We start from the raw sequence: 62,051 nt of genomic DNA, 5'->3' as shown, positions 1-62,051 counted from the left end.
TGTACGAATGTAGACCTATGTACGTGCATTTTGAAGTAGGAAAGAGAGAGAGAGAGAGAGAGAGAGAGAGAGAGAGAGAGAGAGAGAGAGAGAGAGAGAGAGAGAGAGAGAGAGATCGTTAAGGGCACTACGAGAACATTCTCCAATTTTTATCACGAAAAAAATATATCGTCAGTGTATAGGCCTAGTACCAGGAGAGTACACAAAAACAACGGCAGGAAACTCGCACGTCCACACCCCTACGCACATGCATAAACATACACACACACTCATAATCACACGCAAAACACACACAAATGCACACACACACGCACGCACACAGATCACAAGACAAAGGTGAATTCCGACTTGCGGTTTTGGAGGACGGTCGGAGCGCCGAGGATTAAATAGGGCGGGGCAAAGTTAGGATGGGCATTGTCGGATGGGCGGCTCTTCAAGTAGGCTTGGAAAGGATTGGTTTCCCGAAAGATTCATCTCGAAAAGTTTGGTTTGGTTTCAGGGACGATTTGCAAAGTTATTTACCATTACGAAGAGGAGAGTATATAAAGTAAAATATTATATATATATATATATATATATCTATATATATAACAACTCTCATCTTTCACTTTAGCTCTGTATAGGCATGTAGTGTGTAGTGCTTGTCACTGCACCTCACGGCTGGTGCACTGTAGGCATTACTAAAGGGTGTTTGTAGTGTTTCTTTGGCCCCTAGCTGGCCTGCATCCTTTTTTAACCTTTCACTTTACTTCCCTTCCTGCACCCTTTCTTCAGTCTTGCTGTCCAACCTCTCTGATGTTACTTGTCAATGTAATCTTTGGATCCTTCATCTTTACTTTCTGGTTCTCTTTATCCTGCACCGCGGTCCAGCCACTCTAACGCCTGCTTTTAGTCTGAACGATAAAAGAAATAACAGGAAATTGCTGCAATGTTGTTTTAAAATAATAAATGTCACAAGTGCATCAGCATTCGATAAGAACACACACACACACACACACACACACACACCAAATTCTCCCACAGCAAAGGAAAAATGTTAATTTAAAACGAGAACATTACAAAAAAGCGTCAGAAACTAGTACGAATGAAAGGGATGACGTCAAACACGAAACTTCTAATTTTTCCGGATGCAGAATTTGCCCTTTGAAGAGTGACATCTCAAAGACAAATTCAAAGCAAGTTAAAATTGTCAAAATGCTGATGGAAACGATTGAATAATTACATTTACCTAAAAAAAAAGGATCGAAAAGTAGAATTAGAGTTAGTATGGAAAATTTAGAAATTTTGGGTTTGGAGAAGCGCTCTCTTTATCTACTGACAAAGTAGCGTGCGCCTTATTCATAAACAAAGTAGCGTGCTCCTTATTCAGTGACAAAGTAGCGTGCTCCTTATTCATTAACAAAGCGGCTGGTTCCTCCTTCACTGACAAAGTTGCTGCCAAAACAGAAGCTGAGTGACAAAGAAGAAGAAGAAGAAAAGCAGTTCTAGGTTAAATACAGTCAACCTAGAATGACTGGGAGTCGACAAAAGAAATACTAGGGAGAAAACAGGTAAAACTCATAAACATAGAAAATAGGTAACAGAGCTCCACTCAAACGCATCTGGCGTACCAAAAGTGACAAAGAAAGGTTCTTCTACTCCTGCAAAAGTGACACAATATTGAAAGATTATCCTTTCTTATAATACGACTCACTACCTAACATTCCATGATCCGGGAAAAACTAAGATACAATACGTTTTTTGCTTATTTATTCTGGCGACCCAACGACTAAGGTCATCGATTTAATTCTAAATGACAGTAGGCCTACCCATGAAGAATTTCACGCATTATAAAATACATATTTTTGTTGTATTTAAAATAAATTTCTTTATCCAACCTCCTTGCAGTTACCTAAACCAGAGTCTAAAATTTTCAACAAAAATATTTTTTTTTCTTTTTTTAAACCTGGACTTTTTTTCTTTGGTGACGTTTACTGTAAACTAACAATCTTCTTAATGTAGTTCTTTATCATCTTTTCTCTTATAAAGGGTGGTATGAGGCAAAATTTTCTTTCGTTTTTATAACAATAAAATTCCTAAATGATATGAAATACCACATAGGCCTACAAGAAAAACATTTTTTTTTTCTCTCTCTCTGTTGTGGGAACTACCAAACCAAAATAACGTATCAAATCCTATCAGGCGCGTTAAACAATTATTTTTTTACGACCAAATGTGTTATCATGATGTCTATGCTAATCATCGATAACACACCACTACACGCAAACCTTATTGCACTGCAAAGCAATGAGCTGGACAGGTCTTTGCAAGCGTCGAAAGCACTTCTGAACCATAAGTCAGGTAAAATTTACATTGAGGAATACCACCAACTCTCATAAACTATCTCTTGAGTCGATGGTACTACTACGCTGGTTGAGTGACAAACTTTGTGTGATTTTTAAAAATATTTTTGTATTCGCGTGTGCGTAGTGTGCACTTATTTGGTTCAGACTAGTTTGCTTTGTTTTGTGATCATGCAGGGATACGAATTTGTGTAGTACAATGCAGTCGAAACACAATAGTACGTTCACTGTGCTTCCGCCTTCAGTGCTGTCACCGTGAGTCATTTCATTGCATGTCGTTGTCGTACTTGGCTGCATATGGCTTTCTTTTAGCTGCACACACACACGCACTGAGAGAGAGAGAGAGAGAGAGAGAGAGAGAGAGAGAGAGAGAGAGAGAGAGAGAGAGAGAGAGAGAGAGAGAGAGAGAGAGAGAGAGAGAGTCTTGAGGAGGATTAAAACTGTTTTGACAGCCGTGGGAAAGTATCATAACAGGTATCATAAACGCGTATCCACTTAATTTTGTTGGTTTTTCCCTGATATCTGACATTTTCCGAATTTGAAAACTATAAACTTTTTCCTCTTCGTGATTCTTAAACAATAGAATTCATAGGTCAACACCCACGAATGCAACTGAAAAAAAAAAAAAAAACAAAATAGTAGGAAAACGAACTCCTAAATATCTGGTACTCAAGAAACGAGAATGACGTTGACATGCATTTCAGCTCTTTCGTTCCTGCCCTTTCACACAAAATGGGTGCGTCTGGAAAATTGCCCGTGTTATGCATTTTACGAGTATATTCTTCAGACACATACCTTTCATTATTAAGTTACATTTATCCAGCAACATTCCACAACCATCGCCGACTGACGCTAAATCTTTTCTTCCGTAGCATAGTTTTCTTATATTCTAGTCCGTCGTCAAATTCGTATATTTATAATGGGCGTTATGGTTGATGACTTATTTGCATTTTCAAGAGCCTATACACTGTCACTTGGCTTTCCAATCTTTCAAAATTCACGAGAGGCAGGCATGCAAATGAATTTTGGCGATGCATATGTAGTTCAGTCGTTTCCCCAAAATGAATTTCTATTTTGGATTGTTCGTTCAGTTTCAAACCTTCCATGGAGAGGAGAATTATATATCTACGAGGTGGAAAACGAACTACTTTCCAAAAAACAATTCGTTCCGGGTCGAATTCGCCATTGATAAAATGCGAAGAAATATTTCAAGACGAAACATGAACGTATAAATAATTTTTGTTGTGGTTCTAGAAGAAAGAAGAAAAAAAGAGAGAAAAACAGCTGTCATCGCTCGTCATTTGTTTCGTCCCATCCGGGACTTGGATTGTTGGCGCAGGCGCAGCAGCGACTGTGTTTCTTCAACCTTAATTTTGCCAACAACTAAACAGCTTTATTTTATTTGTAAGTATTTTCGTTTGACGTTTTGGCCGCCCTGCGGCTGGTGGGGATGCATTTTGAGCGTAGTACGAACACTGAGCTGCCCCAATAAATTAGGAAGGGGCGGAAATAGGGCGCCGAACGGCCGTAAAATGGGAAATATGTTGGCGATCTCCCTCTCAGTAAATAGTCCTGTCCCATGTTTGGGTCCGGTTGACGTCAATGAATATGCCAGGGACGCCTTTTCCCCCAGAAATGCTGGCCCTGGCTGGACCCAGGACCCGATTTCCTCACGGCGGAGGGTAGGCCAAGCCCTCAGCTTCGCCTCGGAGACGTTAGGGCTCCCTGGGGCTACTTTACCCTGGGGAATTTTTCTTCCAATGGGAGTGAAGGTCATTCGAGATCTGTGTCGCTACGAAAAACAATTTCAAGAAAATGAATCGAATATTCTTTTTTTCGCCCCCTTCCCCCCTCCGCCCCCCTTTTTTTTTCTCATAGGCGTTGGCCCCCCCCCTTAGGAATTTCGGAGTCGTTTCGATTTGGTCTGGGAATGCTTTGGAATTCGGGTTCATCGCGTATCTGGGTGAAAGCTCATCATCATCATCATCATCATCTGTTAGTTGGATCAGCTGGAGGAGAGTCGGGCCTGCATAGTTGTTGTTGTTGTTTGCCTTCCTTGTTGTTGTTGCTCGCAGGTCAGGTATATTTCTCCATTCATTTCCCTGCTCCTTCCCATTCCACCTGGCTAGAAGGCAGGTGGAATTTTTCCTTTAAAAAATACCTAACCAAAGGGACTAGAGCCTGGCTCAAGCCTAGGCGACCATTTGGCTGCATCACCAAACTTTTAACAGGTATTTTCTGGCAGGCCTATGCTTTTCTAGGGGACTATGGGTCCTCTCTGGCATATTGTGATGTTGGGCTAGCCTACGTCAAAGGCTAGGCTATTTTGGCTTAACTAGGGTGGGTCCAGGTTCGGGCTTTTTGTCTCGCTCGGTTAGCCCAGGCCTACGCTGTCTGCTCTCAGAGTATCTTTTGGGTGAAAGAAAGATATAATTAACAATGTAATTTATCCAATTTGCTGTGTTAGGCTATGTTAGTTAATAATCGGCCTATTTAAGACTAGAACATTTAGATTGGGGAAGGTTGGGTGGGCTATAGCCTAGCATAGGCTGTACATGAGCTGTACAGTTTAGCTAATGTTGGTCATTTTGGGGTCATTCTAAGGAAGAGTGCTGTACGAATGAATTTTTCGTGAATTAAATTTTTTTACTGGGGAATATAGAAGTGGGTGTAGGGTAAATGACCGAGTGGCGACATAGCTGCCACTGATCCTAGAATGCGGCCACCTCCCCGAAAATGTATTGGAATCCGCTGGCATGAGCATCAGTCAAGAGTTGTGGCCTGGATCAGGCAGCACACAGACACCTCCACACAGCTCTCGAAGAAGTAAGTGTTTTTTCCCTAAATTACGAAAAATGGCACATCCAAGCACTTTTTTGGGGAAGGTGCCGCGTTCCGAGAGAGGTGGCTGCTATGTCGTCGCTCTGTCATTCCCCCCATATGATGCATTACAGGTTAGATAAAAAAAAAAATTTACGGGAAATTGATAAATTAATCTAATTTTTATGATACTTTAATTTCTGAGGGCTTGCCACAAAACATGGCGCCCCACACAGCTTTTCTGTGTAATAATGTAAGCTAAAGAGAGCAAATTTCTAAGGTTATTTTGGTCAGTTTGTAAAGTTATGCCACCTGTACGTACTCCATTACAAGCACACTTTTCTAAGTTCGTTAAAAAAAATGTCATGAGCAGTATCTCCATGCAAAAGCTCTTCCTTAGAATTGCCAGTTTTTTGTTTGTTTGTCAATTTTAGGTTAGCTAACTGTGGGGTTTTGTGCATTTTTAAAAAGTATTTGCCATAGGCATAGGTAAATTTGGAGTTCTTTGAGTGGTTTGAATATTGCCACTGAAGGAACTATGAATTTCTGGGAATAAAGTAAATGGATATGGAATTGGTAATCCTACCTTAAAGCTCTGCAGTGTTTAGCACCAGCCCTTTAGTAATGAATGTAAAAACATAAACAAAAGATTGTAAATTTCTCATTTTTGGTAGATTTCTTAACTTATCCTTACTGTATTATCAACATTCTTTTCTCGGCCATTCCATGGAGAAGTGAGAGATGTGTATTTCTGGTGATAGAAGTTCACTCTTGATATGGTTCAGAAGTCACGCAAAGCCGTTGGTCCCGTTGCTGAATTACCACTGGTTCCATGCAACGTAAAAACACCGTACAAACAAACATTCTTTTGTAGACTATTTAGTAAAAAATTATATTAATTTTTATGTCCGTGTGAAGTTTTTTTGTAGAAGCTCTGAAAACACAAACCACCAGTATCATGACTTGTCACTTAAATTGAAGCAAATTAGAAAGAAAAGCCTGTGAATTTTATGTAAATTAAATTTACCAATAGCAATTTAACTGGAATACATCCAAATTTAATGTAAGACATCAGATTTTACCAGGGCCAGGGCAGGACCTTTCTGCAATATGTTTTATGGATTAGCATATGCTTAAAGGGACAAATTCCAAAAACTGAAGATATTACAAAAGCAATGCTAATACGAAGAGTGTTAGTCACTGTTAGTCAATATCATGATGATAAATGAGATCGATGGGCACATTTCTGTGTGAATTATGATAAATATAAAAAATGGAAAGTTAGAAGTTTTAGTATTTACCAAAAAATCTGCAAGCTTATATCTGCATGCAAGGTGAATGTTTTCTAAGAGCCATTTTAATTTATGTGCCATTCTGTCATGATAAATGAAACTTGTCTTAAAATATTAGGTTTTCTTTAGGTAAGGTACTGCATCACTTTTACTGGTCCCTTTTACAAATGGCCAAGTAACCATATATGTATGTATGCATTGTGGGTGGGAAGATGAATCTCACATTTGCAAAACGTGTTTAATCTTATATTATTGAACCTATCCTGTGATTTATTTGTAGTGCTGGAATCTGGCTACTTCAGCTTGAAACAAAATGAATGATTTGGAATTGGTACTGTAATGAATTGTTTGAATGTTACAAAGTGAAAATGTTTTTGCCTCAAGTTCATGTATTTTTAAAGCAGTCATACCATCATGACAAGAATTTTAGAAGGTGGCATAGCAATGTTTCAGGCTTCCTCTGAAAGTTTATATAAAACGTAATTTGTGAATTGTTCTCAGCCCGAGTATTAACTAAATCACTCAGTATTTTTAGTTAGAATAATTGTACAATGGGATCACTCGTGTATATTGGGGTCATTCAAGTACCGACGTAAGCTGTCCTAACAACCTAACCTCTGACAAACCTTACCTTCCCAAGACCTCCAGTACTTGGTTATCAGGGTAAGGGTAAAAGTGCAGACTACTATCACAGCCATCTAGCTTAGCAACTGCTGGGTTCTGTAAAATGAGCTCTCTGTTTAGTACTACTCCAGGGGATGAATTTAAAACAAACGAGAAATAAACTCGAAGAAAAGATGGTAAACATCTCTTTAGGTGACTGGTGTAAACATAAAGAAAAGATGGTCAATATCTTAGTGAGTGATGTACAGTGGTCCCCCCGTATTCGCGGGGGATGTGTACCAGACCCCCCCGTGAATAGTTAGAATCCGCGAATGTTTGGAACCCCTATGAAAATGCTAAAAACAGCCTATTTTGTTAGTTAAAACTCAAGAAAAACCCACAAAAATTTTCATACTTGGTTTTTTAATAGTTTTATCACAAAAAGTGCATTTTATGATGAAATTCATCAAAAAAGCCAGGAATTTGTGGATATTTATCATAGAAAAATACCGCGAATGCGTGAATTTTCCGCGATAATGCAGGGAAACGTTCCCCAGAGAAATCTGCGAATGTGTGAGTCCGCGAATCTGGAGAACGCGAATACAGGGGGTCCACTGTAATCATAAAGGAAAGAGGGCAAGTATCTTTGTAGGTGATTGGTATATACATTATGGAAGATGGTTAATATCTCATTAGGTGACTGGTGGGAATAAGGCTGTGTTAGTAGTACGTATGGGGTTTTACCATTACCAGTTGCAGTACTGTTGGAACTCCCTATTATTTGCTCGAGCTTGTTGATTGTGACAGTTTTGCTGGTATAGTTTTACCATTGCCTTCGCTGTGGTGAAGTATAAGACATGTTGGTGAGGCACAAGCTAGGTGAAACGGTGCTAACCATTTTAAGGGTATATAACATAATTTCTTGAATGGGGATTTCCCATAGTGAACTGTATTGCAAAATTCTCAGTTTTCTTCTACCAGTTTTTTCAATGATTAATAATATACTATATATTTCGCTGGTCATAAGTGAATGCAGTAAATCCCCTTTACCAGTTTCTTTCCAGAACAGTGTAACATCTTTCCTTTTTTGAAGTTCTCCACACAATATACTACAGTTCTTCTAGTGCTACAAGGATGAAACCTAACCTAATCTATGACATTTTAATATTACATAAAGAGATGAGATACATTCCAGCTTGATCTAATATGCCACATCCCACCTGGCCCAAGGTGGTGACACCCTCCCTCTAATAATTAATCTTGCATAACAGAATGCATGTTAGGCTTTTGTTTGATGAGTTATGGTCCTCAAAACTTTTTACAAGCAAGTGTCTTCCAGGGTTTTTGTAAAGTTTTCATACCACATTAATGGCTATTGGAAAATAGAATCATTAGTGCAAGTATCATTGATAAATTCTTTCAAAGCTATCATTTGAAAAGGTTCCCTGATTTCCACTTTTTATCCATTCCAAATAAACTTCCTGCAGGCTTTCATCCTTGACAGGCATGTTTCTCGCTTCCTTCGTGGGCAAACCCCACCCTTTTACCTTCAAGAGTAATGCAATTTTTGGTTTAGATTAAACTATATATGGGCACCAATCTTGCTTGCATATACGTACATAACTTGAAAACACTGTATTTTGTTGAATAAAGCAACAATTGTTATATATGGGAAAGTTTTTCTTTCAATATTTATGAAAGAGTAATTGGGGGAAATGTTAACTTCAATAATCTTGCAAAATAAAAGGTAAAAATCACCTATAGATTTTCTTTGACACAGTCTTATAGGAAATGGGCCATATGTATTGTCGTATTCACATTTTCCATCAAGTAGACAGACCTCTATACGTATAAGTAGGTAAAATGAAGCATCTGTATATACCTTTGCCCTAGATACAGTTCGGTACAAAACATCCTAAGGACTTGCAGTCCTTAGTCTTGATTACTTCATATATTTTTGTCATGTATATTTCTGTCATTTACAACTTTACTTGTACACTGGTGCAATGTATAATCATAAAGGCTCAAGAATTTTTCTTGTGGTCAAAATAGCATGAAAAATCCAGACCTCCAAAACTGCGTGCAGTATTTTGGTAGAAAAACTGTGAATTGAAAAAAAAAAAATTTATTCTAAAGCCAATTTGCAGTATGTACATAGTGGCTTAGCATATGAGTAGCCTAGCCACAAAAATTGAAAATCTTTTGTTATAATTATATCTTTTGATGAAAACCAGTATACTGTAATAGCAAAAACAGAAATATGTATCAAGGACTTTGGATGACTTATGTAGTATGGAGATGTAGGTGGGACAGATCTAGAATACGTAGACCATGAAAGCTACACAATTCACGTGAAAGTACTGATGTTAGTTGGATAATAAGCATCGAATGCAAGGGTTTGCAGCATTACAACTCGACAGGCATTGAAACCACTGCTGGACAAAATCTGAGCATATTTTGTCATAGGAATGCAGTATATGTAGTACAGTGGAATTTGCCCTACAATGTGCCTACATTAGCGAATTCTTAGGGATCAAAATGAAAACATCATTTTTTGTAATGTATTGTGCTGTGTCACATGACCTACATTGCAGTTATAGAAGAACAACTGAAAGGCACTACATTGATTTAAGACTTCTTTTTTGTTCGTTTTAATTGTAACATTCTCCTGTGTTGCAATTTGATCTTTGTGAGTGAGTAAGCAACTTTGTTTTATTTTTCTTAAGCTGTATTGATTCTGTTGTTTGAAATTTGATTGTCATCGATGTTAGGGTTTTGTGAATTGACAAAGTGGATTTTTGGGTTGTGAGCTACAGACTATGGTATCAGGGAATTTATTTATTTAAATTTCATCAGTTATAATACTAAAACACATTTTAATGTGTGTATTATGATGATTGCTTCTTATAACCAGTTTTTTTATGCATTTGACACATATGAATAAAGCAGTGTAAACATGACCATCAAATGTGTAAGGGGTCTAGAATTAGCCTTTACACTTTGATGCAGTGATTCCAGTGTTTTGAAGCATGTACTGGTAGCTGTGTATGCTGAAGTAATTTATTTCATGGTGGCCTTGTCCGAGTAAGGGAACTGGCCAGGTTTGGATGTCTGGCATCTTGCCAGGTAATGTTGCTTGGGTTTGAAATGAAACTGAAGTACAGTAGTATATTTTAAGTCACAGTACATTGTGGCAAAGTACTCCAGATTATAATAATTATCCCTGTGCAGGTTAGATAGCTGATTTTCTTTAGTTTACATATTCAGTAATGGACTTAATGTTGTGTAAATTATTGGTGCATTATTCAAGCTCCTCACAAGATCTACTCAGGGTTGTATTCAAGAGATGTATATGCCATATAAAGTACTTCAGGCGCGTGCATTATTGTTTTTATCTTTATTAATGAGGCATTGGTGCAGTATGAAAGGATTACCTAAGATAATTCATGAAATGAATTTCACTGTCCCCAGTGGTATTTTTATAACAAATTAAGATTGCCAAACTTGAAAAGTTATTGAATAGTTATTCTGTTAAATTTTGATTATTTGGTTATCAGTATGCTTGCATTTAGTATGATAAATCTACAGTATTTACAAAGAATATAGTCATTCAGCACTATTTGGCTGTGTCATTTTTGTTTTTAAGTGTTATTGGGATGTTTAAAATTTATCTTGTAATCTTTAGTGTGGGGTATTTGGAGACATTCCATTCAGTTTGCAGGTAATCAATCCTTAGTGCTGTTTGCCAAATGCACTAACTAGATGCTATTGGTTACTTGAAAGCTATTGAACAACATCCTGCATTTAATGAAATATACTTAGTCTTATTTCAGTTGTCTTTGTTCAGTAATAAACTTTCTTCTTTCAGTTGTCTTTGTTCAGTAATAAACGTTACTTCATCTTCATGAAGAATTATTTAAATTTTTGTACGCTCTTGAACTGGTTGACATCTTCATAGTTATCAGCTTGCATTAAAAGACGAGCAATACGTATTATACTGGTATACTCGTATTTATCAGATTATAGGTAAATGTGCAGCATATGTTACTTTACAGCCAAAACACTGTTGAAATGGAAATTTGTAAACATTGGTGCATACAGATAGGTCATTCAAATCACAGTGAACAGGATTTCCCAAAATAGAAATTATATGGCTGAATGTTACTTGACACACTTATGCCATAGCCTATTTCATGTACTGATTGTCTTGTATCTGTACTGTTGAGCCCTAGTATTTGGAGGGGATGCATACCACAATCCCCTGTCAATAGCTAAAGTCTGCAAATACCTTAAACCCTTCTAAAAACACTTATAATTGAATATCTTAATATTTCATTACAAAGAAATGCATTTGATCGTGAAAATATGAAAAATACAGTAATAAGTGAATAGTTCTTTTATAAATATCGTGAATAGGCAAATATAATGCATATGTATGTTCCACAGAAAAATCTGCGAATAGGTGAAGCTGCGAATCCAGAACTGCGAATAGGGAGAGTTGACTGTATTTCAGAAGTAATTTCTGGCATTACTGTACAAAAAAGAAGGCGAGATTTTGGATTGGGAGCATTTGACTTATTGTGGTACAGTATGATGATAATCAGTTAGGCTAGAGTTTACAATTATGGTTATAACTGAAAGAATTTATGTAACAAAAATAAGCAAATAAGAGAAATCTGACATAACTTTTAAATGAGTTTTCCCTCCACACTCATGAATTAACTTGAGTGTATTTCTACATAAGTTTGGAATGTGTGCGTGTGAAACTTTGATATTGTTTTAAGTACAAAAACAGGAAACAATAATTTATATTAGTATTGGATAAATGCTTATTGCATTTGTCACTTTTGTCCTAGTTATAGTGTATTGTATATATGAAAATTTTAAAACATTGTAACAGGACTCTGCCAAATTGCTTGCGTCCATGAAAAGCCAAATCTATTAAAGTGTCTTGCTATTTACAGCGCATTCTTTCCATAGGTGATCCACTATCTGATTAAGGATCATGTCGGTGCTAAACGGAGAGGATATGGTGGAGTGTCCGCTATGTATGGAGCCTTTGGAGATGGATGACCTCAACTTTTTCCCATGTACTTGTGGGTATCAAATCTGTCGCTTTTGTTGGCATCGGATAAGAACGGATGAAAATGGGTTATGTCCAGCTTGTCGGAAGGCTTATCCTGAAAATCCGGCGGACTTCAAGCCTTTGTCACTTGAAGAGTAAGTTTAGCTTTGAACAATTTGCTTTTCTTAGCAGAGGCTGTTTGTTTCAGTTATATTTTTGGGGAAAGATGGTTTGTTTCAGTTATATTATTGGGAATAGTTTTAGGTACTAATATTGTTGTGATTACATAGGTTGTTTCAGTAATGTTATTGGGAATAGTGCTTCAGTAATATTATTGGGAACAGTTTCAATAATATTATTGGGAATAGTGTATTTCAATAATATCGGGAATAGATACATATACGTTGTTTGTTTCTGTAGAGTTGTTTGATCAATGGTCACAGTTGTATCTTTGAAAATAATTTCTCAAAAGTGGTACACAGCTCTTAGTTTTAATTTAAAAAGAAATTTGTAAACTATTTGTTCTCTCTTTGTGAACAGGCTGCAGCGAATAAAACAAGAAAAGCGTCAGAAAGATGCACAGAAGAAACAAAAGGTGTTTGAAAACCGCAAACATCTTGCTAATGTTCGAGTAGTTCAGAAAAATCTAGTGTTTGTCGTCGGTCTATCTTCTCGGTTAGCAGACGTAGAGGTTAGTATTCATGCATTGCTTGGTGCTGAAGTGTTCAATTTTACAGTTTTTTTTTTTTTTTTTTTTTCATTTTCTTGCTATGATCATTATTCTGACTTGTACTGTGTGGTTTGAATGGGGAATTTTATTCTATATTTTCTTGGTGGTCATCTTGGTAATCAGTTTATATGAAAAGAAAGAACAACTATAATGGCAAAGCACAGTAGTAAATAGAAGAACAACATTAGAGTTGAATACGTTCCTCATACATTGGTATTTGGAGTATTTTGTTCTTTTTCCATCAGTTTCTTACAACTGAGATAGTCTTACTGATGTCAGTATATAGATTATTTACGAAGAATATACTTGGAATTATTATTTCTATAATAGACTCGATAAAACTGATTGGTCATTTTGTAAGTTTTGTTCTGCATGCAGTAATATATTAGTTTATATTCTGGGAGCGTATACCATACTGGTTTCCTGATAAATCGAAAAGTCATACCGATGGTTAATGTGGTTGCTTTACTATCATTAATTGTTTATGTTACTGCTAATCATGATAGGAAGTATCAGTGTAGATTGATTTTTTAAAATTAATTTGTGGTTTGGAGCAGAGATTTATATATTTATGGTCTTTTTATGCAAGTTATGCAAAAATCTTAGGAAAAGTGTTTAATAAGCTGTTATTGTAATTGTGAACGAACATTTAATGAGTGGTGTGTTATTGTACACTGTTTGGTCATTGTAAGCACCTTTCATATTAAAGATATAATGACTTCATCCTAGTTTAGGTTCTTAAAAACTAAAAATCTTGTAAATTAGCATTGTTCCCAAGTTATTAACTATTTATAAATTTATTTTCAGACATTAAAGAAGCCAGATTATTTTGGGAAGTTTGGAAAAATTCATAAAGTGGTTATAAACCACAGTACTAGTTATGCGGGGTCTCAGGTAAGTTTTCTATCCTTCTGTGTCTAAACTTCTGTGATTTTAACCCATACTTCCAATCAAGAGATGAATATCAGATATTGTTTTTGTTTATTGGTATTAATCTTGGTTATGTTTATATGTCAGGAGTAGAATATTGTTCTCTTACTTAATCCAGGATGATTTTATTGTGTAGAGGGGACTTGCCTATTATAATACTCGATTGGCTGGAAGAGTTATTGGTGAAAAGGTATAAATAAAGAATATAATGTAGGATTGTGGAACTGTAAATAAGGTTTCTGTTGTAGTTAAATGAGAAGGATTAATGCTTTGATACAAAGCGATGGGAAGTGCTTTATGGCATAGAAGAAAATCATTATTAAAGGAACAATGAATGTCTTCTTAGGTTGGAGAGGAACTCAAGATACGCTAAATGGTATCCCCTCTGCAGGGCATAATGTAGAGGAAAACGTAAACAAGACTTAATGATAGTGATTCGACTTGTAGGTTTTAGGCATAATGCCAAGCACTGGGGCAACTAAGGCCATTCAGCACTGAAACAGAAATTGACAGTGAAAAGGTTTGAAAGGTGTAAGAGGAGGAAAGCCTCGCAGTTGCACTATGAATCAATTGTTAAGAAAGGGTGGAAAGTAAGATGGAAGAATTATATGAAAGGAGTTACAATGAAAGGGAATGAAAGTAGTTGCAGCTAGGGGCCGAAGGGACGCTGCAAAGAATCTTACGTAATGCCTACAATGCACCGCATGAGGTGCATCGATGGCGCTCTCCTTACGGGGACTTAATGATAGTGAAAATCATGAACTCCAAATTGATATTAACAATTTGGAAACCTCGCTCAGATACTACGTTGTTAACAGTAGGTGGAACCTTTGGTGCCTTAAATTTTCCGTATTGAGCATGGGAGTGTTACTATTTTTATGTGAAAGTGATTAGGGGGTGGCAGTGTTTTATATGTGACTGGTCACTATTAAGCAAATAATTTAAAGACGTGTATTATAATTACTGCCAGTTACTTGATATTGGAATAATACTAGGTAATATAATGTTTAATATTAAAGATAATTCATGGTAAACAATAAGGTTTTTCAGTCTATTAGTTAAGATTCTTTTAGTTTTTATTGTGTATGCTCCAACAGGCAGAGAACTTTGGAGAGATCTTAGGAGTAAATAATTGCAACAAAAATTTTTGGTAAAATTTTAGTTTGTATGCTTTTTTTACGAGTTGAGTTTTGTGGTATTCGGGATACTGGTAACTTTGCCTCATTAATTCCTAGTAGTAAAAGAATTTTTTTTTTTTTAAACTGATGATAATTTCAATAGCTGGCATTTTCTGAAATATATATAATACTAAACATTTGATATTGGGCCCTATGAATAAAGTTGCTCTTTCTGTTACATCTGGGAACCTTTATGATTGTTTTGTTGAAAATGTACATAAAAGGGTTCGTTTTTGTGATTGGAACTTTGTTCCACATTGTACAGAAGTAGGTTTCCTTTTATCGTTGCCTTGTATGGTTTCAAATATTTTCAATAATTATCGTACTGAGTATCAGTAAGCTTTTATATTATTACCAACTTTTAAAGATTAATGCATATCATATTATGTAACCTTACAGCTCTTGGCAATTTTGTTTTTTATTCCAATGAATGTTTTAGGTATGCTTTAACATTGCACTCAGATAAACTCACTGGACTCGAGTGGTCTTGAAAAAGGGCAGGAGTGGTGTGATTTGGAAATGCCTCCAATAGAAGTGGTCATAAATCTGTATCAAGAAATCCAACATGAGAAAGATGATCAAGAAACTTAATAGAAAAATTTATCATTTTATCCTGAAATATAGTACTAAACATTTGATATTGGGCCCTATAAAAAAAGTTGCTCTTTCTGTTACATCTGGGAACCATTATGATCGTTTTGTTGAAAATGGACAAAAAAGGGTTTGTTTTTGTGATTGGAAATTTATTCCACATTGTACAGAAGTAAGTTTCCTTTAACAGTTATATTGTGGCCTTGGATGGTTTCAAATATTTTAATAATGATCATACTTAGTATGAGTAGCCGAGAACCAGAAGGTGCTAAGCATAGTTTTTAAAAAAATGAGTAATTGCAAGTTGAAGTTAAAATATTGTAGCTCGGTAACTATAATGGGTATTAACATGGGGTTTGTTGCACTTTAAAGCTAAAGACCATAGTTTTTTGTGTGTGTCAGATTCATAAGTTTTTAGGAAAATACCAAAAATATAGACGAACATCAAAAATGATAAAAAAACAATATCAATGGAAATACACCATAAAACGGTTCCAAATCATATAAATACACATAAAACATTTCAAAATCAGTATTAATGTCCATGTTTATTGGAAAATACAGGGAAAATACCGAAAAAAAATACCAAAAATACATACGAACATAAAAAATAATAAACAACAACAATATCAATGGAAATACATCCTTAAACAGTTCCAACTCATGTAAAAACGCACATAGAAAAAAGCTGAAAATCAGTATTAATATCGAAATTTATAGGAAAATACTGAAAAATACCCAAAAAATACCAATACTACATACAAACATAAATAATAAAAACCAACCACAATATTAATGTAAATGCACCCAAAAATAGTTCAAAATAATGAAAAAAAAAAACAGTAATTATTGTCACGAAAGCATTGCAGAAACACGTAAAATAATGTAAAAAAGGATAATTCCACGAGCGTATGTTTACAAAACACGTGAACCAGTTGAACTGCCAAAGTTTTGTTTACATTCTGCCGTATCCATGACGCTATGCTTTGTGCATGCTGATTGGTTCGAGAGAGTGCATCGCACTGTGACTGGCTGAGATGCCTACTCACTTGTTGACAATGCAGTGTGATTGGCTACGGCTTTCCCGGAGAATCTGGACTCTTGAGTGGTGAAGGGACGCTATGCAACATATGACACCTTCTGGTTCTAAGAATTTATTCGCCGCTCGCTACAAACTTTTCAGGCAAAACTTGCATTGACTTCTGAGGGGTTTTCAACCATATTGTAGGGCTAGAAAGTGCCAAATCCAAATTGAGAAAAAATTTTATGCCTGTGATGGACTGTTTTCTGTGGAAATCTCGGTTTTGGTGGTGGTGGCACTTAGCACCTTCTGGTTCTCGGCTACTCGTATAAGCTTTTATAGTGATACCAACTTGTATAGGTTAACATGCATATTATGTCATGTAACCTTACAGCTCTTGGCAATTTTGTTTTTTTATTCCAATGAATGTTATATATATGCTTAATAATGCTCTCGGATACACTCACTGGACTCCAGTGGTCTTGAATAAAAGCGGGGGTGGTGTGATTTGGAAATGCCTCCAATAGAAGTGGTCATAAATCTGTATCAAGAAATCCAACTTGAGAAAGATGGTAAAGAATAGAAAAATGAATCACTTTATCCTATCATTTATCCGTTTACATTGGTCATTAATTCAAACAGCAAGTGTGAAGTGTTTTGTATCCCTTCTCTAAACAGGTTGTATGTATAATAAGCATAAATACATGCTTTATATTATAGTGATATAATCTGCATTACTCATCTTAGGTGCGTATTTTTATTTTTTCGGTAATGTTAAAAAATTTCTATACATTGATATATATATTTTTTTGGCTGATAATGTAACACCAATGCTACAAGACAATTTTAACAGCTTATATTTTCATAAAAATAAAGTGGTGATGGTTCATAAATTCCATATTCTTGCTAGTTTATATGCTAGTATGAATATTAAATGATTGTCAGAATTGTTTTTCACACCTCAAGAATAGCATATATACCATATGTCATATATTTAGTTCATATTTTTTAAATTAAGCAAGCAAAATAGCTTGTGCAATATTCTAAGAGATAAAATAGATCATAAAATACTCTACTACTGTAGCCCCAAGCTTTGTAAAATACAGAAGAGATTTGTTCTGTCTGTCTAACTTGAAAACAATTATCAATGACTTCATAGATGACTACTCTTGCTTATAAAGCAAGATAGGCTGTGCGACTGATGTACTCAATATAGTTCCTCAAAAACAAATATGCTTAAATGCTGTGTGATTTTGTCATGTATTGCTGGAACTAGAATCACGTTTTCAAGTTGTGTATAAAAAAGATTATATTGATACTAGGTTCTGTTTTCATCAGTTTTCTTCCAAACCTCGCCCTAAAATGGAGGCAGTACCCTTTGGAAGATGGATCCCAAAGTCTGGCAATGCCTCTCCTTCCTACAGTGACTGCACCTGGTAGACATTGCTAATTTAACCAGTCCAGACACTGGTGGTATAGTGAATATTACTACCTGCCATTAGTCGTGGCCCATCAGTATAACAAAATCAGCATTAACAAACTACTTTGATAAGATCAGTCATGTAGCTGTAGCAAACATGTCACTTTTGTCAGGTTTTAGCGCCTCTTTGACTGTGTGTTTCCAACTCCTAAGTTTTGTTCTAGTGATGATTCTTATGATGCTGAAGCATTAACCACATGGATAAAGGGCTTTGGACTGACATGAGTGCGTGCACAAATGAAGTTGAAGTAGATTACCCAAGTGTAGGTAATTGCTGTAGAATTGCCAACTGCTGTAAGGTGGTAGGGTATTATGTGCATCCGTAGTATGTAATCTCTTAGCAGTTCTGATCTTAGCCAAATGAATAACTTTGATAAGCTAACCTGAAAATTAGAGCAGTGTGTTAAAAAAAGTGTTAGTTATTCATTAGAGAATTTAAGCTGAAGTACTATTTTGATTCTCAAGAGTTGTCTATGGTGGTGTTAATAATATTGGTATCGTATACATGAAGAAATGTAAACATTTGAGTTTACTCTTTACTCGAGAAAAAGTTACTGTTGCATAAATATGGCATATGGTACTTAAATGCCTTCTTGGTTTCTGAAAGTGTATGCTTGATTGAAGGGAAAGTGGATTTGCACTATTTTAACAGAAAGCAAAAGTATTCTTTACGTTGTCCACTGAGACTTTCCCTATAAACAGGGTCCAAGTGCGTCTGCGTACGTGACTTATCAACGTGCAGAGGATGCGCTCAGAGCTATCCAAGCAGTCAACAACATCCATGTAGATGGTCGAACTTTGAAGGCGTCACTAGGGACAACAAAATACTGTTCTCACTTCATGAAGAACCAGCAGTGCCCTAAAGGAGACTGCATGTATCTTCATGAATTAGGCAAGTGTTATGTAATGGCTTGGTGTTGCTGTGACTTAAATTGCTGCATAGGCTAGGCTAGTATTGCTTGTTATTGCATCAAATACTAAGGGCTGCTTATTTTATGTCGGTCTTTCAGTGGTTAGTAAGATTTTAATATAACCTATTTGTAGCTATTTAGTTGGCTATGTCCCTGGACCCTGATGTTGATTTAAATAGCCTTTATATGATTAATAATATTAGTAATTTATTTTACTTTAGATCTTTAACATCAGAATATGTAGTGTAGGGAGAGAATGTTTTGCAGCCTAATTGAAGCAGTTATAAATTGAATTATTAATGTGAGGTACAGGTTAACTTTATCAAGAAATTGTATATGAAATTTCTCTTGGCTTTAGGATATCTTCACTGTTCATGTGTAGGCCTTGCACTAGACATCAGATTTTGTTGCTTATTATTATTATAATTATAATATAAAGGATTACTTTATCCAGACTGCTGCTGTTGTTGTTGTTGCTTATTATTATTATTATAATATAAAGGATTAGTTTATCCAGACCTCTGTTGTTGCTTATCATTGGCATGTGGTAAACATAGGTGGTAATGTATTTTGAGTGCATTTGCATTCTGTGAATGTCAATGCTACAAGGAAAGTAAATTGTTCATGAATGATGGTGAGGCACGAGAGTTATGTGCTTTTGTTGAGATCTATGTAGGAGTAATAAAGGTGTGCAAAGTTTTTAGTGTAACATAACTTGCGTGAAGAGTATATGCTGTATTTGAATTAGATATGTTTTCATGGAATTAGTTTTCCTGAAATATATTACTTTGGTAAATTTTATTGATTCATTACCCTGTAGATGGTAATTTTTAGTGACCCGAATTCTTTGTGTCATCTTCTGCATATATTTGTCATTTTCTCATAGGATGGAATTTACACAATATCTTTGGCCACTTTTTAAGCATCTGAAGGATGTGCAATACAGTACATAGCTTATAGGGTCAAATATTTTCTTTGCATCAATTAAGACTCAAGGAGTTGCTTTGACCTAGGAATAAATAGCTGAAAATTTTACATGTGTAGTTAGTTTTTATTGTATGAAACTACTAAATTTTATTGTATATTTCAGGAAATGAATCAGATGTTGAATTATTTTCTTTATATATATTTCAGGAGATGAATCGGCAAGCTTTACTAAAGAAGAAATGCAACAAGGGAAGCATCAAGAGTTTGAGAAAAAACTACAAGAACAGTATTTAGGGAACTCGACCTCCGAAAAAAATAGGTTGGTGTTGGGTAATTTTTTTTTAACTCTTAATGAGCACAGTTACTACCTTCCTGCTCATAGGTTTCAGCAGGACAAGACTTGAGTTACTTCTTTAAATGTAATGTACATTACATGTCAATGGTAATAATGTAAATACATGCAAACTTGGGCTAGGAAGAAGTAACCCATGTAAATGGATATTTTAATGAAGAGGTGGTAGCAGGTGCTTTTTTTTTTTATAGAATTTACATTTCTATAGAGTTGTAAATTCTTTAAACTACAGCTGTACTGATAAATTAAATTGTATATAGAATAGATGAAAAGTTGAATGCCGTGAAAGTGACTTTTTATGAATTTTAACTTAGTTTATGAAGTTTACCACATTAGTAGTTGTGGCAGTTTGTAAATTTCTTCACATTATCGCGTTTTCTTTCAGCTTAAGTGTACCACCTTCTCAACCGGCCAGCTCAGGAAATTCAGGTTCTAATAAAAGAAATGCTACAGGAGGTGGTAAAGAGAACCATGCTCCCAAAAGTCAACCGGGCTCATTAAATTCTGATTCCACTGGGGAGGCTTGGCCAACCTTAAATGCTGCTTCAACCAAAGAAAAGAAGAATAAGAAGTCTGATAGAAGTAATAGCTCGTGTAGTGAAGAACACAATAACAACAATAATAATAACAATAATAATAACAATAATAAAAGGTATGTACAAGTACAATGTGTAGTTTAAAATTGTTGGATAGGCTATGAATCTGTTTTCTTTGTTTTGAGTAATGGTCTGTGGCATCTCATTTCCTTCTCTTGGTGTTGTACTATTGTCTGAACCATCCTGTAATTTTGCTCGTGCAAGATTCTACTTTTTCTGAAGTCTTACTTTTTTTATTTATAGAAATTATTTAATGCTGGATGGGGTAGGTTGCTTAGATGCTGCATTCAATTGCTGTAATCTGGTTGGTGACCACATAGAAACTTGTGTTTCTACCACATCATGTACATGACCACTTTCATGATTGGGACCTTTGCTTCCTTTCTTACACTGTAATGTTTAACACTAGTTGATTTTTAATCTTCCATCTGTGCTTCAGTTTTTAAACATTTTCAAGGTAGTTCCTCTGTGTTTTTAACAAAGATTATCTTAAGATAATAGTTCCAAGGTCGTCCTTTTGTCCGCTTCTGGTAGTTTCGCACATTACTGTTATAAGCAATAAAGACTCACCACTGATCCTTATTGGACATCAACATTTATCATAAATTCTTCAAAACATACCTTACACTAGTATAGTTCCACCATTTTTTAAACCTGTTCAAGGTAACTGGGCAGATCAGTCTTGTCTTTCTAGTTAAAAAAAAAAGATAACTGGCCCTATAGGGAGGTAGTGCCATCAGTGCACCCTCATATGGTGCACACTAGGCATCACTTAGGGTCCTTTGTAGCGTGCCTTGTGCCCCTAGCTGCCACCCCTTTTGTTACTTTTACTGTACCTCTTTTCATATTCTCTCTTCCATCTTACTGTCCACCTTCTCCTAACAATTTATTTATAGTGCAACTGTGAGGTTTTCATCCTGTTACACCTTTCTAACCTTTTACTCTCAATTTCCATTTCAGTGCCGAATGACCCCATAGGTCCCAGTGCATGCTTGGCCTTTGGCCTAAATACTATATTCAATTCTAGATGACTGGGAGCCCTAGCATTCTCAGTAGTTTCTGAATGAATTGTGCCCATGGAATGTGTGTATGTCAGTACTCTTGATGTCTAATTTTGCTTTGTCACTCAAAAGCTCCATTAGGGTCTGAGACTCGTGTACTGTACGTGAGTAGATGATTGTGTTTCATAAGGCAACTCCTCAAATGGGTGCATTATAATCATCTTATGAAGGGCCATCACAACTTGAGTCATGATCAAATGCAAGGCTCATTTTGTTTCTCTAGTGTGGATGATGGCAAAATATGGTGAATGTTCTTAATGTGTTTCACAGAATTTCTTTTGTGATACATGTTAAGTTGGCTAAAAAAAATTTCTTGAATACTTGAATTGAAGCTTAGTATGTGCTGATGAGCTATTAGGTACAGTATGTTACATATTCTGTTGCTTGTCTTGGTACTGTCCGAAATCTGGTATCTTTTGAGACCTTTTCCCATATTTGGTATTTTCCCTGTAATTACATCATTATAAAGATGCCTTTTGTCGATATTATTAGCTTGAACCCAATCGTCTTATTCTGTTCTTTTGCATTTTTATATTTTATTGTAGTGTCTTACCGTAACAATTATAGAGCCGTGATTTCCACGAGCGCAGGATACTAAATTCAAATTTAGCGCGTCGGCGTCGCCAACACTGGTGGTGATGACGTCATCTCCCTCCACTCGCGGGAGGAAACCAGGTACAAACTGCCCAGGTGAATCCAATTCTTTTCCTGCCGGCGTCCGGTGAACATCGGTGGTCGGTGCGGTTGGATAACTTGCTTCGCTTTTTTCTTGTGGATTTGATCTTCGGAATTGGTGAAGTACTCTTTTTGGCGTTGTTGTTATTTTGCTTTTATTTAGGCGTTGCCATGTCGGATTCTAGTCCGTCGGAGTTTAGGTTTTGCATCTCAGGATGTAAAACTAGATTATCCAAGCTAGAGTATGTTCTCACACTAAATGTGTTAAGTTGTAGGGGACAGGTTTTTTGTTCAGTAGATCGAACATGTACGAGTGTAGTGATTGGACTGATTCTCAATGGAAGTTTTTTAGTTCATACTCGGAGAAATTAGCTAAAGACAGAATTAGAAAAGCAGCGCTTAGGGAAAGTAGACTTAGCTCTGCTTGTCTTGCGATGCATCTGTTCTTCTGTTTCTCCTCAAATTGTTATGTCTCCTTTAAACTACACCTCCTATTCCTCCTACTAATCCACTTCTCCGGCTTCCCGTGTAGTTTCTTCGACACCATTGCCAGTCTGGAATCGAGGTTAGATCAGAAATTTTCGGTAATAGCGAATACGGTTTTGCAACTTGGTAATTCAGTTAAGACGTTTTTGGAGAAAGCGCCTCAGGTAAGAGTGTAGTTGAGGGTGCGTCTGTCTGTCCTGACACGTCTCCTAGACAAAGGTCACTGTCCAGCTCCCCCGCACCGGGGAGAAGACATACCGGAAGTCCAAGGGAGTCGATCGGGATTTGCCCACAGACAGGCGCCCCTTCTCTTGTTGAGCCTGTTGCGCCTCAACAGGGCTCGGTTAAGCGTTGGAAAGGTGTTGCGGTCAGACGCCTTTCAAATGATTCAAGGCGATTCGTCTCCGGTCGCACGGCGCTTCTTGGCGAGATTCGCACCCGTTTTCGCGTCCTTAAAAGAGGCGTTCAGGCGCCGATTCTTCGCCTCCTCCAGTCAAGCGGTATAAGGAGCCTGAGAGTAGGGTTGGCGCCTCGGCCGTTAGCGGCTCGTTCGTCGCCTCAATCTGTGCCTTTTTCGGCTCCATCTACTAGTAGAGATTGTGGTTTTAGCGCTGTAGCTAGCAGTTCTAAGGGTGTTTCTTTAGGCGCCTTTTCGTCTGTCACGCCTGATGCGCCTGTTTCGCCTCGAATTTCGGCGGCGCCTCGAGGCGAGGCGCAAGTAGTTTTTCCGCCTCCTGCTGAACATTTAGGCTCTTCCAAGCCTACGTTAAAACTGTTTTTGATTCGTCTCTGGCGCCTTTGCGCAAGCAGTTAGAGATGTTAACCAAACTGGATGAATGAGTCCCCAAGGGTGGTTTCGAAACCTTCAGATTCCGGTTGTAGTTCCGTCTACTTCTTCGGCGGTATCGGAGAATGAAGAAGAAGTAGAGGAGGAGGATTCACATCACCTCTCGTGTTATTCACGTCTCCTTAGATTTCTTCTGGTATCTTATCCAGATTATTTTGAGAAAGCGGCTCCGCGCTCCCCAACTTCGACTTTTTTTGATGAGGAGGAAAACTTCAGACCCTCTCCTCCCAAACTTGTTTCTATCTAAAGCGGTTAGACATTCGTTGAAAGAGACGGAGAATGGATGTCTATGAAAAGAGACTTAGGGAAGGCTCTTTTTGCTTACCCTCCCTCTAAGTTGCTTCGTAAGAGGTATAGGTTTTATGTAACTGGGGAAGCTCCTTCTCTGGGAGTTTCTGCCTCCTCCCAGGGAGACTTCTCCAGTTTAATCGACTCCTCTAGAAGATCTGCTTTCGCCGCAGCGAAAGTTTTCTTTACAGCGCCTGAGTTGGACCACGTTGTAAAGAATCAATTTAAACTTTTGGAAGTCTTTAGCTTCCTTGACTGGACTATTGGCGCTTTAGCCGGCCAAGATCGAAGACTGTCCTTCTCTTTCCCTTCAGGATTTTTAGCGGAGGATTGGATTGGTGTTCTGTCCTGTGCGGACAAATCCATTAGGGATGGATGTGATGAGTTAGCTTCGCTCATCGCCTTTGGTACCCTTAAGAAAAGGCAACTTTGGTGCTCCTTTGCTTCTAAAAGGGTTACGTCCCAACAGAAGTCTGCTCTCGTTTGCTCCTTTTGTGAAAGATAACCTCTTTCCAGACGATGTAGTGTTGTCAATTTCGTCTGCGCTAGATAAGAAATCTACTTCGGATTTACTGGCACAGTCTACTAAGAGACCTAAAGCTCCTGTGGAGACTGTTCCTTCGGTTTCTCCTCTGTCCCAAGCGCCTTTTCGAGGGAGAAAACCCAAGCGCTTCTTTCGGCCGAATCGAATTTGCGACCTCAGTCTAAGGCCTCGGCCAAGGTTAACAAACCTTCCAAATGAAAGCTCGGTTCTTCATGCACCAGTGGGAGCCAGGCTGGCTCTGTTTTTGGGAGGAATGGGAAAAACAGAGGAGCAGAGCCTGGGTAGGTGCAAGTACTCAATTAAGTTCGGCTATCGTATTCCTCTCGTTTCACCTCCCTCGCTCTCACCTGTGCCAATTCCATTCCAGGCATACTCTCCGGGCTCAGACAAATTTCTGGCGCTAGCCGCAGAAGGGAAGCGCTTGTTCTCAAAGAAGCGATAGAAACAGTAGAAGGGGATTTTCCTCCAGCTTTACAATCGCCTTTTGTAGTTCCCAAGTCATCAGGGGGCTGGAGGCCGTTTGGTTTTGGATGTGAGCGCCCTGAACTTGCATGTCCAGAAAACAAAATTTCATATGGAGACCACTCGGTCGGTTCTGGAGTCCATCAGACAGGGGGATTGGATGGTCTCTCTGGACATGCAAGACGCTTATTTTCACATTCCGATACATCGCGAATCTCGGAAGTACTGAGGTTCATGTTCGAAGGCAAGGTGTTTCAGTTTCGGGCGCTTTGCTTCGGACTAGCGACCGCTCCTCAAGTTTTCACCAGGGTTCTATCCCCGATAGAAGCTGGCTACACATATTAGGAGTAAGAATCTCCCTCTATCTGGACGATTGGCTTCTCCGGTCGGAATCAGAGAGTCGGTGCATGAAGGACCTTGGAACAACTCTGGATCTTGCCAGAAAGTTTAGGATTTCTGGTCAACAAACAGAAGTCCCAGTTGGTTCCATCTCAGAGCATCCTTTATTTGGGGGATGATTCTGAATGCTCAAGTTTTTCGGGCTTTTTCTGTCCCCGAAGAGGTTCAAGGCTGTCTGGAGACAGTTCAGAGTTCTTGGACAAAAAGGTAAGTTCTGCCAATCAGTGATGAGGCTCCTGGGCAAATTGACGTCAGTGGAGAAATTTGTGACGTTGGGAAGACTGCACAGAGACCTCTGCAGTTTTTCCTGAGAGCCTCTTGTGCAGGAAGACGCAACCAGACTCGATTACCTTTCCTGTCACAGATCAAATAAAAGAGGACCTAAGGTGGTGGCTCTCTCGAGCAAGGTTGGAAGAAGGGTTAGATTTACGACCCATCCTCCCGAACCTACAGTTCTTTTCCGACGCATCGGACACAGGTTGGGGAGCCCTACTGGGAAATCATCGGACTTCAGGAGCTTGGTCGGAGAAGGAGAAGAGTTCCACATAAATGTAAAGGAACTGTTAGCAATTTTCTTAGGGCTCAGACAGTTTTCGGAGCTTAGTAGAATGCCGAGTAGTGGGCAGTGCATTCCGACAACTCCCACGGCTCTCTCGTACGTGCGGAAACAGGGGGGGACTCAGTCTTTCTCTCTGTACGAAGTAGCCAAGGATCTCCTCCTGTGGTCAAACGAAGCGAAGGTTCAGCTAGTCCCGAGATTTGTGCCGGGAAAGATGAACGTCCTGGCGGACGAGTTAAGTCGTCAACAGCAAGTGTTACCTCTGGAGTGGACTTTGGACAACAAGATTTGTGTCAGAAACTTTGGCGCCTTTGGGGACGACCGTCAATAGACCTGTTCGCGACATCGAGGACAACCGTTCTTCCTCTCTTTTGTTCTCCAGTCCCAGATCCTCTAGCTTGGTCGGTGGACGCAATGCTGTTGGATTGGTCGGGTCTGGAAGCTTATGCATTCCCTCCGTTCGGTCTAATAAGAGAGGTGCTGACAAGTTCATGTCGCACAGCAATGTAACGCTAACGTTAATCGCTCCCTTTGGCCCAGGAAAGAGTGGTTCCCGGACCTTCTCCAGTTGTTAGTAGACTTCCCCAGACTTCTTCCTCCAGAGAAGTGGCTTCTCAAACAACCTCACTTCAAGAGGTTCCACCAAAACTTGTCCGCTCTAGCTCGACAGGGTTCAGACTGTCCGGAATCTTGTCAGAGCGAAAGGATTTTCAAGAAGAGCTTGCAGAAGCTATCGCTCGTTGTAGGAGAGAGTCTTCTAACAAACTCTATCAAGGGAAGTGGAGAATCTTCAGAGAGTGGTGTAGAAGTGCTAAAGTCTCTACTCTGCGACTCTTTAACAGAATAGCAGATTTTTCTTCTATTTCTTAGGAACTCTAAGAAACTGGCTCCTTCGACGATCAGAGGATATAGAGCCATGCTCTCTTCGGTTTTTCGACATCGAGGTTTGGATATTTCCTCCAATTCAGATCTGTCGGACCTCATTAGGTCTTCGAAACCACTAAAGCTCCCGCAAGATACAGTGGCTTGGAACTTAGATGTGGTGCTTAAGTTCCTCATGGGGCCACCGTTTGAGCCTTTGAAGTCGGCTTCACTCAGGAACTTGACTAAGACGGCACTCTTTCTTATTGCACTAGCTTCTGCTAAGCGTGTCAGCGAATTGCACGCTATAGACAAAAGAGTCGGTTCTCTCAAGGCAATGCTGTATTTTTGGTATCTTTGACCTTCTCAGCCAAAATGAGAATCCTTCTAATCCTTGGCCCCGATGGAGTTTTGTGGTAAGGAACTTATCTGATTTGGTTGGACATGAGGAGAAGAAAGGCTTCTTATGTCCAGTCAGGGCTATTAAGCAGTATCTGTTTGCCACTAAGGGTATCAGAGGACAATCTTCTAAGCTCTGGACCTCGGTTCAAAATCCCTCTCGTCCTCTTTCTAAGAATGCTATATCGTTCTTTATTAGAGAGCTTATCAGGGAAGCTCACTCGCAGTCCGAGAACGACAATCGTCCGTTCTGAGAGTTAAAGCTCACGAGTTAGAGCAGTGGCAACTTCTTTAGCAGTTCAGAAAGAATTTATCTTTAGCTTCGATTTCTTCAGAGCACGTTCTGGAGATCGAATTCGGTTTTTTGCGAGTCATTATCTCAAAGAGATAGAAACGGTTTTTCGAGAATTGTAAACGTTAGGTCCGGTGGCGGTTTCTGGCATGGTGTTGGGTTTGGGAGAAACGGCACGGGGTCGTCACCTCTATGCTACTTTTTCACCTTGAATAGGTTTTGTCCGAGTTCAAGGGGGAAGCTGGGGGTACTGAGTACCTGGGATACTCACCAGTCTGTTTAGGTCAGATCGTTTACAATGGTTGGGTATATATTTTGTTTTTAAATCTGGTGTTGGTGACAAATGTTTTGTATGATTGAATTTCTGGTCTTAGCCCAGGGCAAGGGCAATCTTTGTTGTTACTATCCTCCGTCAGTCAGCCTTGACTCGCTTGAAACTACGGAAGGATTCCACTCCTGTAGAGGCTAACTTTGGTCAAATTCCAATTCCTCTACAATAGTAAGAAGAGCACCGACCAGAGGCAGTAACAGTCTGCTGTAGCTCTCTTACAAGGTAAGGTACAACAGACACCTTGAGTGTTTACTGGTATTGCAATAAATGTAACCATTTAAAAATACTAGTGGTCCACTGAATCCCACCTTCCCATAAATGTGTAATCAGCTCTATAATTGTTCGGTAAGCACTACAATAAAAATGAAATTTTCATTATTAAAATTAAAATGAAGTTTTATTGTATACTTACCGAACAATTATGATTATAACCCACCCTCCTCCCCTTAGGTGGGACGGACGGGCAGAAAGAATTGGATTCACCTGGGCAGTTGTACCTGGTTCTCCCGCGAGTGGAGGGAGATGACGTCATCACCACCAGTCGTTGGCGACGCCGACGCGCTAAATTTGAATTTAGTATCCCTGCCGCTCGTGGAAATCACGGCTCTATAATTGTTCGGTAAGTATACAATAAAACTTTCGATTTTAAAATAATGAAAAATTTCATTTTTCATTTAGTATGGAATTTTTTTTTCCACTTATGATCTTGTGTGCCATTGTCATGCTTTATTGTATTGTGTTTTGTTGTTAGTAGGAAATTCTTTTAAATTTCATTATCTGCCAAATTGCGTTTGACTTTTGGTGGTGCCTTAATCCTACACTGTGCCTCCCTCCCCCATCTGTATCTTGCTTAAGATGAATGTGTGGAGTAGGGAATGAGTGAGATGACTGGTCTCTTGTCTTTCTTTCCCCTTTTCTTCATACCCAAGTGCAAAGGGCAGTTTGAAGAATACGTACACATCATACGCTGGAACTGGCTTGATGCAGGTGAGCGTTGCACCCATACTGTTACAGCACTTTTTAGTTCCACGGAACATATAAATCTGCTGTCAGTAGCTTCAACCCCCCTCTCCATCAAGGGGAGTGAGAAGTGGTGACAAACCTGTTTCTTGTGGCTAACATGGTTTTGCCTGAACATGTATAGTTCTTTTTTACTTCCATGTGTGCAATGAATCTGAACAAGTTTTGTTGTATATTAACTCAGTGGATGAGTATTCGATATCCACATATCTATTATCTCATAGGCTGAGAGTCCTCTTCTTTAGAATTCTCATTTCTAAGAAGAATGATCAGGTGTGCCGAATCTCCAGTCAGTTCAGGATTCTCCTAACCCCTCCAAGTGAGTCTATCCTATTGTCAAGACCGGAGGTTTGTTCTGTGTGTGAAAAAAATGACATTTTTAATTGATTTGTATTTTACCTAGCTAACAAACCTGGGGTCTTAAACTTGACTGCCCACCTCTAGCCACCCCTCTTATGTTTCATCCTGTGTTGGAAGTAAGACATGCGTCACATGGTTCAAGTGTAAGTGTGGTCTCTGGACTTGCTTCCACCTCAACTATGCTTTGGATGTCAGACACCACAGATTCCTTACATTTACAGTCTTTGATTGTTTTTAATCGGTTTCCAGCTGTCGCCAGAAGATTTATCCTATTGTTAAGACCTCAGGTTTATTAGCTATGAAAAATACAAATTCATAAAACTTTATTTTAGTACAGGGGAAACTTTTAGCAGTTTTAGCACTATTAGTAGTTTGTATTTTCTCAGTGCTTTATTTATTTATATCTTTAGTAATAATGTAATTATGATACTTTTGATCTTTATGGTAGACTTCAGTGAGTGCATGGCTCATGTTCTCTATTTTTAGTTTAATAGTAGGAGCCATTATATAAAACATCTTTCAGTCAGTTGAAATTTGAAAATTTCACAAGCTAAAAAAATGCTGTATGTGTAGGACATGTTAATGGTTTTAATTGAAGCGAAACTGAAGAAAGCCATATTACCTATTGAGAATTTTAGTTTATTGAAGTTTTTGTTATTGTATTGAAATGTCTGTTAAGAGCGAGTAGATGCTAGTTAACATAATTGGTAGCAGAAATATGGATGGTTAGTATAGTAATAGTGGAGCATTTGGCTTCCATGTGTTCTGAATTTCCTGTAAAATATTAAGTAAAATGACTAATAGTTTTCAAGGAATGTTGTTACTGAGCTTTGTTGTATATAATTACTTTACAGAGGTGGAAAAGAGAGGGAAAGATCTTGTACTACAGGAAGTCATAGTAGCACTAGCAGTAATAGTAGTAACAGCAGCAATAGCAGCCACTCGAGTGGTAACTCGAGTAATGGGCTTGGGGTGGATATAATAAATCACAGTGTGTCCCCTGCTGTGACGTCATCCCCATCTTCGGCGAATGACAGTTGCTCATCTTCTGCCTCGACGACCCCTCCTCCGTCATACGAAACTCCTCTTATCCCCCCTTCACCACCTCCCAGTTCGTCACCAGTAGCCTCTGCGCAGGATGACAGTTCTCCGCTCCCAACTCCGCCTTCATCCTTATCGTCGTCTTCGGAGCCTTCGTCCAGTTTACCACTACCACAACAATTTTCTCGTGCCGCATCTCTCTTTTCGGATAATACACAGAGCTACTTCTCGTCTGTACCTAATCTTCCACTACAGCGAAACTCTCCTCCTCTTCCTCCATCATCTCCTCAGCCACAACTTCAAAATAGTCAAAATACACAAAATAATTCGTCGGGTAAGTTCTGCGATGTTAACCCTAAGATATTTGTATGCAGTGTACTTTGGCCTTCAATTTTTGGTAAGTGAAAAGGTGAAAGGGGATAAGTTATTTCTTAGGAAAGAATTACTTTAAAGTTGTAAATACAGCTGAGACATATTTAAAAACTTTTCTATTGTAAAGTTTTCTTATACAATACAGGCAGGAAATTTATTAATTTTTTGGCTTAACTACTCTACAGATAGGCATGTGAATGTTAAAATTTGAAAATTAGTGAAAACTTTTGAAAATAGCAGCCAGGTTACTGGATAGTCCCCCAAAATGATACCTGTATTATGCAGTATGCAAAAAATCATAGTTAAATTTTGACTGCATTGAATATACTTTTTAGCCGGTCAGAAAGGCACATTCACGATTTTATTATGCACTGCAAAATATTGTAGGTATATTTTGACTGCAGTGAATATATGTATTTTTTAGGCAGGTAGAAAGGCACGTTCATGATTGTCTAATGCAAAATTTATCATGCAACTTTTATGAATATTGTATAAATCAGTTTAAGGTACCGTATATTTCCATGTATAAGATGACCTTTAAATCCTAAAATTCCCCCCTAAAAATTGGGGGTCGTCTTATACTGCAACACTAAAGATCAAACTTGAATTCTAAGATGCGTATCTGTAGGCTAGCCTCGGCCTCAGTGCTATAGCCTAACCACCAACATACATGGATTCACTTCATGAAATAAAATGATACCATATATATTATTGGCTTATATTTCACTTTATAAAAAAATTATACCACATATGTATATTATTGCCATATATTCATAACAAATCGCCTATTTGAGGAATAATTCAAAATCAATGAAAGAAACATTTATCTATGCGATCCCAGCGGAGAAAATGTAAACATCTAGTTGCGGTTGCGGTGACAGTAACCTTTATTTTTTGGTAACCTTAAGAAATTTCAATAGTAGTGTAATTGCAGTAGTAGTAACATTTTTCATGAAAGGTTTCTCATACATATCACAAGATTGATCACATGTACCACGATCTTAGGGATTCCAGTCTGGTTCTGGCGAGTCGACTTCGGCTTCATCGTCGATATACAAATCATCTTCGGTACCGTTCATGGCAACTGTTTCGAACAATTCAGGGATATGAAGATGATTGTGTACAATTATTATCGTTCATTATTGTATTATTATTAGCGGTTGTTTGAGAATGGCAGCGAAACTTAAACGTATGGTTTCCCTTTACCGTGTCCTTCTGTGTGAAAAACATCTAGACTCGGCCTTGTTAAACCCAGCTTTGATCATTTTTGAAAGGACTGTATGCATCTCTTAATTAAGTTACATACAGCAACTAAAGACAGTGATGATATCGGCAAAACGTGATCAGCTGAGACTGTAAAGAAACTTAGAATGCAAATGGCGCATCATCTTTTTTTCTTATAATGTAATACAATAATACATGTAATGTTCTAAAGGGTCCACAATAATACAAAGTGTAAAAAGTCCGTGTATAATTTTGAAGACTTTACAGAAAGCTTTCAAACCCTTCCCTGGGTTTATCTTCAGTCCAAATGAACCCATGGAAGGGTTCGAAAGCTTTCTGTAAAGTCTTAAAAATTATACACGGACTTTTTACACTGTATTATTGTGGACCCTTTAGAACATTATATATACTCTCGTGATAGAGAGTTTTTCCCTAATACATGTAATATGATTACAGTTAAACATGTTTTATTTAAATTATCATTATTCTCAATACAACTATTATTAGACTTTTGCAGGTGGATATCTATCAGTGTAACAATCTGACCGAGGCAATCTCTCTCTCTCTCTCTCTCTCTCTCTCTCTCTCTCTCATCGTTCGTTTGTAATACTAATGATACTCCTCCGTCCTCCACTATGATACTCCTCTATCCTCCACTACAAAATTCCAGTTTTTAGAATTCTGAATGAAACTATTATTGTAAACGTATTGGCATAAACAACCGAATTGAAAACAGCTGATTGCTGACGTCATTTGCCGTAACTATCGAGCGTTTATTAAGACCTCCATTAAAATTGTTAAACTCTGATGATTCTCAATAAGTAAAAATAAAATACATTTTTGTTCCTTTCTCATGCAGTGTAGATCTTAAGGGAGCATACTTGTAAATTAAGCTGCAGGTTATAGCCGAGGGTAAATAAAACTAATAACGGCCAGGTGGCAGTGATGTTTGGAACTGGAGAAATCACACCTACTCAGTGCTTAGACAATGAAGTAATATGTGCATGTTTTCAACCAAACTTTGTTATGATAAAAGGTATCTCCGAGTTATATCTCTCCTAACAAATAATGGCAGTGAAGATATCAATAATACTCAAAACAGCCGAGATTTTTAGAATGTAAACAATATGAAATGCAAATGATGTACATGTCAATGTTTATAGTTTGTAATACAGTAACTATATGATAATATTAATACTGTTTTGGATACATCAAGCAAAACAACCTTTATTTAAGTCATTATTATTAATATAGTTTTACTGTTTAATTTTTACAAATCACTTTTCTCCAAAAAACATTTCGATTTGTAATTTAGAAGTAGTCCTATACTACAGATATGAGATAATTTCATGAAAATTTTCCATGATTTTTGGCCTCGTCTTATCTTAAGGTTGTCTTATACACGGAAATATACGGTATGTAATTGCTGGGCTGTGGACTTAAAAATTGAGTTAACCTTCGAGTTGGAAATTATATTTTGTTGGTCTGGTAATGGTTCTATTTGTGCTAAGTTTCCAAATTGTGTTCTAACATTGTCCAAAAGCTTGAATACTTGATTTCTTAAGCTTTATTCTTCATTCAGGTTCCAGTTAATATTAGAAAAACTTTAAATATGTTTTAACCCATATATTTTCATTAGGCTTGGGTTTGGTGTGTGGATTCTGACAGCAATTGGTTTGTTACTTATCACTTTTATCTAGATTAAATCATCAATTTTCCTTTTTCTAAATTGCAGATTGGGGCAGAAAAACGCCTGAAGTATTTAATATGGATAGTATGTTCCCTGCCGAAAATAACAGTACCTGGAACTGTATATTTGATTTAGAAGAGAAGGCTCCTTCCAAAGCATTTATAGATGATGATCTAGGTTTTGATCCATTTGAAGAAACGAACAAAGCGCTTGCAGAAGATATAAAAATAGAACAAAAGCAACAGCAACTCAGACACCAGCAGTATCACCATCAACAAAACCACCACCACCACCACCACCATTTACAGCATCAGCAGCAGCAGCAACAGCAAGAACAGCTGAGAGCAGGCCTAAAATCCGTGATAGACTATTGCAACCCAGGTAGCCAGTCGCGTGCCAGATTACCTCCTCCTGGTTTCAATGGTTTCAACTCGTACAATGTGCCAAGACAAACTCAAGAGCCCAACAAGTTACCACCATTCTTCAGTGGTCTAGCAGGAAATCAAGGCTTGGGCTCTAATCCTGCTGTACCTCCGCAAACTCTCAATGGCATGGTTAGCTCTAATGGCTTAGGTGTACCACCTGGTTTAAGTGGTAATCTTTTAGGTGGTGGAAATACCAATGGGTTGAGTAATGGAGTTATACCTGGAGGATTGGGTGGCAACAGCCTTCCTCCCCACTTATTACCTCCTGCCTCACTACTGGGTATGGACACGACACCCCTCAGTGCCTCACAATGTCCTCCTGGGTGTGTAGGACTTCCAAAGGGCGATGCCTTCCTTTTGAAAGATTTAGAAAATGGCCTCCGCAGTATATTCCCAGCCATAAGCTCAGTTAGTACCATGAACACTTTGAATACTGTAAACACGCTTAACACATTGGCATCTGGAGCTGCCAACAATCCCAATTCGCCAAATAATCCCCTTACAAACTTCCTTAATATGGCTCATCACCATCAGCAGCAGCAGCAGCAGCAGCAGCAACAACAACAGCAACAACAACAGCAGCAGCAGCAACAGCAACAACAACAACAACAGACATTATTGCACCAATTAACTTTGAGTTCTCTAGCAAATTCCCAGAAAGGTAAGCTGAAGCGATCGTGGTTGATCTTAGAATTCTCTTTAAATAGTACTAGCATACTACTTGAAACCATCCCTTTGGTCATTGGAGGTGGTAGTAGTAGGGATCTGATAAGTGAACTTTTGGGACACTTCAAGCTTCTTGTTTCTCTTTGAAGATTTTATTAGCTCATTGTAATGAGCTCTCTGTGATCATTAAATCCTATTATTGCATTAAGATCAAGGGTCATCGAAAGTGTAGTTGTATAGCTATTCTTCATTGGCAGTCATTCAATTTATTTGAGATGGGCGAGGAGATATGAACAGTAGGCAAGTAACGAAATAAATTTTATCATGAAAATTTTATATTTTTGTCGTCTGCAATTCAAAACTAATGAAATGGAATTCTACAATATTCTGGTGGGCTCAGTGTACATAAACCTTAATGATTGACTCAGAGCTAAATTAATAGTTGTAATTGAAAACTAAAGTTATTCTGTATTGAATGGCTTTATGTTCATTGTTGCTATTTTAATAAGCAATAGTATAGTAACCTAAAGACACATTACCTTTGGAGTACAAATATGCCCAGTTTGTTTAAGCCTTAACGTCCTCTTGAATACAATATGTCGTTAATGGAGCACAAACGTACATTGGATCCCTGAGATTTACATTTCTTTTTCTTATAGGTTGGAGCATTAGTGGTGCCCCAGATCTCACAGTTTTAGACCCAGCCATCCTCTCCTCTGGTCAGTTAACAGACTCTCGGTCAGATTCTCCACCACACTGGATGAAGGTGGTTGATCAGTTGGCAGAAGCTCCTCTATGGAACAATCTTTTACCATTTAATATAAATTCTGCTGGAATGCCAACTGGGTTGGGTCCCCATGCAGCCCCTACAGGTCCCCCGGCTCCCACACAGCGTTCCGTGGCACCTATGTGGCCCCCAACCTCACCACCACCAGGCTTTAATAGCATCTCTCCACTACATCACTCCAAGCAGCACGAACCACACAAGATTGAGAGTGAGTTTGTTTGTTTGTTTGTTTTTTTTTTAATTTTTTTATCTTTAATTTTGACATAACAGAAGAATTAGTTTCCCTTAGGCTGGCATTCACAAACTTGAAAATTCACCCCAAATTGGGTAGTATGCTTCAAAGGTATCATTAGTGTTTATTACTCTAGTGAAGTAATGGCACTTGTGTTAGGCTTGGTTGAAGGGCAGAGAAACAAAAGCTAGTTACTGGTGATTCAATTGTATTCAGGGTACTGTAATATTTTTTTTAGATAATCTCACAATATAATGGTTAAAAAATGATAAAGCATTGATTGATTTGTAGGCTTTTCATTACAGAACATATTTTCATTACAGAGCATATTTTTATATTATAATCTTTTAAAGCAGGATTCTGGGAAGTCAAGGCATTTATGTAGTTTATCTTTCAGGAATAAGGTCAATTCATAAAAAAGAAATACTTTCAAATATACTACCTGTGGGAGTTTTAAATGTGGGAAATGGTTAGTGGAACTGACATTTTTGTTCATGCAGCACAACTACAATTTTTTTTTAGAAATTTCAATATATTCAGTATTATAGCACAATGTTTATCTCCCCCCTTAAAATTGACATTTTGGAAAATACTTATCTGGAATATTTAATTTTCATGGAAATTTTTATCTTGGTGGTAAAGTGTTATAAATGATCACAGTGTTGAAGGCAGTGTCAAAGCAGGAGTTCAGAATTATTGTTACTCAAAATGATACATATACAGTTAAAAGTTAGGCCTATCTTAGTTTAACCAGACCACATTTTTACGTGACTAGGAACCAGTTGGTTACTTAGCAACAGGACCTACAGCTTATTGTGGGATCTGAACCACATTATATAGAGAAATTAATTTCTATCACCAGAAATGAATTCCTCTGGTTCCACGTTGGCCGAGCCGAGAATCAAACTTCGGACCACCAGATTAGTAGCCGTGTGCGAAGTCCACACATCCAATGTGGAACTTACATATACAGTGAACCCCTTATATTTGTGCACTCTGGATTTGCAGATTTCTCTGTGGAACATATACCCCCATTATTCGTGGAAAATTCACCTATTTGCGGTATTTTTCTATGTGAAATATCCACAAATTCCTGTTTTTTTTTTTTTTTTTTTTTATCGTAAAATGCACTTTGTGATAAAACTACTTAAAAAAAAATTATATACATTATTAGTGGGTTTCTCTTAAGTTTTAACTTATAAAACTGCTAGGGGTTCCAACTATTTCAGATTCTAGCTAGTCACAAGGGGGCCGGGGTGTCTGGTACCAATCCCCCGCAAATAAGGGGGGGGGGGGGGTTGGGGGGGGGGGAACACTGTATTGCTAGTTAGTTATTTAGCTTTTCAAGTTATTTAGCTTTTTAAGAAATATTGAAAGTATTAAGAATGTTCTTAGTGTTTGCAGTATTTAGAACATAGAGGAATATTAAAAACTTTGTATTGCTTCATTTACAGTTTTATTTTCTTTTTCAGATCTCTAATAGAAGTATATGGAGAATTATATACCGTCTAAATGAAGAAGAGAATTTTATTATATAAACTCCAGCCCCCTTGTCTACCTGTCATATACCCACTGATGCATCATTAGATATGAAAGCGGTGAAGGAAAGTGAAGTTATTGTGTTAATGTACTGTAGTACGCCATGAGTTATATAAAAAGAAATAAAAAATAAATTTTCCTGTGCAAGCATTTTTAATATTTATACTGGAAAAAATATAGGTGAATTAAAACTTTATTATTTCAATAGATCTTTGTAACTTCAAAGCTTCGTAAACTTTCCCTTTGCTGTTTTTGGCAGCCTATTTATCTTTGCATGCATTGAGAGTCCTATTTTTTATTACTCGTTAAGTTACGACTAGTATTGCACTGGCATATGTCATTTCCTTGCCATCTTTTTATTAGCTTTGTTTCTTACTAAAGAGTAGTCAGGCATTTTTCAAATTGTAACTTGTGTTAAAATTGAATTTAGCATTACATTTCCCTCAAGAGCGTCGAGATCGAGATCGGTCCATCCCCAGGAATTTCTCTCTCTCTCTCTCTCTCTCTCTCTCTCTGTGGACAAACTTCAAGGAGTTGAAAAATGAAATGAAGAGGTTTGGTGGCAAAGGGGACTTTTTTCCTTAGGTAGAAGAGTGCTGGATACTAAGGGGTTACTCAAATGTTTTGTTTTCATTTGATGGAAGTCTGGATCAACATAATCTCACTTGTTTTGGAAGAGCATTTTTTCCTTTTGTCTGTGTATGTAGGAATATGAAAAATTCTTTAGTGCAATATGGTTATGTTTTCTTCTCTTTGGTGTTATCTGCTGTACTCTTTGATTTTTATTGTATGCATCTTCATTTGAAATGGTGTAAAAATGGTTTGACAAGATATTGAAAAGTTGACCTCTCTTTTTCTCATATATAGACAATATATATAAAGTATATCTTGGCCCCTAGTACCCAGCAGTCTTTATCAGTGTGGTAACCATAATAGAGAGAATGCTATTGCTGTTACCAATTTGGCAAAGTCCATCCTCCTTTCTCCTTCACTAAAAGTACTAGATACCTATCTACCAGTGATTCCATATGCACTTCAGAATGTTCAGTCAGACCCAACCTCTCTGGACAATGTTTTCAGTTTTTTCTCTCCATATAATGATGTGGACGTGCTGCTCTCCCCCCATAGGTCTAGATCTTCACTACTATCAATACAAAAATATATTCTAGCTCATGAACATAAACTGCTGTTTTGAATATTATTATTGTGATGATGGGAATTCTGGGGAATTTTTATATGAGTGAACGAGATATAAAGAAGTTGTCAAGATTACAAAAAAGCGAGGTGAAGGCTGTTTACAAGAAACTACGGCAAGCGTGTGGTTGAAAAGTCTGGTTGATCGCGAAGACCACCAGGTTTAACACCTATTATATATTGTGGATAAAAATATATTCTTGGACAACCTCCAACCAAACATTCTAATCTGAAAATAAATTTCAAAACATTGATCATTGTTTTACTAATACCTTCATCTGTAGCTGTGTAATAGTATTGCTGTACATATTCTATTAAAATAGTAATGCCCTTTTTAAATATCTCAGAATTGTATTTTCGATTATTACTTTTAAGTTTTGAAACTTGAGCGCTCTGCAATTATCATTACTTGTGAATGCCCTTTGAAACAATGGGAAATGTGTGAAACTAGATTTTTTTGTAAGTATTATAGTTATGGAGAAAATACAAAAAAGGGCATTTAAATTTCAGGGTAGTAAATCTCATTACCATGAAAAACCTTACAAATCATACTTCCACCCATACTAGTCGTTAACTGGAATACCATAAATCTACAGAACTGAGTGGGATACATAGTCATGTTTCTAGAACATATAATTGAAGCATGGCTTGGCAATAACTTGATCACCCAGACAAACGGCAACTTACTGAATTTAGGCCTGAAAATGAGAATGGCCAGAACACATGTGACATTTGTAACCACCTTGAACGGTTAATCTTGTATCCAGAGTAAGCTTGACTTGATGGTGAAGGTCCCAATTCACCATGTTTATAAGCAGGAATAGACTGTTCTGTCATCCTGGCACAAATCTTTAACATAGGCTACCTTAAGGGGTTTGTTAAGGTGTTTGCTGCTTATGAGAATACAAACCACATCACCAATTCAGTGTTAGATTTTCCTGAAAAGAGTGAAGGTCCTTGGCAGTCTTCATACGAGTCCTCAACTAAGAGAACTATAATACGGAGATGAACCAAACCTACCTGCCTTGGAAAGTGTACAAGGGGTAACTAACTCTTGTTTTAAAATCCCAAATTACCATGACTAGGTGTTCATGTGGAAAGTCATTGGTTGCAGCTGGGGACTGAAGGCACAATGCAAAGAACCTTAAGTAATGCCTACAGTGCATGACAGCACTAACCACCACCAGAGTGAACTGATCTTGAGGCGGATCTAAAATGAAAACGTTGCCATGGGGAGATTATTGCACGAGTCTCAGTTGGCTGGGTCCATAATGAAAGAATGGTTCCTCTAAATTGGTTTCATAAAGTCAGGTGAGGAATGTCAGCATGACAGTTTCTGAAGGTGGCATAGAAGATACATAAGATGGGAAATAGGTGTTGTTAACATCACCCCAGGCTCCAGATGGCCAGGATAGCACAAAGCATGAATGAAGAAAATTCTTAAAAAATGAAATTTGTCATGGAAGGATCCACAACACACACACACACACACAAACTTGCACCGTGGGTGAGAAATAAAATTAGAATCCATACTGGTAAAAGGCAAATGCGTAGTATGAGAAAGCAATATTAACTTCTAATAATAAGAAAGTGGACATAAAAAATAGACTGCATAATCACCCCGCCGATAACTGGGGTTATTGTTTGTTTGTTTGTATGGTGCTTTTACGTTTGCATGGAACCAGTGGTTATTCAGCAACGGGACCAACGGCTTTACGTGACTTCCGAACCATGTCGAGAGTGTACTTCTATCGCCAGAAATACACATCTCTCACTCCTCAGTGGAATGGCCAGGAATCGAACCCGCGACCACCGAGGTGGGATGCTAATACCATACCAACTATGCCGCTGAGGCGCTTGATAACTGGGGTTATGACGTGAGCTTTTTCTGGAAGCATATGCTGGAACATGTTGCACGTTTACATTCATCAAGAACCCAAGACAATTCCTGGATTTAAAGATTGTGTAATGCTGCATTTCGGATAAAATGTTGTAGGAATTAAACACACGATAGAACCCATTATGAATACGTCACTCCAAGAATGTTTAGCAATAATGAACACGAGTCAACACAAGCTGCTTTCTGTTTATTATTACCAAAATCAGAAAGCCTGGATGGAAGATGATGTTAAATAAGCTCGCGGCAATTGAGGCTTGAGTTTTCAAAATGAGGCGACTGAATTGGAAGAAGAAATATAAATACTGAGACGGTGGAAGCAAAAACGTATCATTAGCCCTTCTTCTAAGGCACAAAGAAGCTCCTAAACAAAAAATTTGCCAGGCCATTTGCCACTGTCAATAGTGGCATATGAACGTTAGAAGAAATGCAGGTAGATAAAGGATGTTGTAGCCTGCAATGGAGAAATTTACAGTAAGGTAAATAAATTATCCACCTCATAACAAGTATCTTCCTGCTACCTACAAGTGATTACAGCTTTAAGCATGGTACACACTATGCCATCATGTATCAGCTACGTGATGCAGTAGTGGTGTTGAAAAAAATTAATAGCGCCCAAACTGCACTGCAACACTGCTCACTTGTTCTCGCAGCTCAGCTTTCAACGGCAGGATGTCTGCCGATGATGTACTTTGCCAGGAGACTCTACTGTGGGGTGTAGTTGCTCTGTGAGCTGCAAAAAAGAAACTTTTGAGGAAGAAACTCTGAACCTTGTGTAAGCAATGGCTTTCTCGGCAACCTCTGAAGGGAAGCTTCAATGAAATATTTTTGGAGCTACAAGTCGAAAATCCAACAGACTTTGAAAATTACATAAGAAGGCCAATCCTTGCATTTTAGAAATTATTGGAAAAAAATTGAACCATATATTTGTAAGCAGGACACCAGCTTTCGAGACAGCATATCACCAGGAGCTCGTTCTTGCAGTTGGAGGGTCGTATGCAAGCCTCCAATATTCAAACAGGATTTCAAAACAGAGCCTCGGTCTAATCATCCCCGAAACCTGTGAAGCCATCTATAATGTCCTTAGGGAGGATTATTTGAAAGTAAGGTTCAAATATAAGTACAAAGTACACAAATATTTTCTTTATTACAGGAAACGCAGCTCATCAAAACACCATAACTTCGGAGTGTCGAGATCTTCTGTGCCAGCTCCAGACTTCTGTGATGCTCTGATTGCAGACATTTCCCTGTAGAATTGTCTCTTCAGGGTGTGCAGTTTGTTAGTAATGTACAGTTTACAAAACTCGATAACTCTGATTTTATGGCTTCCACGCTTGCACTCCTGATGTTTCTCATCTTGTAATGCTTGCATTTGATGTTCCAAACAGATAGATGTTCCTTCAGTAATTCAATAAAATGTAGTGTTAATCCATGTCCACTCAAGGGGTTTGGCGGGTGGTGGTGGGCGGACATCCTCCCCCTCTGAATGCTGGTACATCACTGAGCTGAGTAATGAAATGGCTCTGCCCCATCAACACATTGGTGATGCGGCTTCGTGTTGAAAAAGTCGTTTTTCAACGCATCCATCTAACACTGAGCATCAGGATGCATAGTGTGTACAGGGCTTTAAGCATGGTTATACACCACTGTATACACAGCATGCGAGTCTTGACAATATTTGCAGTCATATTTACAGAGCGATAAAATCTGGAATATGTATTGATCTGCGGTTAGTCAACATTCATGTTGGTTATTAGTCACAGGCTAACGTGTTAATTTTCCTGAGGAGATAAAGGTCTCTGGCCAAGTAGGTTGTCCAGGTTATGTGGTATTATTTTAGAATGAGCCCATAATTTCTCAAGCTACTTCTGTGTTGTTATTTCTATTTACATATCAATTTCAAAATTTTTTTTCTATATCAGTTTGGTAAAAAATGAAAAATTACAGAGATAACGTTACAGAGAAAAGATATAACTTTTCCTGGTTGAAGTAATGCCATATTTGATGCTTCATTTAGGGTCAGGTTTGTGAAAGGAGCAACCATAGGGCAAGTACTTAAATACCTGTAGCAGGTGCAGTTACAAAATGTAAGGTAGGGTAAACGATCGAATGGCCTCCTGGCGACCACCTGGACGGTAGCGCAACCACCTTTCCAAAAAATAACTTGAACACTTACTTCCAGAGGAAAGTAGAGGTCTAGAGGTGTTGCTTCCACCAGCGCTGGCTCGTGACTGATGTCTAGCCTGAGTTACAGATAGTCTTAAAGTTATTTTTTGGGAAGGTAGTCGCCAGGAGGCCATTCGATCATTTACCCTAGTATGTATCCTTGTAAATGTGTTGTTCTCAGCACTGAAAGTCATTATATATGACAGATTTTGTTGGAATACTTGTAATTTTGAAGAGGGTACACAGATAACAATGCATAAGACTATGTCAACATAAGGATCAGTGCTTAACACGGTGTCATGAAAAACAGACACCAACTATGACTGATTTAATAGTGATTAATTATCCTGATAAATACTCATTGCAGTGTAAGTAGAATAGGAAAAAGTTGTACACTCTGATATGGTAAAAAGATACAGAAAAAATGTACTGTAAAAGTTTTTTGGTTGGGTTAAGTTAAAGAGGTGAAAGAAGGTTTGGTTAAGTTAGGTTGGGTTGAGGAATGTAAGGTTAGGCTGACATAGGGATGGCTAAGTTAGGCTAAGTTAATTTAAGACAGATAAGGTTATGCTGCATCCTTTTAACTACCACTGCCACTGTTTCTTGTTTTATGCAAACATGTGCCAAACATTTATTCAGATTCTTTTAATGTGTTTTGAGCATCTATTTCACAATTTTATGGAACATTTACTCTTGCAAGAATCACAGTTACCCAATGTGGTGGTCGGGAGCTTGACCTGTCATTGTAACCTTCCCCTACCACTAAAACAACGTTTATAGAGGTGGGAGGTTGGTGGTGGGGGTGGGGGGAATTACAAAAAAAAATAGTCAACAGCCCCAAAACTGAATATCCAAAACAGAATATAGGCTATGGGTCACGTCTCTGGTGTAAATTTCATTCGTCATACTTTTATACTAGTGAGGATTTTAGATTTATATCTACAACACAAGGCAAACAACCTTCAAATTCTTCTATGCATTTTCTAAATGAATGTTACAGTTGACAGGGATGTGCTACTGAATTATGAAATATCTAGACACAATAAATAGCTCATCTTCAACAATGTACATAATAGCATAAAGCATGATCTTAGCCTAAGGACTCAATAGTAATAGCCTAGTTTTCATACACATACAAAAAGCAAAAATTATGGCAATTCTGACTTACTTATACCTTGTAGGACATATCAACCCTAATGAGAACTAGCACACATGTACAACTACTTGACAAAAGTAAGGAAAATACGCTGCCTTTCTGGTGATTTCAACTTCCTCGACAGCAAGGAGTATGGAGTCAAAACGTTGTTCTCTAATTTCTTCTTCTTCTTCTCGTTTAGTATGAGATAATGTCATTTGGGTCTCATTCGTGAAGTCAATTTAACACTCCTGTAAAAACTAAGCAAAAAAAAACTTAACATATAATAAATATATATATATATATATATAATATTTCTTATTATATATATATTTTTATATATATATATATTATATTTTTATATATTATATATTTATATTATTAGATATAGTATATACACATATACATAGACATATATATATTAGATATATAATATATATATTAATATATATATAATATATTCTATTCTAATTATTATCTATCTTATACTATCTATCTATCTATCTTATCTTATCTATCTATCTATAAATATATATATATATATATATATATATATATATATATATATCATATAATATAATATATATATAATACTATATATTATATATATACTATATGATCTATATAATATATACTATCATATACATATATATATATATATATATTATAAATATATATATATATCTATCTATCTATCTATCTCTCTATCTATCTATCTATCTAATCTATACTATCTAATATCTATAATATATATATATATTATATATATATATATATATATATATTAATATATATATATTATTATAATTATATATGTATATATGTGTGTGTTCACGCGCGTGTGCTTGTAAATGTATTAGTTGTAGTATGAAGTATAATACATTAGCTTATTAATATGTGTTCTTTCACCAGATCTCTTGAAACCCAGTAGTACTAAGTATTAATACATCATTAAGCTCCTGCCTTAGATGATACTGATAATCACTATTACAGCACAATTACAAAAGCATTACAGTTGTGCACATCAGCACTATTTTATAACAAGGATATTATGTTACATGTAGTCTCTATGCAAGTGCAAAGAACTGTTTAGAGACTAAATTAAATCATCTCCGCGTCGACTCCTTAATTTTAGTGAACTGTCTTACCGAGGGTTGGGGCAAAGATTCTTCTTTTACTCTTTTTTAATAGACACAATCAATCAATCTTTTACTCTTCATTAAAACTTTTTAGTTCGAACGCAGTCTACCGACACTTTTCTTTTTTCTTATTTTCCACAACAGCACACTGCAACTTAATTCCGAAATCAGCCACCTCGTTAGCACCACATTTGTAAAAAGTTGTTACAAGAGTTACGATTTTGTCTCTCATTGTGGGAAGTTGCATCATGACGACATTCATCAGTCGGAAGATAATGGTTATGATCTTGGAAAGGGAAGAAGTTTTCATTAGATTAATGTCGTCCCACCACTAACACTTCTTTTTTTCTTTCTCCCACCACTTTAACGGCTACTTACGTCCTCATCTTGAGGAGATAATCATCATTCCGTACTTCTTTTTCGATATCGGAGTACCACCTCCTCCAGAGATTCATCTTCATTCACAGTTTTCGAAATGAAGACTTAAAAGTGTGGTCATTTCGCCACCACGCTTTAGAAAGATCCGGACTCGAGAGCTCTCAGATAACGACCTACTTTCAGACGTGCCAGAGATCCTCATATATAGCTTGCTTCTTTTCTGAGGCTCATCTTAACGAGTTCTCTTGTTCTCTCGAATTGCGAGACTTAGTCGCGGGTGATTAGCTTTTTTTTGTCACTTTTGCGCACGTTCCGGTGCGGGGTTTGGGTATAATAGGGCGCGATAAGGTAGTAGCTAAGGATCAAGCTTTTGGTAATTAACGGAGAAATGATTTCAAGTGGCAAATAAAATCTATACACACATTCTTGGAGATGAGATGCCAAGATGAACAGTGATGTTTACAATGGCATAGAACAACGCAGCGGCTGTGAAATTTATGATTAGAATTCTGTTGTAATCTTAGTACTAATATGTCCATTGTAGTTCCATGGTCTCTTATATTTCCGTAACATTTGCAGTTAAGGCTACTCTAGTTACTATACTAATCAAGGTCTAGAGACCTTAATTGTAATAAGCGTATTCTTTATTCCACACACACAAACACGCAAAAACTCTTAAAAAATAGTTTTGTTTGCCATCCAATCATCGTGAGAAACTGCTAATGATCCCCCGGGGCAATCTTGAACTTTGGGCGCACAAGTTTCCTCTCTCTCTCTCTCTCTCTCTCTCTCTCTCTCTCTCTCTCTCTCTCTCTCTCTCTCTCTCTCTCGAAGAAGAAGAAGAAGAAGAAGAAGAAGAAGAAGAAGATGAATCCCGCATTCCCTAACTCTCCCTCGAATTCCTGTGTTCTTGAAACTTCGTTTCTTCAGCCAGGAAGTTTTTTTTCTTTTAATCCACTTAATTAGGCTTTCGAAGGGGCTGTTTCTCAGAGAGAATTGGCTTCCTTGGAACTGCATCCTACTTCCACACGAATGTCTGAATGTCGTAGTTTGCTCATATAAGAAAACTATATGAGCACGTAGATCGGACAAAATTTTGACACACCAGGACTGAGCAATGTTCTCACTTTAGGATTGAGAGAGAGAGAGAGAAGAGAGAGAGAGAGCAAAGATTTTAAGAAAATCTGAAGACTTATTTTTCAAAAGGAACGGAAAATTCACGTGTTAATCTTTCGCTTTGATGTTTTTATAAAGCCCATGTGCCTGTATATATTAGGTTAACCAGGCCACTGAGATGGTTAACAGCTCTCCTAAGGCTCTCTCCTGAAGCTGGCCCGAAGTATTAGATATTTTTACGTGGCAAGGAACCAATTGGTTACTTAGCAACGGGACCTACAGCTTATTGTGGGACCCGAAACACATCGAGGAATTAATCTCTATCACCACAAATATATTCCTCTGATTCCTTGTTGGCAGAGCTGGGAATCAAACCCGGACCCTGAGATCGGTAGTCGAGCACATAAACCACTCGTCCAACGAGGAACTGTCCTTTTGTAGAGGAAACAGCAAATGTTGGAAAATGATTCTACCTTCATAATGCACATAACACATAATCTTCAATATGGAAAGGTATCCCGATCTACTCGAAAAATAATTCACGAAAAAATAGTTGATCTATTAAAAAAATAACTGACACAAAAATAGTTGCTCTATTAAAAAAATAGTTAACACAAAAATAGTTGCTCTACTCGAAAAATAATTCACGCAAAACAGTTGATCTATTAAACAAATAATTAAAAAAAATAGTTGACTTCTGTTTTTTTTTATATACCGTCTGCTATTTAAAAGACAAAAAACGCAAAAATACCAAAAATACTTTGTACACAATCTGAATAATTAATAGTAAACAATACAGGGAAAGATAAAATAAAAGTATAATAATTTTTATTGTTTTCTTGCTGTCCGTTATTTGAAAGACAACAGCACAACACACACACACACACACACACACAAACATCAAAAGTACTTTGTAAACAATATAATAAACAGTAGACCAAGAAAAGTTGAAAAAGTATAATCATTTGTTACATACAGTGTTACGTAAGTGGAATGTTGGACGGCCTTCAAAGCCTTCTTTGCTTTTCTTTTGTTTTCTTTTATTTTTTAATCCCAAAGAGAAATTGAATGAATACGTCCAGGTCTCTGGAAAATGCTGTGGAATTTTTCTCTCGAAGACAAGACAGCCGGAGTTCGCTTTCATGGAAATGAGCGTCATTATGCCGGGATTTTTGAAAACTTGGCTGGCAAACTAATTAATCGCCATTCTTTGCATAAACGATTAGACGGTCACGCACCTACTTGCGTCTATGTATAGGCTTGTGTATGTTCGATCCTATATGTCTATCTATATATCTATACATACATACATACATACATATATATATATATATATATATATATATATATATATATATATATATATAGTACACACACACACACACAACACACACACACACACACACACACACACACATATATATATATATATATATATATATATATATATATATATATATATATATATATATATAAATCGGTATACATTCTCGATGTTTTAAAGAATGATTTTTAACACCATCTCAGATCTAACATTATGCAATTTGTATGTTACACAAATCCCACATCACGTACTCATTATATATATATATTATATTATATATATATAATATATATATATATATATATATATATAAAATATATATATATAACCTGGAATAAACCAAAGTTTGTTTTCAATTATCCAACACGATGCAAAACAAAGCAACAGAATCCCGAGAAGAACAAATCTAAAAAAATCAAGTTCTTAGTTGAGGAGATGCTTTCGCCATCTTCGTGAAAAAAGTAACCACGTCCCAATTAGCGAAGCGACCGTCAGGGAAACTTATGCTTCTAACTGGGCTAATGAGATGTTGATTAGACTGTAATTACGCAGTTGCAATGACCAAACTTTTAAAAGACTTAAAGAAAAAAACTTTGCTTCTGAAGGCAATATCTTTTGTCTCCTTGACATTTTGCTATCAGATCAAATGCAGGGACTGAGAGAGAGAGAGAGAGAGAGAGAGAGAGAGAGAGAGAGAGAGAGAGAGAGAGAGAGAGAGCATATGGAAACTCAATAGCTTCGATCCGATCCACAGAGATTGTTGCCATATCTGGATAACAAAATGCACGGAAATTCAGCTTTCCAACTGAAGGCTCAATCACTCTCTCTCTCTCTCTCTCTCTCTCTCTCTCTCTCTCTCTCTCTCTCTCTCTCTCTTTATATACAAACACTAACATATGTACACATACACACACACATATATAGCCTAAGATGCACAATATTCGGTATTGATAAAACAAAGCCGATAAAGTGCTAATGTACCAATAACATCAATAAAAACATTATAATGATATATACAATTAATAACAATTACCGAAAATAATTACAAATAATTACAATTACACAATTACCTTTACCAACAAGGCAGCATCACATGTCACAGCGAGTTCTAAACAACAATAAAAATCATTTCCGTAATATGTATTCACCCCCCCCCCCCCCCCCCCACCCCCCCCCCCCCCCCCCCACGATCCCAGAAGAATGCATCACCATCCATTACCGAGATACATGATACGCGTTGCAAATACCTTCGCTCCGGAATTTTAATGGATACTTTAATGGCCACCACGTTTAATGAATCCGGGGATTTCCATATATATTTGCTGACGGGAAAAATCCTTTTTGACAGCTGGTTACTGCGTTTAATTTTGAAAGCCGCTGCGCCGTATGGAGGCTGAAAAGGTATGCAGATCTCGTTCTGAGAGAGAGAGAGAGAGAGAGAGAGAGTTTTGCGTATGCCAACCAGTAAATAATTCAAGTGTGTTTCTTTTGTACTTTTTTCCATCTGAAGGGAACGTGTCAATTTACCTAAGCCTATGAGCATCTCATTATGTTATATATAATTATATATTATGTATATATTCATATGTAATCGTCTATCCAGAAACCCTTGTTAGCAATGACCAATTACCTGCCACACTATATCTGAACATACCTACACCTTCAACCTATTGCTGAACGTTGAGGTTTACGAGTTTCCTTGGCATTATTTATCAACTTTTATTACCACGACCTTTCCTTAACAAAAGTTTGGACGATTCATAAAAAAAAGTTTTCTTAAAAGTGACTGACGGACGAGCGATTGTGCAAAGTCATTATATCCTTAAAGGACGTCACGACCGAGAAGAGTATTTGATTATTGATGGACTCATAACCTGTTGAGATCTATATTTATTCATTCATTTGTTTACGCTTTTCGGTCTTCGATGAGCGACCCTGGGTGAAAATTTGGACGAGAGAAAGTTCCAAGATTAGTAAGACTAATTTGGAGGCGATAGATTTTATGTAGGACATTTAAATAACAAATAAAGACTGAGATGAAGTTTCTTCGGCGCAATCGAGTTTCTGTACAACGAATAATGCTGTATGAATCTCAGCAGCGGCCCATGAAACTTTCAGCCACGGCACGCCGGTGGCATGGGTTGTTGGCACCTATAAAATAAAAACTACTGAGGCTAGAGGGCTGCAATTTGGTATGTTTGATGATTGGAGGGTGGATGATCAACAAACCAATTTGCAGCCCTCTAGCCTCGGTAGTTTTTAAGATCCGGGGACGGGCCAGAAAAAAAGTGCGGACGGACAGACCAATTATTTTCTTTTGCAGACAACTAAAACACGCATAGATAGAGTTAGTGCTTTATAACACGTCAAGGTTTAAAGGACATTCTGTAAACCAGCGGATCTCTGAATATAGAAGATATATATATATATTTTTTATGTCATTTTTTCATACTATACAAAGAAATGTCCGTCATAAAATCGTTCTCGAATGCCGTGTCATGCGGCCTGAATTGGAAGAAGAAGAAGAAGAAGAAGAAGAAGAAGAAGAAGAAGAAGAAGAAGAAGAGGAAACTAAAAATGGAACTGACGGATAAAAATAGCCAAAGGAAATCGTTGGCTCTTACGTCCCGACCGTTTTCCTCCCATTGCATAATGTTGAAGGTCGCCAATCCAATATGGATTTGGTAACAGCTCTCACGTGGAAACCAACGTGTGTTGTGTGTGTGGAGAGAGAGAGAGAGAGAGAGAGAGAGAGAGAGAGAGAGAGAGAGAGAGAGAGAGACTTAGGAAGCTGGTTAATCGTGGTATCTATCAAATAATTATAAATCGCTTTTGCGGATAAGGAAGATAGCTTAACGTGTACACACGCAGTTAATGAGAGAGAGAGAGAGAGAGAGAGAGAGAGAGAGAGAGAGACTCTCGTTGTGAATGTGACCCAAATATAACCTCACTCCAATTGAAATTCCACTTCCCCCCTCAGAGATGCTGCGGGGCTAGTTCTAAAAATAACCTAAGAGAACAAACATCAATCTTGCTCTCTCTCTCTGTTTCCTCCCTCCCCCTCTCCCTCCTCCCTTTTACCACAGCCTTCCAGCATCTGCTTCTCCCTCTCTCTCTCTCTCTCTAGTTCACCTGGCTGGGCCGTAATATATAGGTCAGTCTAGACGTCACTATTGCGTCATCGACACCAGGTAGACTCGTATTCCACCAGCGGCGTATCTGGCTCGTCTTCTTTATCAACAACGATCGCGCTCGCTTTTGTTTTTTAAGAAAGTTTTCTGCGCTCCTGTGTATTCCTTTCGCCTCCTTTACTCAGAGGGGGAGAAAAGGAAAAGAAAGGAGGAACACCACATGAATAGTTATTCAGGACTATTCCTCTGGGATTCTCTGGGTTTCAAATGTGGAAAACTAAAGTTTTTTTCCGCAATTTTTTTGCTACTTCTTTCCCAGTTCTGTTTTTCTGAAGCTGTTACTTGTTCTTTGCGTATCTTACTGAGTTATTTTTTTTTATTTTGGAGCGAAAGGCTAATCTAAAGAGAACTAGTAAAGAGAGAGAGAGAGAGAGAGAGAGAGAGAGAGAGAGAGAGAGAGAGAGAGAGAGAGAGAGAAACTTTTACTATCAGATTTTCCGTTTTAATATTTGTTAATCTAATGTCAGGACCTGACATTCGGACAGTACCAGTTTCTCTCTCTCTCTCTCTCTCTCTCTCACACACACACACACACACACACAACTCTAGTAAGTAAAGCATAGCAGGGCATAACATCACTACCATAAAAATTCAAAATAAATATATATACATATATATAACGCGTTCATCTCTTTCTCTCTCTTTCTCTCTAAGTTGCTTTCAAAATGTCTAAACAAAGTGATCTGCCAACCATTTGCAAAAAAAAAATATATATAAATAAAAAAGAAATAAAAAAAAAATAAAATGAAAAACGGGAAATGTGCTTTCAGGTCTCTGGCTGGAGAAGGAAGTTCTCAGAGGTTGTTCCTGGTCTTCCCATAGGGGCGGGAGAAGGGTGAGTCTGGGGGGTTTGTGGTTGTGAGGGTGGGGGGTGGGGTGAGGTGGTGGACTACGAAAAAGAAAAAAAAAAAAAAAAAATAATAATAATAATAATGTTAAAAATCCACAATTATATATTAAAATATAATTCTATGTAAAAACATAGAAATATATTTTGATATATAATTGTTGATTTTTTTAACAATTTGTTTTCACAAGACTGTGAATTTCTTAACAACAACAACAACAACAACAACAACAACAACAATAATAATAATAATAATAATATAACCCATTTTAATAATAATAATAATAATAATAATAATAATAATAATAATAATAATAATCCGGGTGAATCTTGTTCTTCCTTCCCCGGGGTGACAGTAAGGAGTCATGACACAGCAAATCTGTTTGTCCACCCCGGGTGTGGGCGGGGTTTGTAGGGGAACTGAGGGGGGGGGTGGGGGGGGGTAGGAAGGGGAACGGGTGGGGGGCGGTAGGTAGGGGAACGGGAGGGTAGGGGAGACATTAACTTAAACCTGTTTGTCCGCCCAAGGTGTGGGCGGGGTAGGTAAGGGAATGGGAGGGTAGGGGAGACATCCACTCTCCTCCTCCTCCAAACCTGTTTATCCTCCCCATTGTGGGCGGGTTGGTAGGGGATTAGAAGGTTAGGGGAGACAGCAGCGCCCAGATTCAGTGAGCGTAGCTCGAGCCAACAAGACCGTAAGGATAATAATATGGAAAGAATCCCTCTTTTAGAGCTGTGTTATTATTATTATTATTATTATCATTATTATTATTATTATTAAAACAATTGTTGGTTCAACGCCATTTAGTTTGTAGAGAGCAATTTCTATTCTTCCTATTATATTCTTAAAATAATAATAATAATAATAATAATAATAATAATAATAATAATAATAATAATAATAATAATAATAATAATAAATGTATTCTATACATGACCCGAATTTCCACTAGGAAAGCCCCTTACTTAAGCAGTATCCGTTTGATTGAGGTGGTACTGAAACACGAGGAAAAAAAAAAAAAAAAAAAAAAAAAAAAAAAAAACGGAGAAATATACGACATCCTTAACGCGGTTTCAGTCCTCACCAGGGAAGCCCTGAGGTTGAATAGTTTTTATCTGTAGTTTGGGCCACAGGTATTTTTAACATGTCCCCAATTCTCAGTGAGGTGGAAGAAAGAGGAATTCGCATTTTTCAGAAACTAATCAACTGCTTGTGTGTGTGTTTTATTTTTATTTTTTATTTTTTATTTTTTGGTGGTTGGGGTGGGGTGGGGTGGGATATACCCTGGCATTCAAGAGACTGGGGGAGACAGGGGAGGGGGGGGGGAAGGGGAAGGGGGGGGTAGGGGTACAGGGCCATTAACAGCTGAATCTGACACGTGAAGTGAGACGTTTAAATGAAAAAAAAAGGATATTTTTTTTTGCGGTCGTTTTTGAAAGCGAATTGTCTTCTGTTAGACTTTTCTTTTTCGTGTCGATTCTGTACGGCTGAGTTGCTTGTCACTGACAGAGAGAGAGAGAGAGAGAGAGAGAGAGAGAGAGAGAGAGAGAGAGAGCTGTTTCGTTAGTTCAGATATAGGTGGGAGAGAGAGAGAGAGAGAGCGCTGTTTCGTTAGTTCAGATATAGATGGGATATATTCCTAGAGAGAGACAGAGAGACAGAGAGAGAGTTACAAGGATTACGATGTCTCAAAGACTTCTTAGTCCATCCGAGGAGACATCGTGTGCTCACTCATCTGTAAGAGCAGAGTGTCCTAATGATTTTGTCTAGCTTTCTTTTAAACTTTTCCACACTGTTGCTGTTAATAATTTCTGATGGCAGTTTATTCCACGTGTCACATATCTTGTACGCAAAGAAGTTCCCACAATGGGATGTGTTGTATCTCTTCAGTTCTAGTTTCCATCCATTATTTCTTGTCTGGTTTTCGTTTAATGTGAAGAGGTTACTGTCTACTTTTGTTATGCCTTTCAGTATTTTGAATGTTTTTATTAGTTGTCCTCGTAATCGTCGTGTTTCTAAGCCATACATGTTCAGACTCTAGTCTTCCTTGGTAACCCATTTGCCTGATGGATGGAATTAACTTCGTGGCTCTTGCTTGTACTCCTTCTAAAATAAAAAAAAAGAATAACTGAATACTTAGGTTCCGTGCAAAATGTAGGCAGACACACGGACACGTTCATAACATCTCCGAGATGCCGAACACAAAACTGTTTTCCTTTTAAAAGAATTTGGCGCTCGACCTGCTAGAATTGAACACCGGGCAAGAGAGAGAGAGAGAGAGAAGAGAGAGAGAGAGAGAGAGAGAGAGAGAGAGAGAAAGCTTCGCTAGATTCAATTTGCTATTTTTCTGGCGGTGACAAATACACACACAATAGGTCTTCAAGAGGCGCCGCGCTTCACGCAATGAGATTTCTCTCTTTCTCTCTCGTTTCTCCCCCATTCCTTTTCTAGCCTCTTCAACTACCCCTCCCCCATCTACTCCACCCACCCACCCACTCACCCGCCTCACCCTCTAGAGGTGTCTAGAACTCATAGGCCATTAGAGTCTAGACAGCTTTTAATAGTTTCTTTGGAGAGCCCAGAAAAAATGGCCGTTTTTGGAATTGAGTCGATTTTAACAATATGAGTGAAGGAAATTAATTAGAAAAAATGGAGAATACAAATTTTTTTTTTAACCCGGTGAGTTAACTTTACCACCAGCAGTAGCTTTAAGGAGCACACTGTAGACGATAATCAATGTTCTACTGCAGGGTTCTGTCTAGGGTCCCTCCCAGGTGCATTGCTTTCTGTCATTTACTTCTTATCCGACCTCTTTTGTCTGTCAGTCTGAGAATGTGACTCAGTCTCGTGAAATTAATAATAATAATAATAATAATAATAATAATAATAATAATAATAATAATAATAATAATAATAATAATAAAAATTCATGTCTGAGAAAGAGATCATGAAACGAAGTATAAACAAAATGATGTTTACGTGAACTTTCCCTGACTAAACTATCCCGGGCCCTCTCGCTGATGAGTTGAGCATCCTAACCACTGGGCAAAGAGAACCCATATATACGTAAGTACACACACACACAAAGTATAGACCCAGTTAAAAGGCAGGAAGATTATAAGGACCAAAATTGTCCTGCCTTATAGCTGATATTCACCCGTAAGTCAGTAAACTGGTTGGTTTACGGAACCGGGAATTACCCGCCCACCACCCCAACCCCCCCCCCCCCCCCCCCCCATTCCAAAAAAGGGCAGCTTAAATAGATGTCATAAACAAACTTAATTTGCAGATAAGTAATCTCAGATGTGTCAAGTTAAACAGATGCGCATGCGCTGACAGATAGGCATGCCTACACCTTTATACTCGACAGAGTAGAGATATTGTTCAGTATTTGACAAATAGACGGAAAGGAGACCCTTTGCCTTACGTTTCCGTTAGATTATTATTATTATTATTATTATTATTATTATTATTATTATTATTATTATTATTATTCAGAAGATGAACCCTTTTCATATGGAACAAGATCACAAAAGGGCCCACTGACTTGAAATACAAACTTCCAAAGAATATTGTACGCATTAGAAAGTAAGAGAAAGCAAAGGGGAAATGCAGAAAGAAGAAATCTCACTTATTAAAAAGACAAAAATAATTTAATAAATTAACAAACAAATAAAAATGCATTAAAATGCAATGAGCATTCGGGTAGCAAGGCATTGAAACAATGAGAGAGAGAAGGAGGAGAAGGAAGGAAGAGATGGATGAGAGAGAGAAGAAGAATGCGAGAGAGAGAGAGAGAGAGAGAGGAATACCTGAAGGCACCATGTGTAGTGAAACACCTTGAAACAATTCAAACGCGCAAGACCCATCGACGTTTTGTATTTAAGAGAGAGAGAGAGAGAGAGAGAGAGAGAGAGAGAGAGATGTAATCGCCATGTATAACACTCAAACACCTTGAAAAACTTCGTATCAGCGCCAGGAGAAATTCAGTCTTGGTAGCAACCGCGGAAGATAAGTAGTACTATCTTATCAGAGCCACATTCATGTAAGCTGCATCTTATCTCTCCTCCATTACTGGCGATAAGCTTTTGTGATGGTGTTGGTGGTTTTGGAGGTTGGGGGTGGGGGTGAGGGTGGGGCAGGGGAAGAGACACGACCTAAAACAAGACGGCGGTGCCACTGTGACAAAAGGGTGTTCTCAGAGCGAAAAGTGTCGACAGTATACCTCCTTTAGGGGTACATTGTGCGTCGGAAGTATGGAGAACTTCCTTTAGAGTTCATGAAGCCTCGGCAGAGAGAAAAAGAGAAAGAGAGAGAGAGGCAGAGAGTGAGAAAGAGTGATTTCGTGATGTGGTACTACTTGAAGTGATGTTCACCCGCTGATGTGGAGTTTACTTCTTGTGGCGCTAATTTGAATGAAAATCCCACTTTGAGAGTTATTGTTAATTAATGTGCATTGAACATGCACGAATGTGAAACCAACATAATCAACATGATGTGCTGGTCAGTGTAATGACACAGGCCTTCGATCCAACATACCCGTAAAATGTGAACATCCTTAAGGATTAAATATAGTCAGTGAGGAAATGAAGATTTCTGTGTAAAAATGGCTGATGCTGGAGTAGTGAATCCAGCATTCGTATCGGACGAGACGCCGGGGTCCACCGTCCCCTATGGGTATGGACCTCTCGAACCGGCCACCAAGAGGTGGGATCCTACCGCCTCCGGAGGGAAGAAGGGCCCGACGCCCGTGGAATTGCAGAAGATCCAGAGGAAACACCGCGTGCACAGGAAGTCCGCGTCTGTGGGGACACCCATACAATGGACCGGAGTGGACAGCACGCCCGCAAAAGTGCTGAGGGCGTGGACGAACGCCCAGGAACGCCTGGCCATGGAGAGTAACTGCAGCTGCAGCTGCAGCAGCGACTCGGAGGAGGAGAAGGGCTCTAGGAAGAACAAAGGGACGCAGACAGAGGAGCCCGTCGCGACGCTCAGCTCCTGGAGAATCATCAAAACACGATCGCCTCATCAGGAGAGCGCCTCCTCCTCTTCCGTCGCCAGTGACTTCAAAGGCCTCGCTCCTGCTCCTGCTCCTCCTCTTCTGGATCCCCGCTGCAAACCGTCCGCCTCCGAGTACTTGGTGGTTGAGTCTAGGTCTCTGGGCTTCGAGGCGTCCACGCAGACTAGAGAGGCTTTCTTGTTCCGGTTCTCGGACGTCGAGGCCTTCGAGATGGTCATGGCCTGGAGGATGCTGACCATCTTCCTGCCCATCACGTGGTACATGATCATGTACGTGGCTGACCAGGTCACGGACGTCGCAGTGGCCGTTGGATTCTGCTACGAGAAGCAGTTCTGGTGGTGCGGGCTCAGTTTGACCTTCCTCATCCTCCCTCACGTCGCCATCAATTTTTACGCCTACGAACAGTAAGTGTTTGTAGACATAGGTCTATATAACTGACGGTGGCGTCATGGAGTACGCCAGGAAGTGTTTGTAGACATAGGCCTATATAACTGACGGTGACGTCATGGGGTACGCCAGGGAGAGATGCTTGGGCCGTGGTTGCTTTTAAAACAATGTCATTTCTGTATCACGTTTGTAAGGAGTTGAAGAGAACTCTGTGCTAAGGAACACGAGGTCTAATCAAAATAATACTTTTTAATTGTTTTAGATTATAAAGCAATTTTGCAGTTATATCAAGATCGAAGTAAACTAAGCCTTCCATTTAAGAGATTCTATTCAAAATACAGAACAATAAGTCGGTTTAAGTTAAAAACTTTTTTTCTTACATTATAAAAAGTTTTGACAATTATTTGCAATTCGAGGCAAATTAATCCTGTCATTTACAGGTGCTATTAAAAAAATAAAAAAAATAGCTGTATAAGCTACTGATAGAGGAGCACTATAATGCTTGTAAGAGCTCAGGTCTTCTGTCTTTTTTTCTTTTCTGACATTTTTAGTATATAAAGTTAAATTTTTGGTTTTACCGAAGCTAGTACTAACTTCTGACAAATCTCCGTTTCCTCTCTTTGGTTTGTATGTCATTCTTTTGATCAAGGCCGTAAAATCAATTTTTTTCCTACCTACCCCTAGCAATTTTAGTATATAAAGTTAAAATTATGGTTCTATCCAAGCCAGTACTAAATTCTGACAAATGGCCGTTTTCTGCCTTTGGTTTAAATGTCATTCTTTAGATCAATGGCGTATAATCAATCTTTTTTTTTCCTACCTACCCCTAGCAAACTTTAGTATGAGGTTAAAATTTTGGTTTTACTAAATAAAGAAGTGAATTATGGCAAATGTTCGTTGTCTGACTTTGGTTTGGATATCATTTTTTGTTTTTGTTTAATGACGTAACACCAATTTAAAAAAAATTTTTCTACCCCAAGTGATTTATCTCGTGCTCTTTGTTCCCAAGGGCTTCCGAGGGGTTAGGAGATGTGATAATGAATGTGGGGACAGATAAACACACAACAGCGTCAGCGTAGGTGACAAGCAAACTGTTCCTGATAAAAGTGAAAAGTCTGACTCACCAGAACAGATAATTCGTAAAAGTTCTGATCAAACGTGGAAGACGAGGAAACTTCCACAAAACTTAATACTAATGAAAACACGGAAAAGAGAACAAAGAATAGGGTCGATAATGAAAAAAGAGATAATTACTATTATTACTGTTATTATTCAGAAGCCGAACCCCATTCATAAGGAACAAGGCCAAAAAAGGGTCCATAGACTTGCAGTAGTAGTAGTAGTAGTAATTATCTGAATAATAGTAGTAATTATCTCTTTGTTACTACTATATTATTCAGATAATTACTACTACTACTGCAAGTCTATGGACCCTTTTTTGGCCTTGTTCCTTATGAATGGGGTTAATTTTCTGGATAATAGTAATAATTATCTCTTTATCAATTATCAAACCTAATCTTTCGTTCTTTTTTTCATTATTATTCAGAAGATGAGCCCCATTCATAAGGAACAAAGCCACAAAAAGGGGCCATAGATTTGAAATTCAAGCTTCCAAAGAATACGGTATTCATTAGGAATTAAAAATGGTAAAGAGAAATACAGAAAGAGATCTCCCCTATCAAAAAGAAACAAAAATAAATAAGTAAATAAACAAATAAAATGTATTGGGATGCAAGCAGAATAACATTAGGTTTGTTTGTTTGAATGGTGTTTTTACGTTGCATGAAACCAGTGGTTATTCAGCAACGGGACCAACGGCTTTGCGTGACTTCTGAACCACGTCGAGATAGAACTTCTATCACCAGAATTGCCCGGGAATTGAACTCGCGGCCACAGAGGTGGCAAGCCAAGACCAAACCGACCACGCCACTGAGTCGCTGAATATGAAAAGTCCATCTGAATAGCAAAAGTTCTTATCATTTCTGTGTTTCATTAGAAGCTTGAATTTCAAGTCAGTGGCCCCTGTGAGATTCTTCCATATGAACACGGTTCGTTTTCTGAATAATAATAATAATAGAATAATAATAATAATAATAATAATAATAATAATAATAATAATAATATTGATAAGGATATGGGATATGCCAGTGGAAATTGTACCCATCATCATAGGAACACTAGGCACGATCCCAAGATCCCTGAAAAGGAACCTGGAAAACTTAGATGCTGAAGTAGCTCCAGGACTCATGCAGAAGAGTGTGATCCTGGAAACAGCGCACATAGTAAGAAAAGTGATGGACTCCTGAGGAGGCAGGATGCAACCTGGAACCCCACACTATGAAAACCACCCAGTCGAATAGGATGACTGTAATAGGGAAAAAAGAAAAAAACAATTATAATAATAGCAGAATTAAGCGAGTTGATTCTATATATTGCTTTTTTTTCTTACAATTCGCTTCTCAGGCTCAGCGATGTTTCTGAGTAACTGGCCAATATTCATATATCGGCCAGTTACTCAAGAACATCGCTGAGCCTGAGAAGCGAATTGTAAGAAAAAATAGAAAAAAACAATATATAAAATCAACTCGCTTAATTCTGCCATTCTCTCTACAGCATTTGCCTAAAAGAGGGTCTTCAACAAAATAATAATAATAATAATAATAATAATAATAATAATAATAATAATAATAATAATAATAATAATAATTTATGAATAAAAAGAGCTGCATCACATCAAAGGCTAATTAATTATCTCAGGGTAATTTCTACACTTTCACAAACAGCGCTAATTCTAAATATCTGATCTCACCACGAAATCGTCTAGTTCCTTCATCTTATTTATTTTTATTTAACAAAAGAATCTCAGCAAACACAAAGCTCAAAATGAGACGATGAACACAAACTCGTTCACTTGCAAAAATGGGTGTAAATAAAATATCGTGTATGTGTGTGTGTGTGTGTGTGTGTATGTGTATGTGTGTGTGTTTTGAAGGGCTTTCTCAGTAATATTCCTTTAAAATCACGGAAAAAATGCTACAAAAAATTTATTTCCCTAAATAAAAAAATACAATTAAACAACTTGCTTTTCTAAGCTGCATTAAAAGCATGCGCCCATCTACTTTTAACCTCCACTGAAAACTAGATATATCTTGGTACAACTCGCAAACTCGTGCAATTAGTTCGTTCGTCCCTTTTATATTGAGAGACCAAGGAAGCGTAATTCTGGGTAATTTGGTGTGGGAACATTATAATCTCGAATGACCTCGATCTTACGACTGTCTTTCGTGCATAGGTGTTCATGGAAGAGCACCCTACGAATAATGATTTTTCTGAATGATTTATCTTTTCAAAACTGCCATATCTTATGCTCCCGACACTGAAGACGATAATACCTTTTATGAGGTTAAATTTGCACTGTATAAAACATGAATTAGCCTGCACTTTTCCAACTGTTTTTATTTCAAAACAAGAGCCCGTGCTGTAACAGGGCACTCACAAACAAAGATCAACAGGTCACCCGGATCGTGACCCATTTCTTTGACCTTGATTGACCTTAATTCAAATTTTAATTTACCTTAATTCCGGAGAGCAAGTTACGACACCAAGTAATCTTCATTAAACCAATGCATTACTAGGATGGGGGTATATAGTGTTACTCCTCTCCGTCGGTTGGATGGGTCCTGAGGTCCAAATTAGGCCTAATACCAATTATCAGACCTCACCACTTAGCGGCTGCCAGCCTAAGGGTAAGGAAGGGTAAGCAGGCCTTTTCTAAACTAGTAACATTACTGTCATTACTTGAGTTTACAGTGGAACAGAGAGAGAGAGAGAGAGAGAGAGAGAGAGAGATTAGTACGACCTCCATGTAACAAAATCAGATAAAATAGTAGGGTACACACAACAGGAAATGCCAACCGCTATGTTTTAGGAATTCTTGAAAGAACGGCAAACCGTCGTTGAAATAAAGAAATTAAAAAGAAAAAACCTTATCAGCAATACTCGGCTCTTATCGCACACGATATACTTGCCAGCTCTCTTTCATGGGCGATAATGAAACAAAGATACAGTGATAACGCGAAGTCCGATTCTTCTTCCCGAACCGATCTGATCCTGAATAGATCAGTGTTTCTTAGGAAGCCTTAGGCCTAGGCAATCCTTACTTTCTTCTAATGAATTCAGACAGAAGCTGTCTAAGGTTAATATCCACTTTTCCAACAGAACACTGTTTCTGTAGAAGTCTTAGACTTAGGCAATCATTATTTTCATCTTCCTGGCTAAGACATAAGTTATCTATGGCTATATTCTTCTTCCCGAATCGATCTGAACCTCTGAATGAGCCTAGGCAATCTTTATTTTCTTCTATCGAGCTCAGATACAAGTTGTCTAAGGTTACTTTCCTCTTCCTGAATAGATCAGTGTTTTTGAAGGGCCTTAGACCTAAGTAATCTTTATTTTCTTCTAACGAATTCTGACAGAAGTTGTCTAAGGTTACTCTCCATTTCCTGAACAGATGCCAGTTCAGGCATAAGTTGCCTAACTTCCATTTCCCGAGTAGATTAGTATTTCTGAAGGAGCCTTAGACCTAGCCAATCTTAGTGTTCTTCTACCCAGTGCCAGTTCAGACATAAGTCTAGACGTCTAAGGCTAAATTCCACTTCCCGAACATCTCAGTGTTTCTTGAAGGAGCCTTAGACCTAGGCAATCTTTATTTTCTTCTCCCCAGTTCAGACACAAGTCGCCTGAGGCTAAATTCTGCCCAGGACCGACTTCAGAGCCCCACGATTACAAGGGGGCTATGGCGGTTATCTTAAACTGATGATAACGCATTTTTACGAAGAGCGTTCTTATCTGTTAACGG

General features: G+C 37.9%; 2 protein-coding genes across 7 annotated transcripts in view; both read left to right on the top strand.

Moving 5' to 3' along the window:
* Window positions 1–2,321: 2,321 nt before the first annotated feature.
* On the top strand, window positions 2,322–38,846 carry LOC135213765 (alpha-protein kinase 1-like). 5 transcript variants are annotated; one of them, XM_064247903.1, is made up of 12 exons: window positions 2,322–2,340; window positions 11,504–11,640; window positions 12,038–12,277; window positions 12,663–12,813; window positions 13,660–13,746; window positions 18,755–18,944; window positions 20,098–20,209; window positions 20,628–20,894; window positions 30,277–30,797; window positions 33,795–34,835; window positions 35,500–35,835; window positions 37,332–38,846. In XM_064247903.1, the coding sequence occupies exons 3-12, from the start codon at window positions 12,063–12,065 to the stop codon at window positions 37,337–37,339; spliced, it is 2,928 nt and encodes a 975-aa protein (XP_064103973.1). In that variant the 5' UTR covers window positions 2,322–2,340; window positions 11,504–11,640; window positions 12,038–12,062; the 3' UTR covers window positions 37,340–38,846. The 5 variants fall into 5 exon arrangements, with proteins under 5 accessions (XP_064103973.1, XP_064103985.1, XP_064103965.1 ...); XM_064247895.1 differs by lacking the exon at window positions 2,322–2,340 and adding an exon at window positions 3,601–3,746; XM_064247908.1 differs by lacking the exon at window positions 2,322–2,340 and adding an exon at window positions 3,601–3,746 and having other exon boundaries at window positions 12,022–12,277.
* A 17,069-nt stretch (window positions 38,847–55,915) lies between these two features.
* Window positions 55,916–62,051, top strand: part of LOC135213748 (uncharacterized) — a 24,476-nt gene continuing 18,340 nt past the window's right edge. For both annotated transcript variants that reach the window (XM_064247885.1, XM_064247879.1), the window contains exon 1: window positions 55,916–57,210. In XM_064247885.1, coding sequence (XP_064103955.1) covers window positions 56,393–57,210 — 818 coding nt within the window. In that variant the 5' untranslated portion in view covers window positions 55,916–56,392. The remainder of the gene's footprint in view (window positions 57,211–62,051) is intronic.

This window comes from Macrobrachium nipponense, chromosome 19 (genome assembly GCF_015104395.2).
Source record: "Macrobrachium nipponense isolate FS-2020 chromosome 19, ASM1510439v2, whole genome shotgun sequence".
Classification (NCBI taxonomy): domain Eukaryota; kingdom Metazoa; phylum Arthropoda; class Malacostraca; order Decapoda; family Palaemonidae; genus Macrobrachium; species Macrobrachium nipponense.
The sequence above is the reverse complement of the archived record's forward strand: the minus strand, read 5'-3'. Positions and strand labels throughout refer to the sequence as shown.

Coding starts and splice junctions, on each gene's coding strand:
- LOC135213765 (XM_064247903.1), top strand. CDS start 12,063: ATGTCGGTGCTAAACGGAGAGGATATGGTGGAGTGTCCGCTATGTATG. Junction 18,945..20,097: donor CATGTATCTTCATGAATTAG/GCAAGTGTTATG, acceptor TATATATTTCAG/GAGATGAATCGGCAAGCTTT. Junction 34,836..35,499: donor TCTAGCAAATTCCCAGAAAG/GTAAGCTGAAGC, acceptor TTTTTCTTATAG/GTTGGAGCATTAGTGGTGCC.